This window comes from Heterodontus francisci, chromosome 5 (assembly GCF_036365525.1).
Source record: "Heterodontus francisci isolate sHetFra1 chromosome 5, sHetFra1.hap1, whole genome shotgun sequence".
Lineage (NCBI taxonomy): Eukaryota > Metazoa > Chordata > Chondrichthyes > Heterodontiformes > Heterodontidae > Heterodontus > Heterodontus francisci.
In genome coordinates, this window is record NC_090375.1 from 204,925,637 (window position 1) to 204,997,725 (window position 72,089).

The 72,089-nt window shown below is 45.9% G+C and overlaps 1 protein-coding gene across 1 annotated transcript; it reads left to right on the forward strand.

The window, feature by feature from the left end:
* The first annotated feature begins 23,721 nt into the window (after positions 1–23,721).
* LOC137370333 (probable G-protein coupled receptor 139) lies at positions 23,722–54,518 on the forward strand. The gene is made up of 7 exons (XM_068032702.1): positions 23,722–23,788; positions 28,915–29,759; positions 43,358–43,488; positions 45,179–45,326; positions 51,546–51,626; positions 52,968–53,042; positions 54,435–54,518. Exons 1-7 carry the CDS (start codon positions 23,722–23,724, stop codon positions 54,516–54,518), a joined length of 1,431 nt encoding a protein of 476 aa, XP_067888803.1.
* Positions 54,519–72,089: the final 17,571 nt, after the last annotated feature.

A 72,089-nucleotide genomic window follows, 5' to 3' on the forward strand; every position in this document is an offset into this window, starting at 1 on the left:
ATAAAAAGTTTCAATAAGAGGAAGGTGTGGACTTTACCAGCGCCCCCGGCCCCCTCCCCGACGTCAAACGTTGTGATGGGAGTGCCCAGAAATTGCCTCCGGTATCGGCCTGCCACAAGACTTCACGCCGACAAGGACCCTCCCCATATTCCCGGCAGCACGAGGCCTCGTGATCGCGTCCCTGCCGCTCGGCGATGGAAACTTAATTTAAATATTTAAATAAATGTTAATGAGTCAATAAATACTTACCTCATTGCGAAGGCTGCCCTGCTCCGATATTCCAGCCAGTTGCCGGAACTCCTGCGCCTTCGGATCTGAGGAGGAACACTGTTGTGGAGGGAGGAAGAGTGAAGTTTTTGGGGTGGGAAGGGGGCAGGAGAAAAACGCTTGCTATTGGTTAAGGGGATGATCTGAAGGGGTCGAGGGTTAAAGTGAATGATGTTCGAGGGGGAAAGTTCGGGATCAGAAGAAAAGCTTTTTGGGGGACAGAGGGCAATTAATAAAGTGATCAGTCATTGGCTGAGTGGGATTAGGTATTGAAACTATGAATAAATTTTTAGGTTTGATTTTTTTCTCCCCTTTTGCTTTAAATATTGAAATGATGCGGAAGGGCCTGAACCCTTTAAAAACATGCCAGCGCGGTGGCTCCTGACGCCGTTGCCGGGGACAAAGCACCCACCCCTCTATGTCATCGGGAGCCCCCTCCATGTAAATGAGCCACTGTGCTAAATATCACGGCAGCTCCACGGGGAAACCCCCGCACGTGTGTCCCACCATTTTTGAAGCTCACCCCGAGATCGGTGACAAGTTTTAAAAATTCCAGCCCAGGTTTTCTACTCGACCACCCATTGCCAGGAACTGATTGTGATTCACAATGTCAGACCCCCACCACCCTCTGGCTGAAAACACAATGTCAGACCCCCACCACCCTCTGGCTGAAAACACAATGTCAGACCCCCACCACCCTCTGGCTGAAAAAGTTTTTCCTCATCTCCCCTCTAATCTCTCGACTGATCTCTTTAAATCTCTGCCCCCTAGTCACAGACCACTCTGCTAAATTAAACAGACCCTTCCCATCCAGTCTATCCAGAGCCCTCTCAATTTTGTACTGAACGACATGAAACAGTTATCCTTGATGTACAAGAGGAATAAGTTCACTGAAACTCTGACTCATGATCAGTTTGGAGGACATTAACAACTGGGCAATGTCACAAGTTAATTGACATTATGAATCACTGTCAGTTCCTGACAAGAATGACACATGCATTAACACCTGAACAATACCATGAACTAAGCACCCATTCTTCTTCTCTTCTTCTTTGGCCTCCTTGTCTCGAGAGACAATGGGTAAGCACCTAGAGGTGGTCAGTGGTTTGTGGAGCAGTGCATAGAGTGGCTGTCAAGGCCAATTCCAGAGGGACAGACTCTTCCACAGGGGCTGCAGTTAAAATTGGTTGTCGGGGCTGTTCCACAGCTGCCTCTCTCCTTGCACTTGTGTCTTGTTTTTCCTGCCAACTGCTAAGTCTCTTCGACTCGCCACTCTTTAGCCCCGCCTTTATGGCTGCCCGCCAGCTCTGCTGATCGCTGGCAACTGACTCCCACGACTTGCGGTCAATGACACAGGACTTCATGTCGTGTTTGCAGACATCTTTAAAGCGGAGACATGGACAGCCAGTGGGTCTGATACCAGTGACGAGCCACACTATACAATGGGCCCTTGGGGATCCTGCCACCTTCCATGCAGCTCACATGGCCAAGCCATCTCAAGCGCCTTTGGCTCAGTAGGGTGTATATGCTGGGGATGTTGGCCACCTCGAGGACTTCTGTGTTGGAGATACGATCCTGCCACCTGACGTCAAGGATTCTCCGGACACAGCGAAGATGGAATGAGTTGAGACGATGCTCGGGCTGACATACATTGTCCAGGCTTCGCTGCCATAGAGCAAGGTACTGAGGACACAGGCTTGATACACTCGGACTTTTGTGTTCCCTCTCAGTGGGCCATTTTCCCACACTCTCTTGGCCAGTCTGGACATAGCAGCAGACACCTTTCCCGTGCGCTTGTTGATTTCTGCATCGAGAGACAGGTTACTGGTGATAGTTGAGCCTAGGTAGGTGAACTCTTGAACCACTTCCAGAGCGTGGTCGCTGATATTGATGGATGGAGCATTTCTGACATCCTGTCCCATGATGTTCGTTTTCTTGAGGCTGATGGTTAGGCCAAATTGGTTGCAGGAAGCAGCAATCCTGTCGATGAGTCTCTGCAGACACTCTTCTGTGTGAGATGTTAAAGCAGCATCGTCAGCAAAGAGGCGTTCCCTGATGAGGACTTTCCGTACTTTGGTCTTTACTCTTAGACAGGCAAGGTTGAACAACCTGCCATCTGATCCTGTGTGGAGGAAAATTCCTTCTTCTGAAGACTTGAAAGTATGTGAGAGCAGCAGTGAGAAGAAGATCCCAAACAGTGTCGGTGTGAGAACACAGCCCTATTTCATGCCACTCAGGATAGGAAAGGGGTCTGATGATGCACTGCTGTGCTGAATTGTGCCTTTCATATTGTCATGGAATGAGGTGATGATGCTTAGTAGCTTTGGTGGACATCCGATCTTTGCTAGTAATCTGACGAGATCAAAGGCTTTGGTGAGATCTATGAAAGCAACGTAGAGGGGCATCTTTTGTGGGCATCATTTCTCCTGTAGCTGGCGAAGGGAGAACAGCATGCCAATGGTGAATCTCTCTGCTCGAAAGCCACACTGTGCCTCAGGGTAGACACGCTCAGCCAGCTTCTGGAGTCTGTTTAAAACTACTTGAGCAAAGACTTTCCCCACTATGCTGAGCAGGGATATTCCACGGTAGTTGTTGCAGTCACCGCGGTCACCTTTGTTCTTATAGAGGGTGATGATATTGGCAACGCACATGTCCTGTGGAATTGCTCCCTCATCCCAGCACAGGCAAAGTAATTCATGGACTGCTGAGAGTACAGCAGGTTTGGCACTCTTGATTATTTCAGGGGTAATGCCGTCCTTTCCAGGGGCTTTTCCACTGGCTAGAAAATCAATGACATCACTGAGTTCTGATTTTGTTGGCTGTTCGTCCAGCTCATCCATGACTGTCAGAGACTGGGCTGCATTGAGGGCCGTCTCAGTGACAACATTTTCCCTGGAGTACAGTTCTAGGTAGTGCTCCACCCAGCGGTCCATTTGCTTGCGTTGGTCAGTGACTGTGTCCCCTGATTTAGACTTGAGGGGGGGGTGATTTTCTTGATGGTTGGCCCAAAAGTTCTCTTAATGCCATCATACATTCCTCTGATGTTTCCGATGTCAGAGGCCAGCTGAATACGATTGCATAGGTGTTACCAGTAGTCATTTGCACAGCGCCTGGGTGTTCTTTGTGCAGCGCTTCTGGCTACTTTAAGGGCTATGGATGTCAACTCACTGGGGGTTTCTTGTAGTTCAACAGTGCAATGCGCTTAGTGACTATGACAGGTTCCAGCTCTTCAAAGTGAGATTGAAACCAGTCTGCATTCTGCTTCTCATGTTTGCCAAAGGTGGTCATTACTGAGTCATAGATTGTGTCTCTGACGTCGGCCCACTTCGTCTCTGCATCCTCTGCAGGAGTGTTTTGAAGGGGTTTTCCAAGTGAATTTAGAAACTTATGTAACAGCGGTGGATAAGAAATTCTGTTAGTGTTGATGCGTGGGCGGCCCTTCTGCTTGGAGTGATGTAGCTTCTTTGGTTTGAGTCTAACTTTGCTGCAAACCAGGGATTGGTCGGTGTCACAGTCCGCACTGTGGAAGCTGTGTGTGATTTGGACACTGTTTATAGAGGCTCGCCTTGTGACGATGAGGTTCAGCTGGTGCCAACGACATGATCTTGGGTGCCTCCATGAAACCTGGTAACAGGGTTTAGTATGAAAGAAGGAGTTGGTGATGCAGTGGTTGTGATAGGTACACAACTCCAGCAGTCTCTGTCCATTCTCATTCATCCTTCCAATGCCATACCGTCCAAGGCAGGAGGGTCATGAGTCATGGTCAGCCCCAACCCTGGCATTAAAGTCCCCCAGCAGGAACAAATGTTTGGTATTAGAAATGCTACTAATGATATTCTGGAGTTCCTCGTAGAGTTAATCTTTAACTGCAGGTGGGGAGCAGAGTGTTGGAGCATAGATGCTGTGTAGGTGTACTGGACCAGAGGTGGTGAGCAGTCGGATGGACAGTATGTGTTCTGAGCCATTTGAATGTGCCTCCATCATGCTGAGCAAGGAGTTTCTGATGGCGAAGCCCACTCCATACTGCCTTGGTTCTTCAGGATCCCTACCCTGCCAGTAGAAGGTGTAGTCTTGCACACGTAGAGATCTGCTCGCAGGGAGGCGTGTCTCCTGAAGTGCTGCAATGTCCACATTGAATCTACTGAGCTCGTTGTTAATGATGGCAGTCTTCCGAGAATTGTTGATTTGTGTCAGGTCTTCTGACAGGCCAGGACACATAGTTCTGAAGTTCCAGCTTGCAAAATGAAGGACTGGTACCTTCTTTCCTTTTTTTTTGTTGTGCTGCTTGGTGTGGTGTTCCAGTCCACTTGTCGGGCAATGACTCTGAGCTCCAAGTACCCATTGAAGCAGGTGGACTGTGGCAGGACAGAACCTTTCTGACCGGGGGGCTGCTTGGTCTGAGGCGGGCGGTAGCTGTCCAGTGAGATGCAATGACCTCTCCCAACGACAAAGGCAACCCGTGACGCCCAATCTCTCCGCCAATTGAGCTGGACTTAAAACCTGTAACTGCTGTCTTCCGTGTTGTTTTGGTCGCTGTGAGGCAACTATGGAGTGACCTCTCTATGGTGCATGCCTGGGTGGAATGTATGGAGGTTGTGAGTTGCCCAAGTGTCAAAACCCCCCTCTCGGCCTTACTAGTGGGGTCTAAAGGAGTGCGGAGGATGACGTTTGGCACCGTTATGGCTGCAGGAACTGCTGGAAACATGCCAAAGGTGACACATGATTACCTTAGGGGTTCTGCTCCGGGTTTTCTGTTGGGGTTGGCTCCCTTAGTCTTGGTCTCTCCTGAGACGCCCACAAGGCAGTGGGGTTTTTAGCTCCTATCCCTGAGCAGGGGCCCTAACAAATAAACTGTGCGATTTCATGGATGGAGAGGGAAGGCGGGAGGGGGTGAACGAAGGGAGGAGGTGCGAGGGGGGTGAGGAGGGAAGGGGGAGCACGGGGGAGGGTTGGGGGAAGGGGCTGCGAGGGGGGAGGTGGTGGGTGGAAGGGGGTGCGGGGGGAAGGGGGTACAGGGGAAGGGGGTGCGAGGGGGGAAGGGGTTGCAGGCAGAAGGGGGTACAGGGAAGGGGGTGCGAGGGGGAAGGGGTTGTGGGGGGTAGGGGTATGGAGGGAAGGGCAAAGGGGGAAGGGGTGTGATGGGGGGAAGGTGGTGCGAGGACCCATTACCGTGAGGGAAATTACATTATGTTTATGTTGTGTAGACAACAGAACAGGAGATAAGGAGTTGTCTCTGACCTTACTGTTCTGTATAGCTTAGGAGACTGAAAGACCAAGATAAAGAGGTGTGAAAGACCAGGTGGCTCAGCAGTCTGATAACTGAAACTACAGCTGAGGCCCAAGCTAGCCAGGAAGGATCTAAAGGGAGAGCTAAGAAGAGCAAGGAGAGGACACGAGAAGTCATTGGCGGATAGGATCAGGGAAAACCCTAAGGCTTTCTTCAGGTATATCAGGAATAAAAGAATGACTGGAGTTAGATTAGGGCCAATCAAGGATAGTGGTGGGAAGTAGTGTGTGGAATCAGAGGAGATAGGGGAAGCGTTAAATGAATATTTTTCGTCAGTATTTACAGCAGAGAAAGAAAATGTTGTCGAGCAGAATACTGAGATTCAGACTACTAGGCGAGATGGGATTGAGGTTCACAAGGAGGAGGTGTTAGCAATTTTGGAAAGTGTGAAAATCGATAAGTCGCCTTGGCCAGATGGGATTTATCCTAGGATTCTCTGGGAAGCCAGGGAGGAGATTGCAGAGCCTTTGTCCTTGATCTTTATGTCGTCATTGTCGACAGGAATAGTGCCAGAAGACTGGAGGATAGCAAATGTTGTCCCCTTGTTCAAGAAGGGGAGTAGAGACAGCCCTGGTAATTATAGACCTGTGAGCCTTACTTCGGTTGTGGGTAAAATGTTGGAAAAGGTTAAAAGAGACAGGATTTATAATCATCTTGAAAAGAATAAGTTCATTAGCGATAGCACGGTTTTGTGACGGGTAGGTCGTGCCTCACAAACCTTATTGAGTTTTTTGAGAAGGTGACCAAACAGGTGGATGAGGGTAAAGCAGTGGACGTGGTGTATATGGATTTCAGTAAGGCGTTTGATAAGGTTCCCCACGGTAGGCTATTGCAGAAAATACGGAAGTATGGGGTTGAAGGTGATTTAGAGCTTTGGATCAGAAATTGGCGAGCTGAAAGAAGACAGAGGGTGGTGGTTGATGGCAAATGTTCATCCTGGAATTTAGTTACTAGTGGTGTACCGCAAGGATCTGTTTTGGGGCCACTGCTGTTTGTCATTTTTATGAATGACCTGGAAGAGGGTGTAGAAGGGTGGGTTAGTAAATTTGCGGATGACACGAAGGTCGGTGGAGTTGTGGATAGTGCCGAAGGATGTTGTAGGGTACAGAGGGACATAGATAGGCTGCAGAGCTGGGCTGAGAGATGGCAAATGGAGTTTAATGCGGAAAAGTGTGAGGTGATTCACTTTGGAAGGAGTAACAGGAATGCAGAGTACTGGGCTAATGGGAAGGTTCTTGGTAGTGTAGATGAGCAGAGAGATCTTGGTATCCAGGTACATAAATCCCTGAAAGTTGCTACCCAGGTTAATAGGGCTGTTAAGAAGGCATATGGTGTGTTAGCTTTTATTAGTAGGGGGATCGAGTTTCGGAGCCACGAGGTCATGCTGCAGCTGTACAAAACTCTGGTGAGACCGCACCTTGAGTATTGCGTGCAGTTCTGGTCACCGCATTATAGGAAGGATGTGGAAGCTTTGGAAAGGGTGCAGAGGAGATTTACTAGGATGTTGCCTGGTATGGAGGGAAGGTCTTACTAGGAAAGGCTGAGGGACTTGAGGTTGTTTTCGTTGGAGAGAAGGAGGAGGAGAGGTGACTTAATAGAGACATATAAGATAATCAGAGGGTTAGATAGGGTGGATAGTGAGAGTCTTTTTCCTCGGATGGTGATGGCAAACACGAGGGGACATAGCTTTAAGTTGAGGGGTGATAGATATAGGACAGATGTGAGAGGTAGTTTCTTTACTCAGAGAGGAGTAGGGGCGTGGAACGCCCTGCCTGCAGCAGTAGTAGACTCGCCAACATTAAGGGCATTTAAGTGGTCATTGGATAGACATATGGATGAAAATGGAATAGTGTAGGTCAGATGGTTTCACAGGTTGGCGCAACATCGAGGGCCAAAGGGCCTGTACTGCGCTGCAATGTTCTAATTCTAATTCTAACCCAGGCGTGGGATATTGTGATGGGAACACAATAAGAAAGGACAACATTGGAACGTGGGCACTGCAGTCAGGTGAAGACAGACGGGGACCGGTCATCTCCAGATCCAGGCCTATAATCAACATTGGTAATGACCAACCGCGTGGGTAATTGTAAGTTTCTGTCAAACCATCGTGGAGTTTGTACTTTGGTTTTGTTGTTCAAATAAACTAACAAATTTGGGTTGAGCCAAAACCTGTTTGTTATGTGTATTTTGTTTTTGTAATTCTGAGGTCTCAGAATCATTGTAAGGAGGAAGGGAACTGAAACCCCTGCAGTACATCCCAATCAAATCTCTGCTCAGCCTTCCCTGTTCCAAGGAGAAAACCCCCAGCCTATCCAATCTTTCCTCAAAGCTGCACTTTTCCAGTCCTGGCAACATCCTCGTAAATCTCCTGTGTGCGCTTTCTTGTGCAATTACATCTTTTCTGTAATGAGCTGACCAGAACTTCACACAGGGCTCAAGTTGTGTTCTAGCTAATGTTTTATACAGTTCCAGCATAACCTCCCTGCTCTTATATTCTATACCTCAGCTAATAAAGGAAAGGATTCCACATGCCTCTTAACCACCTTATCAACTTGTCCTGCTACCTTCAGGGATCTGTGAACATTCAGTCCAAGGTCCCTGATTTCCTCGACACCTCTCAGTATTCTCCCATTTATCGTATATCCTTTGCCTTGTTTGACCTCCCCAAATACATCACCTCACATTTCTCTGGGTTAAATTCCATTTGCACTTTTCTGCCCACCTGACCAGTCCATTGATATCTTCCTGCAGTCTACACCTATCCTTCTTGCTGTCAACCATGCAGCCAGATTTGTGTGGCTTGCAAAATTCTTTGTCATGCCCCCATCATTTACGTCCAAATTGTTAATATATACCACAAAAAACATGAGACTGAGTACTGAGCCCTGTAGAACCGGACAGGAAACAGCCTTCCAATCGCAAAGATATCCATTAACAATTCCCCTTTGTTTCCTGCCACTGAGCTAATTTGTTACATTCCTCTGGATTCCATGCGTTTTTATTTTTTTTTAATCAGTCTGTCATGTGGGACCTTGTCAAAATCCTTGCTAAAATCCATGTAGACCACAGCAACTGCACAACCATCATCAATCCTTCTTGTCACTTCCTCAAAAAATTCAATCAACTTAGTCAGACACGTCCTTCCCTGAACAAATCCATGCTGACTATTCTTGATTATCTGTGTCTTTCTAAGTGACAGTTTATCCTGTCTCTCAGAATTGATTCCAGTAATTTGCCCACTAATGAGGTTAGGCTGTCTGGCCTGTAATTATTCAATCTATCCCTCACTCCCTTTTTAAACAAAGCTACAACATTAACAGAGCTCCAATCCTCTGGCACAACATCTGTATCCAGTGAGGACTGGAAAATGATGGTCAGACCTTCCACTACTTCCATCCTGGCTTCATTTCACAGCCTGGAGTACATTTCATCTGGCCCTGGTGATTTATTCACTTTCAAGAATGCTAATCCCCTTAATACTTCCTTTCACCTGATGTTTATCGTATCCAATACCTCACATTCCTCCTCCTGCTTAACTGCATTGTCTGCATCTACCCGTCATCTTCCACCTCCATACATGGGGATCTTTTTTGGTCTTTTCTCGGCTTTACTGTTTCCTTGGTTATCCTCTTACTCTTAAAGTATTGATAAAACATCTTTGGGTTCTCCTTGATTTAATATTATAATCATTATATTAATTATCAACCACAACATAAGAATTAATTTAACTTTATTGCTCTGTGTATTGGTTATCAGGCACAATTTAACAATTAACTCGGGTTTTAAACTAAATATTGGGGGTGAGGGATCAAGTGAGGGAAGATGTGATAATTTAAAGAGAGAGAAGGCAAGAGAGCAAGATAGCAATAAGGGTAATGATATTCAGGGTGTGGTGGGAAGGGACAGTACGTACAAACTCAAGAGTGAGCCAGCAGATATGACTAGAGGTCGTGAACGAGCAGAATGGGGGGCAGGGTTCGGGAGAGGTGAGATTTAAAAATCCAAAGAGAAAGGCCAAGACATTGGAACAGCATAGCATTGTGGGTAAAGACAGGCAGAATGGGACAGGAAGGGGCAGAGTTTTTAACAAAAATTGTACATCAGCGAATAGGGTCATTGAAGGGAATAGAAGCAAAAAAAAGAAATTAAGATTTCTTTATCTGAATGAGTGAAGCATCTGCAATAAGATTGATGAACTAGTAGCATAAATAGAGGTACATGATTTGGATCCAATCACCATTACAGAGACATGGTTACATGGTGATCGCGTTCGGGAAATAAATATTCCAGGGTACACAATATTTCGGAAAGACAGACAGAATAGCAAAGGGAGAGGGGCAGCACTGATGGTAAAGGATGACATAACGGCATTAGTGAGAAAGCATCTGGCCTCAGAAGGTCATGAATTTGAATCAGTATGGGTGGAAATAAGGAATAGCAATAATCAGAAAACACTGTTGGGAGTAGTTTATAAACCCCTAACAGTAGTTATACCGTTGGATAGAGTATTAAACAAGAAATTGCTGGAGCTTGCAACAAAGGCAATATAATAATTGTGGGGACACTAATCTTCAGATAGACTGGGACAATGAAATTGGCAGGAGTGGTCTAGAAGATGAGTATATAGAATGTTTTTGGGATTGTTTCTTGAAGCAATACGTTGTGGAGCCAACCAGAGATAAAGCTATCTTAGATCTAGTATTGTGTGATGCAGCAGAGTTAATAAGCAATGCCATAGGAAAAGATCCACTGGGAAACAATGATCATAATACCATTGAATTCCATATTAAGTTTGAAAGAGAAATCCTCAATCACAAACAAGAATCTTAAAGTTAAACACAGCCAATTATGTAGGCATGAGGCGAGAACTGGCTCAGGTTAATTGGGTAAATAGACTAAAAAGTATGGCAGTAAATCAACAGTGGGAAACCTTTACAGAAACAATTCAAAATGTTCAAGAAAAATACATTCCTTTGAAAACAAAAATTCAGCAAGAAAGACCCATCTGTTGCTCACTCAGGATGTTAAGGATAATATTAGATTACAAGAAGAAGCTAACAATGTTGCAAAAAAAAGTAGCAAGTCTGAGAATTAGAAGTGTTTTAGAAACCAGTAAAGGGCCACCAAAAAGTTGATAGAAAGGAAAAAAAAAAGAATGAGAGTAAACCAACCAGTAATATAAAAAGATTGTAAGAGATTTTATAGGTATATCAAAAGTAAGAGAGAAGCTAAAAGAACGTTGGTCCCTGAGAAGCAGAGACAGAATAAATTATCATGGGGAATGAGGAAATGGCAGAGGAATTGAACCAATATTTTGTGTCTGTCTTCACAGTAGAAGAGTCAAGTTCCAAACCAGAAATAAACAGTAACCTAGGGGCTAAAAAGTGAGGAAATTAAGGAAATTCATATCAACAGAGAAAAAGGGCTGAATTTTACAGAGCCCCTGACATCGGGGGTCATGTTGGGGCTGATGGTGGAAAATGTCTCCAGGAGAGGCCCATCACAGACCTCAAAGTCGGGAAGGCCCGGTCCCATAGTATCGGCAGTGACGAGGCCTTGTGGTGGCTCCCCCACTGCTCGGTGACGGGCGCCCAATTTAAATATGTTAATTAATGTAAATAAATGAATTGATTAGAGTCACGCTCCCGTCGTGTGTCCCGGAACAATATTGGTGACAGTGGCCAGCACGTCTGCACCTTCGGATCCCCGTCTGGGATGGAACACTTGTGGGGAAGGGGGAACAGGTAGGATTTTCTGTGTGGGAGGTGGGGGGAGTGGAGTCAGAGTCATTTCATCGGTGTAGGGAATGGAGGGAAGGGGTAAAGTTTAAAGTTTATGAACTTTGAGGTCTAAAGGTCAGGTGCACAAGGTAAGTATTCTGTGGGGGGTGGGGTGGAGAAGGCAAGGAATTCAGTCTATGGTTGTTGGGGGGTGGGAGAGGGGCAGATAAATTACTTTGTTTTTTATATCCACTCTCCTTTAAATATTTAAATGTAGAGAGGGCTCAAAGCCCTTTAAAAATGGCATCAGTGCCAATTCTGGGGACAGACCTCCCGCCCCCTCCACATCATTGGGGTTTGAGGCGATCCGCCCCAGCCATTTAAAATAGTGGTGACTCCGCAATGTGTGGTCTGTGTGGACGGACCGCCATTGTTTACATCTAGTGCCGATTGTGACGGTGGGAATGTAAAATGCAGCCCAATGTATTGGAGAAATTTAAGGGACTAAAATCTGACAAATCTCCAGGACATGTTGGCCTACACCCTGGTGTTCTAAAAGAGATAACTGCAGAGATAGTGGATGCACCAGCTATGATTTTCATCCCAGTTAGCGTAACATCAATTATTGGGAAAATGCTGGAATCTATTATTTAGGAATAATAATTATTAAGAAAAAGCACAGTATGATGAGAACATGTTAACATAGTTTTACAAAAGGGAGATCCTTTTTGACAAATTTAATCGAGATTTCTAAGGATGTAACTAATAGGGTAGATAAGGGGAACCAGTAGATGTAGTATACAAATAGTCGTTTGGTAGTACAGAACTTGAGAATTGCTGAAAATAGAGACATGTTTTTGAAGCTTTTCGTCTTGCACTCAACAGGACACTCATCCTGGGTTACAATGGCTACCCTGATCACATCATTTCTCACTGTATATTGCACAAACTTATGAACGGGCCAAAGGCCGTCATTTCCAGCCCTGAATCGTGCCCAGTCTACCTCAAATTACCCTGGAAGGGTAATGTATCCCAAAACTTTGAACAGCTAAAGCTAGCTGTTTCACGCTGCTACTATGCAGCAGCAACACGTGTGGTGTTCACCTCTAACAGGATGCTGCTGTCAAGCCAGAAAGACGTCTTGTTTATCACACAAATGAGTAATATGTAATATGAATTTCAATGCCAATGTGATGCGAAGTACATCCCTAACACTGGTGGATCATATCAGACAACATGTCCCTTCTGCTGCTCATAGCGGACAAGGTACAGGCTGTACCCAACCAGCCCTTGCTTGCAAAACTCAAAACACAGTGTCTAACATTAGATGTGATTCCACAATTGGACAACATTTCCTAAATAATCTGCTGTGTGTTAGGAATTACGCTGACAACCAATTTAAGATTGTCAGTAGGGCTCGCAGCATGTACTGGAAACTACATATATTAACATACAGGGCCCTGTTCATTGCAGACAGAAAGACCATGTACACACATTGCGCCTCTTTCAGCTGAACAAAATAAGTTACAGCCATTCGTTGGTTCATTCCTCAGGGCAATGCTTTAACCAATCAGAGTCAAGCTGTTCGGTTTAAATTTCAAACAAAGCTTGGCAGTTAACAGTCACCATAAACTACTGCATTCTCCATGGCAATGCCTCTACCAATCAGAGTTCACTTGCCAACCAATCAAGCACTGTCTTCTGAGGCAGTAGAAGTTGTTGTTTTCCCTGACCTTGCTTATTCTTGTGTATTGCCCTGATGAGTGCAGGATGAAAAACTTCAACAACACGTCTCTATTTTCAGCAATTCTCAAGATGTAGCATACCGGGATTTCCAAAAGGCATTTGATAAGGTGCCACACAAAAGGTTAATGGGCAAGATAAGGGCTCATGGAGTTGGGGGTAATATAGGAGCATGGATAGATGATTGGTGAATGGACAGGAAGCTATGATTGGGCATGAATGTGGCATTTTCAAGTTGGCGGGCAGTGAATAGTGGAGTGTCGCAAGGATCAGTGCTGGGTCTCAGCTATTTACACTCTATATTAATAACTTAGATAAAGAGACAAAGAGTAATGTATCTAAGTTTGCTGATGATACAAAGCGAGGTGACAAGGTAAACTGTGGGGAGGACACAGAGAGGCTATCATGAGATACAGACAGGTTAAGTGAGTGGGCAACAAGATAGGAGATGGAGTATAATGTAGGGAAATGTGAAGATATTCACTTTGGTCGTAAGAATAGAAAAGTAGAATCTTTTTTAAAAGGTGTGAAACTTGTAAGTGTCAATGTTCAAAGAGATTTTGGTGTGCTTGTACAAGGAATGCAGAAAGTTAACATGCAGGTATAGCAACAATTAGGAAGGCAAATGGCATGTTGATCTTTATTGCAAGGGGATTGGAGAACAGGAATAAGGAAGTATTGCTACAATTGTACAGGGTTTTGGTGAGACCACATCTGGAATACTGTGTGCAGTTTTGGTCTCCACATTTAAGAAAGGACAAGCTGATTGGAGGTGGCACTGTGAAGGTTTACCCAATTGGTCTCTTGGATGAGGGGGTTGTCCTATGATGAGAGGCTAAGTAAATTGGCCCTGTATTCTCTGGGGTTTAAAAGAATGAGAGGCGATCTCATTGAAACATATAAGGTTCTGAAGGGACTGAATAGGGTAAACACTGTGGCATTATTTCCACTGGTCGGGGAATCTAAAACATGTGGGAACGGTCTCAGGATAAGGGGGTGATCATTTGGGACTGAGATGAGGTGAAATTGCTTCACTCAAAGGGTTGTGAATCTTTGGAATTCTCTACCCCAGAGGGTTGTGGATGCTCCATTGTTAAATACATTTAAGGCTGGGGTAGAGTTACAGAGTCATACAGGATAGAAGCAGGCCATTCGGCCCATCGTGTCTGTGCTGGCCATCAAGCAGCTATCTATTCTAATCCCATTTTCAAGCACTTGGCCCATAGCCTTGTCTGCTATGGCATTTCAAGTGCTCATCTAAATACTTCTTAAATGTTATGGGGGTTCGTTCCTGCCTCTACCACCCATTCAGGTAGTGTGTTCCAGATTCCAACCACCCTCTGGGTGAAAAAAATTGTCCTCAAATCCCCTCTCAACCTCCTAAAAACAGATAAACAGATTTTCACTCTCTCAAGGAATCAATGGATATGGGGTGTGGGCGGGAAAGTGGAGTTGAATCCGAAGATCAGCCATGATTGTTTTATATGGTGGAGCAGTCTCAATGGGCTGTATGGTCCATTCCTGCTCCTATTTCTTGTGTTCCTGTGTTCTTAACTCTAATTATCTTTCCCTGTATATCGATTATCAGATCCAATTTAACATCAACTGAAATTCTATACCCTCAGTAATGGTTATCAAACCCAAATTAACATTCAGCTGTTACTTTATACATGTGTATTTGTTATCCTGTCCAATTTAACAATTAACTGTAAATTTATTCTCCTGTGAATTGCGATCATACCCAACATAACAATGAACATAAGAACGTTGGATGTAGCAGCAGGAGTAGGCCATTCAGCCCTTCGAGTCTGCTCTGCCATTCAAGATCATGACTGATCTTCTACTTCAACACCATTTTCCTGCACTATTCCCATATCCCTTGATGTTTTTAATATGTAGAAATCTATCGATCTCAGTCTTGAACATACTCAACGACTGAACCTCCACAGCCCTCTGGGGCAGAGAATGCCAAAGATTCACCACCCTCTGAGTGAAGAAATTTCTCCTCATCTAAGTCCTAAATGGCCTGTCCTTCATTCTGAGACTGTGTCCCCTGGTTCTAGACTCTGCATCTGGGGGAAACATCCTTCCTGCATAAACCCTTTCGAATCCTGTAAGAATGTTGTCTGTTTGAATGAGATCACCTCTCATTCTTCTATACTCCAGAGAATAAAGGCCCAGTCTATTTAATCTTTCCTCATAGGACAATCCCTCCATCCTAGGAATTAGTTTGGTGAACATTCGTTGCACTCCTTCCATGGCAAGTCTATCTTTCTTTCGGTAAGGAGACCAGAACTGTACACAATACTCCAGTTGTCGTCTCACCCAGGTGCTATATCATTGCAGTAAGGCATCTTTATTCCTACACTCAAATCCTCTCGTAATAAAGGCCAACATACTATTTAGCTTCCGACTTGCTTGCTGTATCTTCATGTTCTCTATCAGACACTCACGAACAAGGACATCCAAGTCCCTTTGAAATTCAACACCTCCCAGCCTCTTAATATTTAAGAAGTACTCTGTATTTCTGTTTTTCCTACCAATGTGGATAACCTCACATTTCTCCACATTGTATTCCATCCACCAAATTTTTGTTCACTCGCTTAGCCTCTCCAAATCCCCTTGAAGCGTCTTTGCATCCTCCTCACAACACACACATCCACCTAATTTTGTGTTATCTGCAAACTTGGAAATATTACATTTAATCCCCACATCCAAATATTGATCGAGATTGTGAATAGCTGGTGTCCAAGCACTGATCCTTGCACTAGTTACAGCCTGCCAGACTGAAAATGACCCATTTATTCCTACTCTATGTTTTCTGTCCATTAACCAGTTCTCAGTCCGTGTCAGTACATTCCCCCCAATCCCATGTGTTCTAATTTTGTTTACCAACCACTTGCATGCGATGTTCTCAAAAGCTTTCTGAAAATCTAAATATACCACATCCACCGCTTCCCCCTTATCTATTCTGCTAGTTACCTCCTCAAAAATCTCCAACAGATTTGTTAAACATGATTTAAATTTCATCAATCCCTGTTGACTCTGCCTTTCATTATTTTCGAAATGTCCTGTTATCACATCCTTTATTGTAGATTCTCGCAGATTCTCTATGATGTTAGACTAACAGGTCTGAAGTTCACCATTTTCTCTCTCCCTCCTTTCTTAAATAGTGGGATTACAATTGTCACCTTTCAATCTGCAGGATCCATTCCAGAGTCGATAGAATTTTGAAAGATGACCCCAATACATCCACCAGCTCTACAGTCACCTCTTTCAACACTCTGGGATGGAGATATCAGATCCACTTGAAGTCCCATTAATTTCTCTCGTACTTTTTTTTACTAATGTTAATATCTTGCAGTTCCTCATTTAAACTAGCACCTTGATTCTTCATTATTTCTGGGAAGTTTTTAGTATTTTATTGCTTACTCTGTGAAGACAGACACATAGGGCTGAATTTTACTCCACGGCCATGCCCTTTGAACTCGGCGATGTGCCCGCATTCACTGGCCATCGCTGAGCCCCCGCAATATTAAACGTGGGGCTCATTTCCAGAGAGGCCGTGTGCAACCCTCCCCCAATAATACGTGGGGGAGGGGTGCAGGACTGCTGGCTCCGTGCTGCACACCGGCACAGCTGAGAATAATGTACTGGGGCTCTATTTAAAGGGCTGCCATTACAGCAGCATGTTCCTGTGTCAAAGAAGATTCCTGGGACACAGTTTTGGCAAATTCAATGGATATAATGTTATGGAGAGACAGTAGCGTGGCAGGGTGGCATCACGGTTCAGTGAATCCTCCCTGACCACCCTCCTCCAGGCTGTGTGGGCAGGGCGGGAGGTCCTCTTCCCCAGCAATGGCAGGAAGAGGCCCTCTCGCCTGAACAAGGCACCCTGACTAGAGGTGGCTCAGGAAGTGAGCAGCCGTGGTGCCATACGGCACGACTTGGTGCAGTGCTGGAAACGGATGAATGACCTGGGAAGAAGTGCGAGAGTAAGTACCAGGGCCACGGGTATCAGGGCTCCTTTGAAACTGGGTGCACCCACACAGAGTAGCATATGTGTGTCACTGCCTTGCTGAAGATGGGGAGGTTCGGCGGGGAGGGAATAAGCGCCATGAATGGTGCAATGTATGACAGAACTTACCCTTGTCCGTTGCTCAGGGAATGGCACCTACATAAGTGGCTCACTCAGACATGCACACAAGATCCACCCCCCTTCCCCCACGTTGTGGCCAGGAACTGTCTTTTGACATATATCGCCCTGTTGACATGTTGTTGTTAATATCTGCCCCCGTTGCCCCTCTAAGTGGGCCCCGCCTACAATTCGAGGGAGTCCTCCTGCACCGGAGGAGGTCCTGCCAATCTGCTTCAAGTGAGGGATGCCGAGGAGGAGGCCCTGCAGCTGGCACCAAGGCAGCAGGCACGCTCATTCGGGCAGATTGACATCGGGCTCCAAGGTGAGCAGACGTCCAATTGATATTAAAGATGGGCAATGTGAATTGTTGGTTTGGTAATGCAATGCTGCTAACATTGTGAAGTGTGTTACAGCAGAACTGATAATGTCCTCTTCCCATTGTGTCTTCCAGGTGTAAGAACAGAGTCGAATCCATCTGCGTGCGTGTCATTCACCACCTCAGAGGAAGAGCCAGACTCTGAGGAAGCAGCGTCCCATGACACTAATGCACCTTCCACCAGTGCAGATACTGTCACCTGGGTGGGTATGAGTCCGGCCTTACAGTGTGGGCCACAATCTGGTGAGAGCACTGCCCACACGCCCAAGCAGCTGACTGAGGCTGAGACAGCCGTGGCCCCGGACAGTCAGAGACCCGTGAGTGGCCAGGCCCATGCTGAGCCCCAGGCTAATGATGACCGTCTGCTGTCGACAGAACAGGGCAGGCTGGAGCTGTTGGGAAAGTTTTGGCAACTGCCGGTGGAGATGCCACAGGCCATGTGCTGCCTTGAGTGGATGATAAGGGAGTCTATCCACGTCATGACTGCTGCCATGTCACAGGCATGTGAGCACCTGGAATTATCCATTGAGGTGGTGGCGGGCCTTGTGGTGACCCGGAATCAAATAATACACTCCTACGTGCTATCCCTTGCCTCTACCGTCACATTCATTGATCAGTGGTTAGGCGTGAGAGGGGCCAGGGGCCTGGAGAATGCCTCTGCTCCTGATCCCTCCCGGATGGCAGAGGGGTTCCAATGAACCCTTAGATGGAGGAGGTGAGCCAGCACACCATATCTGGGGTCCCCCCTCCAGGCCATTCCAATGTGGATGCTGGCCCCTCCACCTCTCCACCTGTGAGTGAAGCTCCAGTAGCTGTGACAGCTGAGGAGGGTTCTGTGATGACGCAGGAATCCCCGAGCCAGCCTGGGCCCTCCAGGCCTCGTGCACACAGAGGACGACCACCAAATGTTTTCCTGTGTGAATGATGTGTGCCAGCAACTATCACCAGTGTCACATCCCTCGCTCCGATGGCCCTCCAGGAAAGCTAATGTATGCAATCGAATCATTGCCATGTCACAATAACTCATGAGCCTCTCAACGGATCCAGTGACATGGACATGGCAGCTTCCTGTTATAAGACCTCATTGATCTCATAGACCGAGGATGAATTCAGTTGACGTCTCTCCTCATAATTCCAGGCCTGCCCCCTATTGGATGCGTTTTTGTGCAGAGCACTGCGAGCAGGAAAGAAAGGTCATGCCCTTTTTGGCCCATAGTACAGGACACCACCCTATTTATCCAGGCATCGGGAACACATTTAGAACATGCAGATCGCCCGCTCAATGGCAGATCTTTCAACCCAGTGCATGGTGTTGTATCTCTCCTCTGCAGCAGTGGTGGGGTCTCTCACTGGTGTCAGGAGCCATGTCTGCAAGGGATAGCCCTTAACTCCAAGAAGCCACCCCTCCATCTGAGCCAGTTCAGTGAACAGCGGAGGCAGCTGGGACTGGCACAGGTGTCATGGCAGCTGCCTGAGAAGCGGTCACAGATTTGCATGAAGCATCTTCAATGATGAAATTCCATCTAAATTAAGATGATTCCTTTAATTGAAGGTGGTAGCCCGGTGAGAGGCCTGATGGCCACATGGGTTCAGACTATGAACCCTGAGGACTATGGCTCTCTGGCAATGGTGCTGAGACCGATGGTCCTCTGGGCCTGGCTATGAGGGTCTGTCCTGAAGTGGACATACTCACTGGCCCTCCGGTCCAGGGAAATGGTGTCCTCCCTGATGCAGCGGTGCACTGCTGACTGTGTGACCCCACAAAGGTCTCTGGTGGGCCCCTGAAATGCTGCATTGACATCAAGCTTCAGAGCCGCTGCCACTATGAGGACCACAGGCACAGGATGTCGACTGAACTCCATGGGCTGCAGGTCATCGTTGAGTAGGGCAGTGAGACGTGTCATCACCCCCTTTACCTGCACAATCACCTCTGAAACTGGTGCTCTGGAGCCTGTAGATGCACGGCAACCACAATGGAGAGCTCCCCTCGGGGGCTGCTGGTCATGACTGGGGGCCTCTACATGGACCGCATCTGCCTGATGATCTTGCCTCCAGCACGTACGTATCTTCAGGAGAAGCAGATTGCTTGCTGTAGGATGAGCCAGAATATTTCCATGTGATAAATGAAGTTGTATCCTTCATTTATTTGAAGGTTCTGAACAGGGTAGGGATTGGTGTTGACGGGTACATCAGGTGCGAACATGGATCAACTATGTGGTGTGCCATGGTATTGCCCATCTTGGTAAACACTGAGAGACACAGCATGCCGACATCAAGATCCTACCAGCTACATCGATTGCCCCCACCATCCTTATAACCTTAAAACTCCTACCCTGTCTGGCACCCACCCCAAACACTGGGTAACTGGAGTGTCATTTCTCCTGCACAGACACAAATAAATGCAGAGGGTACAGTGTTTATGGAGGGAGGGTACACGGTTTCTCCCTTCCAGAATGAAGAGTGAGATCCCTGAATACCCCCCATCCCTCCTCACTTCCAGAAAGCAGAGTGAGATCCCTGAATATCTCCCCTCCCTCCTCCCTTCCAGAAAGCAGAGTGAGATCCTTGAATATCCCCCCTCCCTCCTCCCTTCCAGAATGCAGAGTGAGATCCCTAAATATCCCCCTCCCCCCTCCCTTCCACTAAGCAGAAAGAGAACCCTGAATATCCCCCCTCCCTCCTCCCTTCCAGAATGCAGAGTGAGATCCCTGTATATTCCCACTCTCTCCTCCCTTCCAGAATGCAGAGTGAGATCCCTGAATATCCCTCCTCCCTCCTCCCTTCCAGAAAGCAGAGTGAGATCCCTGAATATCCCCCCTCCCTCCTCCCTTCCAGAATGCAGAGTGAGATCCCTGAATATCCCCCTCCCTCCTCCCTTCCAGAAAGCAGAGTGAGATCCCTGAATAACCCCCTCCCTCCTCCCTTCCAGAAAGCAGAGTGAGATCCCTGAATAACCCCCTCCCTCCTCCCTTCCAAAATTCAGAGTGAGATCCCTGAATATCCCCCCTCCCTTCCAGAAAGCAGAGTGAGATCCCTGAATATCCCCCTCCCTCCTCCCTTCCAGAAAGCAGAGTGAGATCCCTGAATATCCCTCTTCCCTCCTCCCTTCCAGAAAGCAGAGTGAGATCCCTGAATATCCCCCTCCCTCCTCCCTTCCAGAAAGCAGAGTGAGATCCCTGAATATCCCCCTCCCTCCTCCCTTCCAGAAAGCAGAGTGAGATCCCTGAATATCCCCCTGCCTCCACTCTTCCAGAAAGCAGAGTGAGATCCCTAAATATCCCCCCTCCCTCCTCCCTTCCAGAAAGCAGAGTGAGATCCCTGAATATCCCTCCTCCCTCCTAGAAAGCAGAGTGAGATCCCTGAATATCCCCCCTCCCTCCTCCCTTCCAGAAAGCAGAGTGAGATCCCTGAAAATGGAACTTATCTTCCATTGTGAAATCTCTGCCTCTGATGTCCCATCGGATTTTCTATTCGTGAATGGGATGGCACGTGATGGCTGCCCGTTCAAATTAAAATCCGGAATTGTTCAGGAAAGACGGGCTTTATGATCTGCAGAGGTAAGTATGGTTTTACATATTCTAATTGGGGTGACGCTGCCGTGCGGCGGGGGGGGGTCACACCAAGGTCACCTTGCCACCGGTAATTTGTGGTGGGCCCATCTCGACACCGCGGGTCGAGGAGGGTCTTTCCCCACTGAATTTTACCAGCCTCCGCACCCCGATCCACGGCATCGAGGGGCCGGTAAAATTCAGCCCAATGTATTTGTTTAATTTAAAAACAAGAAATGCTGGAACCACTCAGCAGGTCTGGCAGCATCTGTGGGAAGAGAAGCAGAGTCAACGTTCCAGGTCAGTGACCCTTCATCGGAACTGACAAATATTCAAAATGTCACTGGTGAAATGCAAGTGAGGTGGGGGTGGGGCAAGAGATAACAAAGGAGAAGGTGTAGATTGGACAAGGCCACATGGCTGACCAAAAGGTCATGGAACAAAGGCAAACAATATATTAATGGTGTGCAGAAAGACAAAGCATTAGTACAGAATAGGTGCTAACGCATTGAATATTGAACAGCAGCAAGTGCAAACCTGAAAAAACACAATGGGTAAGCAAACTGAACAAGCATTCACCCGTGGAATGTGAAAAATTGACGAAGTATGTCCTGTGCACAAAAAGCAGCACAAATTCAACCCTGTCAATTCCTGCCCCATCAGTCGTCTCTTGATCATCAACAAAGTTGTGGAAGGGATCATCGACAGTGCTATCAAGTGGCACTTGCGCAGCAATAACCTGCTCAGTGATGCTCAATTTGGGTTCAGCCAGAGCCACTCAGCTCCTGACCACATTACAGCCTTGATCCAAACATGGAAAAAGAGCTGAACTCAAGAGGTGAGGAGTGAGTGACTGCGCTTGACGTCAAGTCATCATTTGACGAGTGTGGCATCAAGGAGCCCTGGCAAAACTGCAGTCAATGGGAATCAGGGGGAAAACTCTCCGCTGGTTGGAGTTATACATAACACAAAAGAGGATGGTTGTAGTTGCTGGAGGTCAATCATCTCAGTCCCAGGACATCACTGCAGGAGTTCCTAAGGGTAGTGTCCTGGGCCCAACCATCTTCATTTGCTTCCCTCCATCATAAGGTCAGAAGTGGGGATGTTCGCTGATGATTGCACAATGTTCAGCACCATTTGCAACTCATCAGATACTGAAGCAGCCCGTGTCCAGATGCAGTAAGACCTGGACAACATCCAGGCTTGGGCTGATAAGCGGCAAGTAACATTCATACCACACAAGTGCCAGACAATGACCATCTCCAATAAGAGAGAATCTAGCTATCTCCCCTTGATGTTCAGTGGCATTGCAATCGCTGAATCCCCCACTATCAACATCCTAGAGGTTACCATTGACCAGAAACTGAACTGGAACAGCCACATAAATGCTGTGTCTGCAAGAGCAGGTCAGAGGCTGGGAATTCTTCAGCGAGTAATTCACCTCTTGTCTCATCAAAGCCTGTCCACCATCTACAAGGCACAAGTCAGGAGTGTGATGGAATACTCTCCACTCACCTGGATGAGTACAGCTCCAGCAACACTCAGGAAGCTCGACATCATCCAAGACAAAGCAGTCGTTTGATTGGCACCCCACCTACCATCTTCAACATTCATTCCATTCAGAACCAATGTAGTGGCAGCAGTGTGTACCATCTACAAGATGCACTGCAGAAACTCACCAAGGCTCCTCCAACAACACCTTCCAAACCCGCAACCTCTACCATCTAGAAGGACAAGGACAGCAGACGCATGGCAAATCCATCAGCTGCAAGTTCCCCTCCAAATCACACAACATCCTGACTTGTAAATATATCACCGTTCCTTCACTGACACTAAGTCAAAATCCACAACACTCTTTCAAACAGCACTGTGGGTGTAACCTACACCACACAGACCGCAGTGGTTTCAGGCAGCGGTTCACCACCACCTTCTCAAGGGCAATATGGGATGGGCAATAAATGCTGATCTTTTCAGCGATGCTCACATTCCATCAACAAAATGAAAAAGAATGAGGTTTTCTGTTGGTTTAAAGCATTGTATTAGTTTGAGGTGCTGTATTAGATTGAGTTGTTGTATCAGTTTACGGTGTTGAATTAGTTTCAGATTCTGTATCAGTTGAATTCTGCAATGTATTGTCACAAATAACCCACTTTAATCACTTAACTGATTGTCCACAGTTAAAGAGGGTGGCCACATCCCAGAGTGCAGTGGAACAGTCCTGAGAGAGACACTCGAACAGTTGGAATTTAATATCTGAATGGTCATAGTCGAGTGAAGGAGATCACTGAAACAATGTGAGATCTGGAGATGGGACTGATGGTGTTTGAGAGAACAAACTCATTGCTGGGAGAATAGAGTTTCTAATTTTCATTAATTAAATAATGTGATCAGAATTGTTCAGTCTTTGAAGTTTTCCAAATAAATCTCAGCACTAAATATATTCGATCACAACACAAACTGAACTCGATGTCAAAATCGGTTTGTTCAAATTCAAGAAAACAATTTGAACAATGTTGCAACCTCAATATCCCCCATGGAGATCCCACAGGGTATAAATTAAAGGATCAGGGAATGTACTGACTCAGAGTTTAATACAGAGAGGGATTGTCTGCAGTACGAAGGGACAGATCACTTCACAGAAAATGTATGAAACATTTCACAGTGTCATTAAGATATATTACCTGATCCTTGCAGTAATTGGTGTTCCTGGTAAGTGACTCTAACAATCGAGATTGTGTTAATCTGTGTCTCTGTTTTTTTTTCTCTGTGACTGATAATGTTACATTGCTGATCTGTTGCTCACTGTTATACAGAGACCAGATCAGTGATATCATTTCCTTAAGTTAAATGGCCTGAATTATCTCTGTGGTTTTATTTCATTGCCTGAACTGAAAATAAATCTCTGTTTGTAACTCACAGGCTCTCTAAATTATCCAGTTACTGCTTTTAGTGGAATATCATATGTCGATATTAAGTTCAGGTGAGGAGGGTCGAAGGGATTGCCTTTTGACCCTCTCCTTGTTTGACCGCAACAGGGCTTATTTATTTTGAAACAGTGGATGTGCTGACCAAGTCAGTGGGTGTTTAACCCTTTGTGTGCTAGAAGACAGTTTTTCTTGAGTTTTAACAAGAAAGAGGTTAGTTAATTGTACTTAAAATCAAAACCCGATCGAAGATAAAATAATAAACTACACTCCAACTTTCACACACAGACATGTACACACAAACACACACATGTACACACAAACACACACATGTACACACACACATGTACACATGCACACATGAGAATCACACACATTGATAGATTACAGATTGATGAAAAATTATTTGTTTGTATCAGAGTCCAGAACAAATAAAAATAATATATAGTCTGTGGGACTGGTAATTTAATTGTCTTCCGGATGAATTCATGTTTCTGAAATCTCTGGCTGGTAGAGTGCACTTGCAGCTGGTCCACCTAGTTTAATGTTTTCTTGGAAACAGTGATGTAGATGGATTTCTCCCCCTGGTGTCTCTGTCTGTAATGATGACAAGCTTGGTCAGGATCGAAGCTTGTAGTATACCTGGAGAGAGGGAGAGAGAGAGAGGGATAGCCCCACTGGGGTCTTGCACTTGTTGGCTCTCAAAGCTTGTCTGCTATGTGTAACAAAAATTCCAAGTTCACACAGCCTGGTGGGGACTGTCACATGGTTCTCTCAGTTTTTTTTTACTTTACTGAGGTGCAAAGTCTAAGAATCCCATATCTCTCTCAGATCTTTTTGTTTCAATGTTTACCCTCAGGAGGTATGTCTCCACAGTGAATGTTCCAAGATGGCTTTGAATGTCTTGCTAACGAGGGCGATACTTCATAATTTACTCAACTGTTCAAGCCACTGTCCTGGATGGGAGGTTTTTAGACACACGTCTACACTTCCATGTCTTGGAATGTGAGGTATTTCAACACAAATTGTGGTGGCCATCTTAGCTGCCAGTTTTATTAAAGTTGCATGTAGGATACCAGCTTTCCTTTTTAAAGTTTAATGTAGGTTTCCAACCAATGAATTAAAAATCCTCATTCAGCATAGCATGTTTTCCTGATACCTCCCCACCATGCAGAATGACGTTTTATGCGGGCTTGGGTTTTTCGTATATCGACATGTCCAGTCATTGGAAGTTCGTGAGTTATTCTCATTATTTCCTTACGGTACATCGGTGGCACCACTATCTGGTTAACCACTGTCCACTCTTCATCTGTAGGTCTATGAGGAGGGCTCCACTTTCTCATCAGCACCTCCTTCTGACACTCTGGGACTCCCTTTAGTTTAGTTTCAGCTTGGGCAGTCTGTACTAACTTTCTGAATACTGGGACAGCTTGCTGAGCCTCGACCAAAGAAGACCTGTTTGAAACATCCTTTGGGTCTTCTAACTTCCCAAAGAAGGTTCCAGATAAGCAGACAGTAGGGTCATCTGTCTGCAGTGTCATTTCAGCCTCCTGTGTCGGAACTTGTGGACAGAGTCACCACACAATCAGAGGCAATGCCAGAAAACTTCTGCAGCAACTGCTCTGTCTCCTTAATCTCTTTCAGTCTGTCTAAAACCACTGGGGAAGATACCAACTTTACCCCTGCCAGATCATAACCCAGGAGCAGTTCGACTCTGTCCACAGGTAAACTGGGGACAATTCCCACAGCACAATGTCCTGAAACAAGGTCGCACTCCAGGTGCACCCGATATAAAGGTATGGGCATACACTTTCTCGGCTAGCATTTATAAATATGCATTCAGTGCAATCTCTGGGGGAATGGTCATGCCTTTTCCCAGTAGAAGGGATGAGGTGGCCCCTGTATTCCTAAGTATGACAGTGGGCTTGCTTGCCTCACTCGAAGGGTATTGGATCACTTTTCCTGAGTGCACAAAATCCTGTTAACTGTCAGGCATTCTGTTACATTTTCCTGCACTCACACCTTGCAGTACCGCGGTAGCACCACTATCTGGTGAACCACTGTCCACTCTTCATCCGCAGGTCAATGAATAGGGTCTCCACTTCCTCATCAGCACCTCCTTCTGGCACTCTGGGGCTCCCTTTAGTTTAGTGGTAGTTTTAGGGGGTCTCACTGCCTCAGTTACAGCCACAGCCTGGTCTGCTGTACTTTCCATCAGGGCCCCTTTTCTTGTTTACTCTGATTAATCGTATGGGTTTTCCCCACAACTTCCAGCAGTCAGCTCGAAGGTGACCAGCCTTGTTACAATGGCGTACTGCTAAAAATTCTGAACCGTCCAATAGCAGCCTGAACAAGCTTATCTTGAGTTTGAAAGAGTAAAGCAGCTCATTTTTGACCAATGGATCTGACCACTCAAGATACAGCCTACATATGAAGAACTGAGAGAGGTGATCCTTCTCGAGGAGTTCAAAAACACACTCCTTCTTTCCATTAAAACCCACATAAGAGGAACAAAGGGTTCCAAGATCCAGGCAGGATGCAATCCTGGCTGATGAATATACACTTGTCCATAATTCCTTACCCCAAGGAAAACCCTTCCCTAGTTGCCCCGCAAACCCAAAAAGGATAAAAGGTGGGAGGGTGATAGGAGCTTGAACAGCTATTTGTGAGATGAGAAAGCTGGACACACAGGGGGCCCTCCTCAGGCGAGAAAGGATGGCGCTGAGAACAGGAGTGATGCCTGAACCCTGTGTGTCTCCATTGTAACAAGGCAGGTCAACTTCGAGCTGACTGCTGGAAGTTACAGGGGAAACCCATAGGATTAATCAGGGCACACCAGACCAGTGCAAGAAAAGGGGTCCTGATGGTAAGCACAGCAGACCAGCCTGTGACTTTAACTGTGGTAGTAAGACCCAACAGACCTATTGATGTGAGTGCAGGAAAGCACAACAAATGCCTTGGTCTGACCCGGATTTTGTATCGCAAGGATAACATCTCATAGTCTTGATTCTGAACTCTCATCAGACAACAGTGAATCGACCTCATGGGGTTTTTCCTGTTTCCTGTTAGCTTGCTTTGCAATAACAGTGTCCAGCTCTCTGCTGGCCACTTCAATGTCTTGCACGCTTTTCAATAGAGACGAAAAACATGTTGACCTGATGCCATTAGATTTCATGGGGTCCGAAGTCGATGTTGTGGAAACTCAGGGCAACACTGGGCGGTACAGTGGCGCAGTGGTTAGCACTGCAGCCTCACAGCTCCAGCGACCCGTGTTCGATTCTGGGTACTGCCTGTGCGGAGTTTGCAAGTTCTCCCTGTGACCGCGTGGGTTTCCTCCGGGTGCACCGGTTTCCTCCCACAGCCAAAGACTTGCAGGTTGGAAGGTAAATTGGCCATTGTAAATTGCCCCTAGTATAGGTATTTGGGAGGAGAATAGTGGGGATGTGGTAGGAATATGGGATTAATGTAGGATTAGTATAAATGGGTGGTTGTTGGTCGGCACAGACTCGGTGGGCCGAAGGGCCAGTTTCAATGCTGTATCTCTAAATAAAAAAGAAAAGAAAAGAAAACTCCCTCGCGACTGTAAACCACTGTGTCACCACCTCTGTCTGTCTGTTCTGTCGATGTGTTGGACATATGGTGATGGCAGTGTCTGGGACATTGTAAGGTCTGATTCTGTGAGTATGACTATGTCAGGCTGTTACTTGACTAGTCTATGGGACAGCTCTCCCAACTTGGGCACAAGCCCCCAGATGTTAGTATGGAGAACTTTGCAAGGTCAGATTTGCCGTTGTCATTTCTGATGCCTGGTGGTCCGTCCTGTTTTATTACTTCTTGACTTTGTAGCCGTTTGAAACAACTGAATGGTCTTGTTAGGCCATCTCAAAGAGTAATAAGACTCAACCACATTGCTGTGGGCCTGGACTTACACAGAGGCCAGACCAGGACAGCAGATTTCCTTCCCTAAAGGACATTCATGAACCAGATGGGTTTTTACGACAATCAACAATGGTTGCATGGCCATCATTCGACCAGCTGTTCATTCCAGATTTATTAATTGAATTCAAATTCCACCTTCTGCCGTACTAGGATTCGTATCCATGTCCCCAGAGCAATAACCCTGGGTCTCTGGGTTACTAGCCCAGTGACAATGCCACTAAACTACTGCCTCCCCTCTCTAAATGTAATATCACCTCTCTGGTTTTAATTCTCTACCTCTACATATGAGCCCCAGTGCATCTCCATGATCCAGTTCACCTTCGTTCTGAATTTAATTCTGGGGTCAAAAGCACCAGAGCAAAACCACATCTCTCATTTTCTGGGACGGCCTGTTCTGGTAACGGAGGACGGCTACACCAATGCCCCTGGGGTGGAGGAGGTGTGGGCTGGTTCTTGGGCTGGGGATCCCCTATGGCCAATCAGTTGGTCCACATTCCTGGGGTCCATCATATTCCCAGACCACTGGAGCCTCCTGCTCTTGGGAAAATTTTCCATGCTTCCCTCTCTCTCTGTTATTCTGCTGGAACCATTTACACCTCCTCTGGACCCATCTTCTGTTTCTTTAATTGTCCCATTCTCCTTACACCATCATCCCTTTTGTCATTGAATCCCTCCTGCCCTCCACCCGATCACAGACCTTCCCCTTTGTTCTTTCCTCTCCCTCCAGCTCACTTTTCACTGGCTCTGTCATTGCTTTAAAACTGTTAATCTCTAATATCTTCCAGTTCTGTTCAAAGACTGTCAGCCGAAAACATTAACTCAGTTTCTCTCTCCACAGATACTGCCTGCCCTGATGAGTGTTTTCAACATTGTCACAGTCTCATTATTTTATTTTTACTCAAATACTTATTGTCTCTTCTCAGACATGGAGAATATTTGATCAGTAATTTCCAGTCTCTTTTCCCCTTACAGTTAATTTAGTGACGATTGTGATCCTGTCCCGTGGACACTGTGGACTCTCTACCTGCACCACTCGTTACCTGGTGGCCATGGCAACGGCAGATCTACTGGTCATTATCACTGAGGTCATACTGAGACAGATCCGTTATTATTATTTCCCATTATGTTTTCTGGACATCACCCCTGTGTGTAGTATTATCTATGTCCTGAGTTGTGCAGCTACAGAGTGTTCTGTCTGGTTCACCGTCACTTTCACCTTTGATCGATTTGTGGCCATTTGTTGCCAGAAGCTAAAAACTAAATATTGCACCGAGAAAACTGCGGCTGTGGTTCTAGCAACAACCTGCATTCTGCTCTGTTTAACAAACATCCCCTTCTACTTTAGATATGAATCTTATGGGAGAATCGACAATGTACCTTATCTCTGTGTTACAAAGCCAGTCTATTATACTGATCCCAGATGGGTGGGATTTAAATGGTTTCATACAGTTTTAACTCCATTGCTCCCATTTGCTTTAATTCTGTTGCTCAACATTCTGACAGTCAGACACATTTTAGTGGCCAGTCGAGTCCGTAAGAGACTGAGGGGTCAGAGCAAGGGAGAGAATCGCAGTGACCCAGAGATGGAGAGCAGAAGGAAGTCTATGATTTTACTCTTCACTCTATCCGCAAACTTCATACTTCTGTGGTCAGTATATGTTCTATATTTCTTATATTATAACATCGCAGGAAGTGATCCCAACAATTCCAGAGATTTTGTATATTTCTTTGGACATGTTGGAACTGTGCTGCTTAATTTAAGTTGCTGCACAAACACATTTATTTATGGAGCTACTCAGTCCAAGTTCAGAGAGCAGGTAAAGAGTGCGGTGAAATATCCGGTTATATCAATTAGTCAATTAATTAATAAACAAAACAACTGAGAGCGAACGAGAGGTGGGACCCAGTGTTTCCAGTCCATGAATGTAATATTTATCCACAGACTTCCATGAACTGAATGACACCAGAAATCATTGGGGATCTGAAAATGCTCCCAGCAGTGAGAGCAGCCACTGTGTTTAGGACACAGCTCCTGTGTTTAGTACATGGCTCTATTTTAGATTAAAATTTCTGCCGGTTTCTTTCTAGACTGATCCACTATTTTGTTTCAATCCATCTGGAAAGAGTGACTTCAGCTATTTAGTGCAGTAATTCATTTGCAGCTTCCCGAGTCAATAGAGTGGTCAGACTGAGCTGGGCTATGGTTTAGGGGCTGTATTACATCCTCTCTCTATTAGACTATCTCTCTCTCACAATCTCTATCAATAGCCTCTCTCACACTGTCTCACACACACTCACTCTCTCACACTGTCTCACACACTCACTCTCTCACACTGTCTCACACACACTCACTCTCACACTGTCTCACACACACTCACTCTCTCACACTGTCTCACACACACTCACTCTCTCACACTGTCTCACACACACGCACTCTCTCACACTGTCTCACACACTCACTCACTCTCTCACACTACCTCACACACACTCACTCTCTCACACTGTCTCACACACACTCACTCTCTCACACTGTCTCACACACACTCACTCCCACACTGTCTCACACACATTCACTCTATCACACTGTCTCACACACACACACTCTCTCACATTGTCTCACACACACACTGTCTCTCACACTGTCACACACACTCACTCTCTCACACTGTCTCACACACACCCACTCTCTCACACTGTCTCACACACTCACTTACTCTCTCACACTACCTCACACACACACACTCACTCTCTCACACTGTCTCACACACACTCACTCTCTCACACTGTCTCACACACACTCACTCTCACACTGTCTCACACACACTCACTCTCTCACACTGTCTCACACACACTCATTCGCTCACACTGTCTCACACACACACACTCTCTCACACTGTCTCACACACTCACTCACTCTCTCACACCACCTCACACACACACACTCACTCTCTCACACTGTCTCACACACACTCACTCTCTCACACTGTCTCACACACACGCACTCTCTCACACTGTCTCACACACTCACTCACTCTCTCACACTACCTCACACACACTCACTCTCTCACACTGTCTCACACACACTCACTCTCTCACACTGTCTCACACACACTCACTCCCACACTGTCTCACACACACTCACTCTATCACACTGTCTCACACACACACACTCTCTCACATTGTCTCACACACACACTGTCTCTCACACTGTCACACACACTCACTCTCTCACACTGTCTCACACACACTCACTCTCTCACACTGTCTCACACACACGCACTCTCTCACACTGTCTCACACACTCACTCACTCTCTCACACTACCTCACACACACTCACTCTCTCACACTGTCTCACACACACTCACTCTCTCACACTGTCTCACACACACTCACTCCCACACTGTCTCACACACACTCACTCTATCACACTGTCTCACACACACACACTCTCTCACATTGTCTCACACACACACTGTCTCTCACACTGTCACACACACTCACTCTCTCACACTGTCTCACACACACCCACTCTCTCACACTGTCTCACACACTCACTCACTCTCTCACACTACCTCACACACACACACTCACTCTCTCACACTGTCTCACACACACTCACTCTCTCACAATGTCTCACACACACTCACTCTCTCACACTGTCTCACACACACCCACTCTCTCACACTGTCTCACACACTCACTCACTCTCTCACACTACCTCACACACACTCACTCTCTCACACTGTCTCACACACACTCACTCTCTCACACTGTCTCACACACACTCACTCCCACACTGTCTCACACACACTCACTCTATCACACTGTCTCACACACACACACTCTCTCACACTGCCTCACACACTCTCACTCTCTCACACTGTCTCACACACACTCACTCTCTCACACTGTCTCACACACACTCACTCTCTCAGACTCACACACACACACTCTCACACTGTCTCACACACACTCACTCCCACACTGTCTCACACACACTCACTCTCTCACACTGTCAAACACACACTCACTCTCTCACACTGCCTCACACACACTCACTCTCTCACACTGCCTCACACACACTCACTCTCTCACACTGTCTCATACACAATCACTCTCTCACACTGTCATACACTCACTAACTCTCTCACACTGTCTCACACACACTCACTCTCTCACACTGTCTCACACCCACTCACACTCTCACACTGTCTCACACACACTCACTCTCTCACACTGCCTTGCACACTCTCACTCTCTCACACTGTCACACACACACACTCACTCTCTCACACTATTACACACACACACTCGCTCTCACACTGTCTCACACACACACAGTCTCTCACACTGTCACACACACTCACTCTCTCACACTGTCTCACACACACTCACTCTCTCACACTGTCACACACTCACTCACACTCTCACACTGTCTTGCACACTCTCACTCACACTGTCACACACACACACTCACTCTCTCACACTGTTACACACACACACTCACTCTCTCACACTGTCTCGCACACTCTCACTCTCACACTGTCTCACATGCAGTCACTCTCTCACACTGTCACACACACTCACTCTCTCACACTGTCTCACACACACTCACTCACTCACACTGTCTCACACACACTCACTCTCTCAAACTGTCTCACACACACTCACTCTCTCACACTGTCACACACACACTCACTCTCTCACACTGTCACACACACACATTCGCTCTCTCACATTGTCTCACACACACACTGTCTCTCACACTGTCACACACACTCACTCTCTCACACTGTCTCACACACTCACTCTCACACTGTCTCACACACACTCACTCTCTCACACTGTCTCACACACACTCACTCTCTCACACTGTCTCACACACACGCACTCTCTCACACTGTCTCACACACTCACTCACTCTCTCACACTACCTCACACACACTCACTCTCTCACACTGTCTCACACACACTCACTCTCTCACACTGTCTCACACACACTCACTCCCACACTGTCTCACACACATTCACTCTATCACACTGTCTCACACACACACACTCTCTCACATTGTCTCACACACACACTGTCTCTCACACTGTCACACACACTCACTCTCTCACACTGTCTCACACACACCCACTCTCTCACACTGTCTCACACACTCACTTACTCTCTCACACTACCTCACACACACACACTCACTCTCTCACACTGTCTCACACACACTCACTCTCTCACACTGTCTCACACACACTCACTCTCACACTGTCTCACACACACTCACTCTCTCACACTGTCTCACACACACTCATTCGCTCACACTGTCTCACACACACACACTCTCTCACACTGTCTCACACACTCACTCACTCTCTCACACCACCTCACACACACACACTCACTCTCTCACACTGTCTCACACACACTCACTCTCTCACACTGTCTCACACACACGCACTCTCTCACACTGTCTCACACACTCACTCACTCTCTCACACTACCTCACACACACTCACTCTCTCACACTGTCTCACACACACTCACTCTCTCACACTGTCTCACACACACTCACTCCCACACTGTCTCACACACACTCACTCTATCACACTGTCTCACACACACACACTCTCTCACATTGTCTCACACACACACTGTCTCTCACACTGTCACACACACTCACTCTCTCACACTGTCTCACACACACTCACTCTCTCACACTGTCTCACACACACGCACTCTCTCACACTGTCTCACACACTCACTCACTCTCTCACACTACCTCACACACACTCACTCTCTCACACTGTCTCACACACACTCACTCTCTCACACTGTCTCACACACACTCACTCCCACACTGTCTCACACACACTCACTCTATCACACTGTCTCACACACACACACTCTCTCACATTGTCTCACACACACACTGTCTCTCACACTGTCACACACACTCACTCTCTCACACTGTCTCACACACACCCACTCTCTCACACTGTCTCACACACTCACTCACTCTCTCACACTACCTCACACACACACACTCACTCTCTCACACTGTCTCACACACACTCACTCTCTCACAATGTCTCACACACACTCACTCTCTCACACTGTCTCACACACACCCACTCTCTCACACTGTCTCACACACTCACTCACTCTCTCACACTACCTCACACACACTCACTCTCTCACACTGTCTCACACACACTCACTCTCTCACACTGTCTCACACACACTCACTCCCACACTGTCTCACACACACTCACTCTATCACACTGTCTCACACACACACACTCTCTCACACTGCCTCACACACTCTCACTCTCTCACACTGTCTCACACACACTCACTCTCTCACACTGTCTCACACACACTCACTCTCTCAGACTCACACACACACACTCTCACACTGTCTCACACACACTCACTCCCACACTGTCTCACACACACTCACTCTCTCACACTGTCAAACACACACTCACTCTCTCACACTGCCTCACACACACTCACTCTCTCACACTGCCTCACACACACTCACTCTCTCACACTGTCTCATACACAATCACTCTCTCACACTGTCACACACTCACTAACTCTCTCACACTGTCTCACACACACTCACTCTCTCACACTGTCTCACACCCACTCACACTCTCACACTGTCTCACACACACTCACTCTCTCACACTGCCTTGCACACTCTCACTCTCTCACACTGTCACACACACACACTCACTCTCTCACACTATTACACACACACACTCGCTCTCACACTGTCTCACACACACACAGTCTCTCACACTGTCACACACACTCACTCTCTCACACTGTCTCACACACACTCACTCTCTCACACTGTCACACACTCACTCACACTCTCACACTGTCTTGCACACTCTCACTCACACTGTCACACACACACACTCACTCTCTCACACTGTTACACACACACACTCACTCTCTCACACTGTCTCGCACACTCTCACTCTCACACTGTCTCACATGCAGTCACTCTCTCACACTGTCACACACACTCACTCTCTCACACTGTCTCACACACACTCACTCACTCACACTGTCTCACACACACTCACTCTCTCAAACTGTCTCACACACACTCACTCTCTCACACTGTCACACACACACTCACTCTCTCACACTGTCACACACACTCATTCGCTCTCTCACATTGTCTCACACACACACTGTCTCTCACACTGTCACACACACTCACTCTCTCACACTGTCTCACACACTCACTCACTCACACTGTCTCACACACACTCACTCTCTCAAACTGTCTCACACACACTCACTCTCTCACACTGTCACACACACACACTCACTCTCTCACACTGTCACACACACACATTCGCTCTCTCACACTGTCTCACATGCACTCACTCTCTCACACTGTCTCACACACACTCACTCTCTCACACTGTCTCACACACACATTCGCTCTCTCACATTGTCTCACACACACACTGTCTCACACACTGTCACACACACTCACTCTCTCACACTGTCTCACACACTCACTCACACTGTCTCACACACACACTCTCTCACACTGTCTCACACACTCACTCACTCACACTGTCACACACACACACTCACTCTCTCACACTGTCACACACACACATTCGCTCTCTCACATTGTCTCACACACACACTGTCTCTCACACTGTCACACACTCTCACTCTCTCACACTGTCAAACACACACTCACTCTCTCACACTGTCTCACATGCACTCACTCTCTCACACTGTCTCACACACACTCACTCTCTCACACTGTCAAACACACACTCTCTCTCTCACACTGTCTCACATGCACTCACTCTCTCACACTGTCACACACACACACAAACTCACTCTCTCACACTGTTACACACACACACTCGCTCTCTCACACTGTCTCACACACACACAGTCTCTCGCACTGTCACACACACTCTCAATCTCACACCGTCTCACATGCAGTCACTCTCTCACACTGTCACACACACTCACTCTCTCACACTGTCACACACACACTCACTCTCTCACACTGTCCCACACACTCACTCACTCACACTGTCTCACACACACTCACTCTCTCACACTGTTACACACACACACTCACTCTCTCACACTGTCTCACACACACTCACTCTCTCAAACTGTCACACACACACTCACTCTCTCACACTGTCACACACACTCATTCGCTCTCTCACATTGTCTCACACACACACTGTCTCTCACACTGTCACACACACTCACTCTCTCACACTGTCTCACACACTCACTCACTCACACTGTCTCACACACACACTCTCTCAAACTGTCTCACACACACTCACTCTCTCACACTGTCACACACACTCACTCTATCACACTGTCACACACACACATTCGCTCTCTCACATTGTCTCACACACACACTGTCTCTCACACTGTCACACACACTCACTCTCTCACACTGTCTCACACACTCACTCTCTCACACTGTCTCACATGCACTCACTCTCTCACACTGTCTCACACACACTCACTCTCTCACACTGTCACACACACACATTCGCTCTCTCACATTGTCTCACACACACACTGTCTCACACACTGTCACACACACTCACTCTCTCACACTGTCTCACACACTCACTCACTCACACTGTCTCACACACACACTCTCTCACACTGTCTCACACACTCACTCACTCACACTGTCACACACACACACTCACTCTGTCACACTGTCACACACACACATTCACTCTCTCACATTGTCTCACACACACACTGTCTCACACTGTCACACACTCTCACTCTCTCACACTGTCAAACACACACTCACTCTCTCACACTGTCTCACATGCACTCACTCTCTCACACTGTCTCACACACACTCACTCTCTCACACTGTCAAACACACACTCACTCTCTCACACTGTCTCACATGCACTCACTCTCTCACACTTTCTCATACACACTCACTCTCTCACACTGTCACACACACACATTCGCTCTCTCACACTGTCTCACACACACACTGTCTCTCACACTCTCACTCTCTCACACTGTCTCACACTCTCACTCTCTCACACTGTCTCACATGCAGTCACTCTCTCACACTGTCACACACTCACTCACTCTCTCATACTGTCTTGCACACTCTCACTCTCTCACACTGTCACATACACACACTCACTCTCTCACACTGTCACACACACACACACTCACTCTCTCACACTGTTACACACACACACTCGCTCTCTCACACTGTCTCACACACACACAGTCTCTCGCACTGTCACACACACTCTCACTCTCACACCGTCTCACATGCAGTCACTCTCTCACACTGTCACACACACTCACTCTCTCACACTGTCACACACACACTCACTCTCTCACACTGTCTCACACACTCACTCACTCACACTGTCTCACACACACTCACTCTCTCACACTGTTACACACACACACTCACTCTCTCACACTGTCTCACACACACTCACTCTCTCAAACTGTTTCACACACTCACTCACTCACACTGTCTCACACACACCCACTCTCTCACACTGTCTCACACACTCACTCACTCTCTCACACTACCTCACACACACACACTCACTCTCTCACACTGTCTCACACACACTCACTCTCTCACACTGTCTCACAAACTCACTCTCTCACACTGTCTCACACACACTCACTCTCACACTGTCTCACACACATTCACTCTCTCACACTGTCTCACACACACTCATTCGCTCACACTGTCTCACACACACCCACTCTCTCGCACTGTCTCACACACTCACTCACTCTCTCACACCACCTCACACACACACACTCACTCTCTCACACTGTCTCACACACACTCACTCTCTCACACTGTCTCACACACACGCACTCTCTCACACTGTCTCACACACTCACTCACTCTCTCACACTACCTCACACACACTCACTCTCTCACACTGTCTCACACACACTCACTCTCTCACACTGTCTCACACACACTCACTCCCACACTGTCTCACACACACTCACTCTATCACACTGTCTCACACACACACACTCTCTCACATTGTCTCACACACACACTGTCTCTCACACTGTCACACACACTCACTCTCTCACACTGTCTCACACACACCCACTCTCTCACACTGTCTCACACACTCACTCACTCTCTCACACTACCTCACACACACACACTCACTCTCTCACACTGTCTCACACACACTCACTCTCTCACACTGTCTCACACACACCCACTCTCTCACACTGTATCACACACTCACTCACTCTCTCACACTACCTCACACACACTCACTCTCTCACACTGTCTCACACACACTCACTCTCTCACACTGTCTCACACACACTCACTCCCACACTGTCTCACACACACTCACTCTATCACACTGTCTCACACACACACACTCTCTCACACTGCCTCACACACACTCACTCTCTCACACTGTCAAACACACACTCACTCTCTCACACTGTCTCACACACACTCACTCTCTCAGACTCACACACACACACTCTCACACTGTCTCACACACACTCACTCCCACACTGTCTCACACACACTCAATCTATCACACTGTCTCACACACACACACTCTCTCACACTGCCTCACACACTCTCACTCTTTCACACTGTCAAACACACACTCACTCTCTCACAATGCCTCACACACACTCACTCTCTCACACTGCCTCACACACACTCACTCTCTCACACTGTCTCATACACAATCACTCTCTCACACTGTCACACACTCACTAACTCTCTCACACTGTCTCACACACACTCACTCTCTCACACTGTCTCACACCCACTCACACTCTCACACTGTCTCACACACACTCACTCTCTCACACTGCCTTGCACACTCTCACTCTCTCACACTGTCACACACACACACACACTCTCTCACACTATTACACACACACACTCGCTCTCACACTGTCTCACACACACACAGTCTCTCACACTGTCACACACACTCACTCTCTCACACTGTCTCACACACACTCACTCCCACACTGTCTCACACACACTCACTCTATCACACTGTCTCACACACACACACTCTCTCACATTGTCTCACACACACACTGTCTCTCACACTGTCACACACACTCACTCTCTCACACTGTCTCACACACACCCACTCTCTCACACTGTCTCACACACTCACTCACTCTCTCACACTACCTCACACACACACACTCACTCTCTCACACTGTCTCACACACACTCACTCTCTCACACTGTCTCACACACACCCACTCTCTCACACTGTATCACACACTCACTCACTCTCTCACACTACCTCACACACACTCACTCTCTCACACTGTCTCACACACACTCACTCTCTCACACTGTCTCACACACACTCACTCCCACACTGTCTCACACACACTCACTCTATCACACTGTCTGACACACACACTCTCTCACACTGCCTCACACACACTCACTCTCTCACACTGTCAAACACACACTCACTCTCTCACACTGTCTCACACACACTCACTCTCTCAGACTCACACACACACACTCTCACACTGTCTCACACACACTCACTCCCACACTGTCTCACACACACTCAATCTATCACACTGTCTCACACACACACACTCTCTCACACTGCCTCACACACTCTCACTCTTTCACACTGTCAAACACACACTCACTCTCTCACAATGCCTCACACACACTCACTCTCTCACACTGCCTCACACACACTCACTCTCTCACACTGTCTCATACACAATCACTCTCTCACACTGTCACACACTCACTAACTCTCTCACACTGTCTCACACACACTCACTCTCTCACACTGTCTCACACCCACTCACACTCTCACACTGTCTCACACACACTCACTCTCTCACACTGCCTTGCACACTCTCACTCTCTCACACTGTCACACACACACACACACTCTCTCACACTATTACACACACACACTCGCTCTCACACTGTCTCACACACACACAGTCTCTCACACTGTCACACACACTCACTCTCTCACACTGTCTCACACACACTCACTCTCTCACACTGTCACACACTCACTCACACTCTCACACTGTCTTGCACACTCTCACTCTCTCACACTGTCACACACACACACTCACTCTCTCACACTGTTACACACACACACTCACTCTCTCACACTGTCTCGCACACTCTCACTCTCACACTGTCTCACATGCAGTCACTCTCTCACACTGTCACACACACTCATTCTCTCACACTGTCTCACACACACTCACTCACTCACACTGTCGCACACACACTCACTCTCTCAAACTGTCTCACACACACTCACTCTCTCACACTGTCACACACACACTCACTCTCTCACACTGTCACACACACTCATTCGCTCTCTCACATTGTCTCACACACACACTGTCTCTCACACTGTCACACACACTCACTCTCTCACACTGTCACACACACACACTCACTCTCTCACACTGTCACACACACACATTCGCTCTCTCACACTGTCTCACATGCACTCACTCTCTCACACTGTCTCACACACACATTCGCTCTCTCACATTGTCTCACACACACACTGTCTCACACACTGTCACACACACTCACTCTCTCACACTGTCTCACACACTCACTCACACTGTCTCACACACACACTCTCTCACACTGTCTCACACACTCACTCACTCACACTGTCACACACACACACTCACTCTCTCACACTGTCACACACACACATTCGCTCTCTCACATTGTCTCACACACACACTGTCTCTCACACTGTCACACACTCTCACTCTCTCACACTGTCAAACACACACTCACTCTCTCACACTGTCTCACATGCACTCACTCTCTCACACTGTCTCACACACACTCACTCTCTCACACTGTCAAACACACACTCACTCTCTCACACTGTCTCACATGCACTCACTCTCTCACACTGTCACACACACACACACACTCACTCTTTCACACTGTTACACACACACACTCGCTCTCTCACACAGTCTCACACACACACAGTCTCTCGCACTGTCACACACACTCTCACTCTCACACCGTCTCACATGCAGTCACTCTCTCACACTGTCACACACACTCACGCTCTCACACTGTCTCACACACTCACTCACTCACACTGTCTCACACACTCACTCTCTCACACTGTTACACACACACACTCACTCTCTCACACTGTCTCACACACACTCACTCTCTCAAACTGTCACACACACACTCACTCTCTCACACTGTCACACACACACACTCACTCTCTCACACTGTCACACACACTCATTCGCTCTCTCACATTGTCTCACAAACACACTGTCTCTCACACTGTCACACACACTCACTCTCTCACACTGTCTCACACACTCACTCACTCACACTGTCTCACACACACTCACTCTCTCAAACTGTCTCACACACACTCACTCTCTCACACTGTCACACACACTCACTCTATCACACTGTCACACACACACATTCGCTCTCTCACATTGTCTCACACACACACTGTCTCTCACACTGTCACACACACTCACTCTCTCACACTGTCTCACACACTCACTCTCTCACACTGTCTCACATGCACTCACTCTCTCACACTGTCTCACACACACTCACTCTCTCACACTGTCACACACACACATTCGCTCTCTCACATTGTCTCACACACACACTGTCTCACACACTGTCACACACACTCACTCTCTCACACTGTCTCACACACTCACTCACTCACACTGTCTCACACACACACTCTCTCACACTGTCTCACACACTCACTCACTCACACTGTCACACACACACACTCACTCTCTCACACTGTCACACACACACATTCACTCTCTCACATTGTCTCACACACACACTGTCTCACACTGTCACACACTCTCACTCTCTCACACTGTCAAACACACACTCACTCTCTCACACTGTCTCACATGCACTCACTCTCTCACACTGTCTCACACACACTCACTCTCTCACACTGTCAAACACACACTCACTCTCTCACACTGTCTCACATGCACTCACTCTCTCACACTTTCTCATACACACTCACTCTCTCACACTGTCACACACACACATTCGCTCTCTCACACTGTCTCACACACACACTGTCTCTCACACTGTCTCACACACTCACTCTCTCACACTGTCTCACACTCTCACTGTCTCACACTGTCTCACATGCAGTCACTCTCTCACACTGTCACACACACACACAGTCTCTCACACTGTCACACACACTCACTCTCTCACACTGTCTCACACACACTCACTCTCTCACACTGTCACACACTCACTCACTCTCTCATACTGTCTTGCACACTCTCACTCTCTCACACTGTCACATACACACACTCACTCTCTCACACTGTCACACACACACACACTCACTCTCTCACACTGTTACACACACACACTCGCTCTCTCACACTGTCTCACACACACACAGTCTCTCGCATCTCATACAATCCCATCTCATACCTCCCTTTCCTCTCCAAATCCCTTCAATATGTTGTTGCCTCCCAAATCCGTGCACATCCTTCCAACAATATCATATATGTTAATTGCTGAAAATGGAGACATGTTGTCTAAGCTTTTCATCTTGCACTCATCAGGACAATACACAAGAATAACCAATGTAAGGGAAAACAACAACTTATATTGCATTAGCAGAGAGTGCTGATTGGTTGGCAAGTGAACTCTGATTGGTAGAGGCGTTGCCCTGGAGATGCACCAGTTTACGGTGACTGACAGTTAACTGCCAAGATTTTTTTGAAATTTAAACCAGGCAGTTTGACTCTGATTGGTCAAGGCATTGCTCTGAGGAATGAACCATCAAATGGCTGTCACTTATTTTGTTCAGCTGAAACAGGCGCTATGTGTGTACATGTTCTTTCTGTCTGCAACGAACAGGGGTCTCAAGTTCTGGACTACCAAACGACCATCATGTTTGCATCTCTTCAGTCAGGTTTCTATCCCTGCCACAATACTCAAATGGTCCCAAACAAATTAAAATATTGCACCTCTGTGACTGTTACTGTGGAGCAGAATCCCTCCACATGACCGCCTCAGTCGCTCTGCAATCTTTGACACGATTGACCATGCAATTCTCCTTCAATGTCTCTGATCCATTCACCAGTTAACTAGTACTGCCCTTGTATGGTTTTTCCTCCAGTTAAACATTGGGAGGACAGGAGCCACCATCTTCGAGTCCACAGCACAAACTCTGTACCTTCCACTCTCTACTGCTACCCCTTGGCCTTTGTCTCAGCCAGACTCATAATGTTTGTCACCTTGGTTCCCATTTGACCTCACAATGAGCATCAGGAACTCATATTCTCTCATCACAAAGACCTACTTCTATAACATCAAAGTCCTCCATTCACTCGACAGTCCACGTGCTGTTGAATCTCTCATCCATGCTCTTGTCATCTCAAGACTCACTTTATCCAATGTCCTCCTGGTCGACATCCCATTTACAAGGTTAACAAACCTCAGCTCCACTAAAACTCTGCTGCCCACATCCTATCCCATCCAAGCTCCTCTGATATGACCAGCAAATTCTTGTTGAATTTCATTAGGTCCGAGGCCTCCAAATCCTCAAATTTAAATTTCTGATCCTTGCAGATCCTTCCATATGATAATATCTTTCTATATCAATAACATTCTGCAGCCCAACTAAAACCCACCGTCCACTCACAAAACTCTTCTGCATGCATGTTAATGTTCTATCGCTTTTCCCTACCATTTGTCGTGATGCTTTAATCATCAAGGCTCTATCTAGGGATCTATATGGCGATTAGATCTAAAGGATTTATCTTTATTTGTGCCACTAGTTAATTTTATGCTGCAAGCTTCACGTTATCAGAGAAAGAATCTTTAATTTTATTGTTTTACTATTATTCTTTGCATGGACCAGATTCACTGATGAACTGGCAGCATTAAATTCTCTGCCCTTTCTGTCCCACACTGCTGCTTGGAGACAAATCACTACACTGCTCTGTTGCCTCGAATTTCTCTTTAGATTTCTAAATCTCCTTTTACCTGAACCCTCCTCCACACTTTTACTTCAAAACCCTGCCCAGATCCCTAGTTAAATGATTCAGCAGGACACTGATCTCAGCCTGGTTTAACTGGTGTTCAAACCAATGGAACAGCTCCCTCTTTGCCCAGTAATGGTGCGAGTGCCCCATGAATCGAAGCCCCTCCTTTCCACATCCACACATTCAGCCACACATTTAAATCTTTAACCTTCTTGAACCTATGCAATTGATGTGTGGTCCAGGTAACAAGCAGATTATTACCTTTGAGGTTCTTCAATTTAATTTGGACACCAACTCCTCAAACTCATTCAGTAGAACATCATTCCTATTTCTACATATGTCATTTGTTCCTGTGTCAACCATGACATCTGGATCCTCCCCCTCCCACTCCAAGTTCATCTCCAGCCGTGAGGAGGTGCCTTTCACCCTGGCATGGGGAAGACACACAGCCTTTGGAACTCCAGGTCGTGGCTGCAGATAAAAGTATCTATTCCCCTGACTCTACTATCCCCTATCATTGTCACATTCTGTTTCACTGCCCCACCTGAATGTCTTCCTGCACCATGGTGTTATGGTCAGTTTGCCCATCCACCCTGCAGTCCTTGTTCTCATCTACACAGGTAGCAAGTACCTCATGCCTGTTGGTCAAAGTCAAGGGCCAAGTCTCCTCCATCATTAAATGTTGGATCTCCATACCTGTCTGAATCACAGTCACATCCTCCTTTCCCTGACCATTGACTAACTCTGAAGTTCAACTTAACCTAAGGGGTGTGACTGCCTCCTGGAACAATGTGTCCAGGTAACTCTCCCCCACTCTGAGGATGAACAATGTCTGCAGCTCAGTATGTACCTCACAACTTGGAGATAAAGTTACTTGAGCTGCAGACGCCTTTTCACCCAGAGGGTGGTGGGTGTCAGGAATTCAGTGTCAGGAATGGTGGTGGAGACAGAAACCTTTTAAAAGGTACCTGGACATGCACCTGAACTGCTGTAACTGGCAAGTCTCTGGACCAGGTGCTGAGAGGTGGGATTAGATTGGGCGGCTAGTTTCTTTTTTCGGCCGGCACGGACACGATGGGCTGAATGGACTCCTTCTGTGTTGTAATTGTTCTACGGCTCTTTGGTTACAGACATGGGACACCAGCAATGTGTCTGACTGATAATGGAGGAGAATTTGCCAATAATGAGTTCAGAGACATGTGTGAAAATATGAACATCATAGTCATGAATCCTGCAGCTGAATGTTCTTTTAGCAATGGACTCTGTGAAAGGAATCAGGTGGTGATCGCTGAAATACTGCTAAATGTTTTAGCTGATCAACCTCACTGCAAGTTAACAACCACCTGGCATGGACGGTTCACACAAAGAATTCACTCCAGATAGTTGGAGACTATAGTCCCCATCAATTAGTCTATGGGTGAAACCCAAATCACATTCTGCTCTGTGCAATAGTCCTCCTGAGATAGAAGATATTACAATTCGTTTCATTTTACTGTATAACTGAATAACTGAAAATTTGAAAAGCACTGAGACATCGTTTAAGATCATCTGAGACAAACTTCAATTCAGGAGATTTAATATCCTATAAAAGAGAGGGTCATAGGTAATGAAAAGACCCTGGGAAGGTAATAGGTGGTGTTGGGAAGTCAGTACTTATCAAACATGGCAATCAAACTGTTATTGTTCATTCAGCACATTAAATGTAAAATCTCAGACTCTGAGCAGCCAATAGAAGCAACTGAGGCAACTTGGACCTCAAATGTTCATGTGTTTGTGATGGAGGTCCTGAGGAATTGTTAATCTGAGTGTGGCAGGAAGGGAAGAGTGGAGCAAAATTGGTAACAGGAAGTAAAAAAGGAGTGAGCGAAATAGGATCAGAATGTAAAATAATGTTAAAAAGTCAAAGTGCTCTCTATCTGAATGTACACAACATTCACAACAAGGTAGATGATTTGAAGGCACAAATAGAGATAAATAGATATGATCTAATTGCCATTTCAGAGACATGGTTACAGGGTGACCAAGACTGAATCACAGAATCACAGAATTGTTCCAGTGCAGAAGGAGGCCATTCAGCCCATCGTGTCTGCACCAGCTCTCCGAATGGGCATTTCACCTGGTGCCATTCCCCTGCCTTCTCCCCATAACCCTGCACATCCTTCCTTTTCATATAACAGTCTACTTCCCTTTTGAATGCCTCGATTGAACCTGCCTCCACCACACTCACAGGCAGTGCATTCCAGATCTTAACTACGTGTTGGGTGAAAAAGCTTTTCCTCATGTCACTTTTGTTTCTTTTACCAATCACTTTTAATCTGTGCCCTCTTGTTCTTGATCCTTTCACAAGTGGAAACAATTTCTCCCGATCTACTCTGTCCAGACCCCTCATGATTTTGACTACCTCTATCAAATCTCCTTTCAGTATTCTCCTCTCCAAGCAAAACAGTCCCAACTTCTCCAATCTATCTCCATAACTGAACAGGAATCTTTTCTGCACCCTCTCTAACGATTTCACATCCTTCCTAAAGTGTGGCACCCAGAACTGGACACAATACTCCTGCTGAGGCTGAACTAGTGTCTTATACAATTCAACATAACCTCCTTGCTCTTGTACTCTGTGCCCTTATTAATAAAGCCCAGGGTACTGTTTGTTTTATAAGCCACTCACTCAACCTGTACTGCCACCTTCAATGACATATGCACAGATACACCCAGGTCCCTCTGCTCCTGCACCTCCTTTAGAATTGTACCCTTTATTTTATATTGTCTCTCCATGTTTTTCCTACCAAAATGAATCATTTCACATTCTCTGCATTGAAATTCATCTGCCACTTGTCTGCCCATTCCACCAACTTGTCTATGTCCTTGTTTTAACTTCGACACTACCCACCTCACAGTTCTCAATGCTTTCAAGTTTCCTATCATCTGCAAATTTTGAAATTGTGCCCTGTATACCAAGGTCTAGGTCATTCATATATTTCAGGAAAATCAAAGGTCCCAACACTGACCCCTGGGGAACTCCACTACAAACCCTCCTCCAACTCGCAAAACATCCATTACACATTACTCTTCAGTTTCTGTCACTCAACCTATTCCCTATCCATGTTGCTACTGTGCCATTTATTCCATGAGCTATAACTTTGCTCACAAGTCTGTTGTGTGATACTGTATCAAACACCTTTTGGACGTCTGTGTACACCAGGTTACAGCACTTCAGGTACCATTTAAAAGAATTGAGGGTTTCTGCCTCCACCACCATTCCTGGCCGTGAATTCCAGACACCGACCACCCTCTGGGTGAAAACATTTTTCCTCATGTCCCCTCTAATCCTTCAAGTAATCTCCTTAAATCTCGCCCCCTGGCAATTGACCTCTCCACCCTGGGAAACAGCTCCTTCCTGTCTACTCTATCTAGGCCCCTCATAATTTTGTACACCTTAATTAAGACACCCCTCAGCCTCCTCTGTTCTAAGGGAAACAACCCTAGTCTGTCCAATCTTTCCATAAAGCTGTAACTTTCAAGCCCTGGCAACATTCTTGTAAATTTCCTCTTTACTCTCTCCAGAGCAATTATGTCCTTCCTGTCGTGTGGTGACCAGAACTGTAGGCAATAATCCAGCTGTGGCCTTACCAGTGTTTTATACAGTTCCAGCATTACATCCCTGCTTTTGAATTCTATACCTTGACCAATAAAGGAAAACATTCCATATGCCTTCTTCACCACTCTACATACCTGTCCTGCCACCTTCAGGGACCTGTGGACATGCACTTCAAGGTCTCTCACTTTTCTACCTCTCTCAATATCCTCCCCGTTATTGTGTATTCCCTCGCTTTGTTTGCTCTTCTCAAATGCATTACCTCACACTTCTCTGGATTGAATTCCATTTGACACTTTTCTGCCCACTCAACCAAACCATTGATATCATTCTGGAGTCGACAGCTACCCTCTTCACTATTAACTAGATGGTTAATTTTTGTGTCATCAGTAAAATTCCCAATCATGCCTCCAACATTTAAGTCCAAATCATTAATATATGTCACAAACAGCAAAGGACCCAACCCTAAATCCTGGGCTTTTATGTCCCACTCTGCCCCTGCTATTTTGCACCGCTCTCAAGGAAACCACTCTCGCTCCCGCTCTGTCTGTTTGTCTCTCTCTCTCTCTGCTGGTCTCTTTATGCCCTGCTCTGCTCCCGCTGTTTCCCACCGCTCTCTCAGGGAACTCTCTCTCTCTCTCTCCTGGACTCTATATGCCCCGCTCTGCTCCTGCTGTTTCCCATCGCTCTCAGGGAACTCTCTCTCTCTCTCTCCTGGACTCTATATGCCCCGCTCTGCTCCTGCTGTTTCCCACCGCTCTCTCAGGGAACTCTCTCTCTCTCTCTCCTGGACTCTATATGCCCCGCTCTGCTCCTGCTGTTTCCCATCGCTCTCAGGGAACTCTCTCTCTCTCTCTCCTGGACTCTATATGCCCCGCTCTGCTCCTGCTGTTTCCCATCGCTCTCAGGGAACTCTCTCTCTCTCTCTCCTGGACTCTATATGCCCCGCTCTGCTCCTGCTGTTTCCCACCGCTCTCTCAGGGAACTCTCTCTCTCTCTCTCTCCTGGACTCTATATGCCCCGCTCTGCTCCTGCTGTTTCCCATCGCTCTCAGGGAACTCTCTCTCTCTCTCTCCTGGACTCTATATGCCCCGCTCTGCTCCTGCTGTTTCCCACCGCTCTCTCAGGGAACTCTCTCTCTCTCTCTCCTGGACTCTATATGCCCCGCTCTGCTCCTGCTGTTTCCCACCGCTCTCTCAGGGAACTCTCTCTCTCTCTCTCCTGGACTCTATATGCCCCGCTCTGCTCCTGCTGTTTCCCACCGCTCTCTCAGGGAACTCTCTCTCTCTCTCTCCTGGACTCTATATGCCCCGCTCTGCTCCTGCTGTTTCCCATCGCTCTCAGGGAACTCTCTCTCTCTCTCTCCTGGACTCTATATGCCCTGCTCTGCTCCTGCTGTTTCCCATCGCTCTCAGGGAACTCTCTCTCTCTCTCTCCTGGACTCTATATGCCCCGCTCTGCTCCCGCTGTTTCCCACCGCTCTCTCAGGGAACTCTCTCTCTCTCTCTCCTGGACTCTATATGCCCCGCTCTGCTCCCGCTGTTTCCCATCGCTCTCAGGGAACTCTCTCTCTCTCTCTCCTGGACTCTATATGCCCCGCTCTGCTCCCGCTGTTTCCCACCGCTCTCTCAGGGAACTCTCTCTCTCTCTCTCCTGGACTCTATATGCCCCGCTCTGCTCCTGCTGTTTCCCATCGCTCTCAGGGAAACCACGCTTGCTCCCGCTCTCTCTCTCACTCTCCTGGGCTCTTTATGCCCAGCCCCTCTGTCGCTGCTTCCCGCTGTTCTCAGGGAACTCTCTGACTGGGAACTGAGTATTCAAGGATATACATTTAGGAATGATAGGTAAAAAGGAAAAGGAGGTACAGTAGCATTCTGAACAAGAGATGAGATCAGAACATTCGTGAGAGAGGATCTTAGAATCACAGAATTGTTAAAGTGCAGATGGAGGCCATTCGGCCCATTGTGTCTGCACTGGCTCTCCAAAAGAGCAATTCCCTCAATTCCATTCCCCTGCCTTCTCCCCGTAATCCTGCACATTCTTCCTTTTCAGATAACAGTCTAATTCCCTTGTGAATGCTTCAATTGAACCTGCCTCCACCACGTTCTCAGGCAGCGCATTCCAGTCCTTAACCACTCGCTGTGTGATAAAGTTTTTCCTCGTGTCACTTTTGCTTCTCTTACCAAATACTTTAAATCTGTGCCCTCTCGTTCTCGATCCTTTCATGAGTGGAAACAGTTTCTCTCCATCGACTCTGTCCAGACCCCTCATGATTTCCAATACCTCTATCAAATCACCTCTCAGCCTTCTCTTCTCCAAGGAAAACAGTCCAACCTTCTCCAATCTATCTTCATAACTGAAATTCCTCATCCCTGGAACCATTCTCATGAATCTTTCCTGTACTATCTCCAATGATTCATGTCTTTCCTAAAGTGCAATGCCCAGAACTGGATGCAATACGCCAGCTGAGGCCGAACTAGTGTCTTATACAAGTTCAACATAACTTCCTTGCTCTTGTACTCTATGCCCCTATTAGTAAAGACCAGGACACTGTATGCTTTATTGACCACTCTCTCAACCTGTCCTGCCACCTTCAATGACATATGTACATATACACCCAGGTCCCTCTGCTCCTGCACCGCCTTTAGAATTTATCCTTTCCTCTATATTGTCTCTCCATGTTCTTCCTGCCAAAATGAATCACTTCACATTTCTCTGCATTGAACTTCACCTGCCACCCGTCTGCCCATTCCACCAACTTGTCTATGTCTTTTTGAAGTTCTACACTATCCTCCTCACCGTTCACATGCTTCCAACTTTAGTACCATCTGCAAACTTTGAAATTGTGCCCTGTACACCAAGGTCTAGATCAGGAAAAGCAAGGGGCCCAACACTGATCCCTGGGGAACTCCACGACAAACCTTCCTCCAGCCTGAAAAACATCCATTAACCACTACTCCTTGTTTCCTGCCACTCAGCCAATTTGTATCCATGTTGCTATCGTCCCTTTTATTCCCTGAGCTGCAAGTTTTCTCACAAGTCTGTTGTGTGGCACTGTATCAAAACCTTTTGAAAGTCCATATACACCACATCAACAGTATTGCCTTCATCAAGTTACCTCCTCAAAAAACTCCAGCAAGTTGGTTAAACAGGATGGTCCCTGAAGAAATGCATGCTGGTTTTCCTTAATTAACTCATATTTGTCCATGTGACTATTCATTTTGTCCCAATTTTTTTTGTTGAAATTTTCCCACCACCGAAGTTGAACTGACTGGGCTGTAATTGCTGGGCTTATTCTTACACCCTTTCTTGCACGAGGATGTAACATTTGCAATTCTCCAGTCCTCTGGCACCACCCCTGAGTCTAAGGAAGATTGAAAGATTATGGCCAGTGCCTCTGTGATTTCCACTCTCACTTCTTTCAGTTACCTTGAATGCATCTCATCCTGTCCTGGTGTTTTATCCACTTTAAGTGCAGACAGCCTATCTAATACTTCCTCTTTATCAATTTTAAACCCCTCTAGTGTCGGACTTACCTCCTCTTTCAACATTGCCTGGATATCATCTTCTTATTTGGTAAAGACAGATGCAAAGTATTCATTTAATACCTCAGCTATGCCCTCTGCCTCCATCTGTAAATCCCCTTTCTGGTTCATAATCAACCCCACACCTCCTTTTACCATCCTTTTACTATTTATATACCAATACAAAACTTTGGGATTTTCTTTAATGTTAGCTGCCAGTCTCTTTTCATGCTCTCTCTTTGCTTCTCTTATTTGCTTTTTCACTCCGCTTTTGACCTTCTATATTCAGCCTGGTTCTCAATAACATTTTCTACCTGGCATCTGTCATAAGCACACATTTTATTCTTTATCTTAATCTCGACCTCTTTTGTCATCCAGGTAGCTCTGGATTTGTTTGCCCTACTTTTCCCCTTCAAAGGAATATACATCAGCAGTGTCCAAACTATCTCTTCTTTGAAGGTTGCCCATAGTTCATCTATCGGTTTTCCTGCCAACTTTGCCTCCAATTTATTCGCCCAGCTCCATTCTTACCCCATTGAAGTTGGCCTTCCCCCAGTTAATTATTCTTACCCTGGATTGCTCTTTGTCCTTTTCCATAGTCAGCCTAAAACTTATGATATAATGATCACTATCCCCTAAATGCTCTCCTACTGATACTTGATCCACTTGGCCCACCTCATTCCCAAGAACCAGGCCGAGCTGTGCCTCCTTTCTCATTGGACGAGCAACATACTGTTGTAGAAAGTTTTCCTGAACAAACTCTACGACCTCTTGCCCCTCACTGCCCTTTACACTACTATTGTCCCAGTCTATGTTTGGATAATTAAAGTCCCCCATTTAAAATACCCTATAATTTTCGCACCTGTCTATAATTTCCTTGTAAATTTGTTCCTCCATGTCCTTCCCACTAGCTGGTAGCCTATATACAACACTGAGCAATGTAACTGCACCTTTTTTGTTCCTTTGTTCTCACCAAATTGATTCTGTCCTCGACCCCTCTGGGACATCCTTTTTCTCTAACACTGTAACGCTCTCCTTAATCAATACCACCACCCCTCCCCCTTTTTGCCCTTTCCGATCTTTCCTGAACACCTTGTATCCAGGAATATTTAACACCCAGTCCTGCCTTTCTTTGAGCCAGGTCTCTGTTATAGCTACAGCATCATATTTCCACATGGCAATCTGCACCTGTACCTCACCAGTCTTATTAACCACACTCTGTGCATTCACATACATACACATTAACCCTGATTCACACTTTATTACTTTCTCCCTTAGTCTGACCCCACCTAATAACCACACTCATGCTATATCCCTCCGGTATTCTGTGCACCTTGGTATTCCTCTCTGATACTTGCTCCTGGTTCCCACACCCCTGACAAGTTACCAGTTTTGTTTCCCTCCAATCTGAGCTCCCTCTCAGGTTCCCATCCCCCTGCCGTTCTAGTTTAAACCCTCCCCTACAGCACAAGCAAATCTCCCTGCGAGGATATTTGTCCCAGTCCTGCTAAGATGCAACCCGTCCACCTTGTACAGGTCCCACCTGCCCCTGAACCGGTCCCTATGTCTCAGAAATCTGCTGCCTTCCCTCCGACACTAATTCTCCAGCCACATGTTCAATCGATCAGTCCTCCTATTCTTATGCTCATTTGCAGGTGACACTGGGAGAAATCCTGAGATTACTGCTTTTAAGGTCCTTTTTAATCTCCTTCCTAGTTCCCTAAAAACCTCATCCCCCTTCTTAACTATGTCATTGGTACCAACGTGGACCACGACCTCTGGCTGTTCACCCTCCCCCAGAAGAATGTCCTGCAGCAGCTCTGTGACATCCTTGACCCTGGCACCAAGGAGGCAACAGACATTCCCGGAGTCATGGTTAATTCCACAGAAACGCCTATATGTTTCCCTAAATAATGAATCCCCTATCAGGACTGCTCTTCCACTCTTCTCCCTCCCCTCCTGTGCAGCTGAGTCAACTGTGGTGTCACAAACTTGGATCTGACTGCTCTCCTCTGTGGAACCATCACCCTCACCAGTATCCAATTTGGAAAATTGATTAGCGAGTGAGATCATATCAGGGGACTCCTGCGCTACCTGCCTGGTTCTCTTAGACTGCCTGGCGCACACCTATTCCCTATCTGCCTGCATGCTGGTTGGCGTCATACCTAGCACAAAGGAAGATGGTTGTGGTTGTTGGAGGTCACTCATCTGAGCTCCAGGACATCACTGCAGGAGTTCCTTAGGGTAGTATCCTAGACCCAACCATCTTCAGCTGCTTCATCAATGACCTTCCTTCAATCATAAGGTCAGAAGTGGGGATGTTCGCTGATGATTGCACAATGTTCGGCACCATTCATGACTCCTCAGATACTGTAGCAGTCCGTGTAGAAATGCAGCAAGACTTGGACAATATCCAGGCTTGGGCTGATAAGTGGCAAGTAACATTCGCGCCACACAAATGCCAGGCAATGACCATCTCCAACAAGAGAGAATCCAACCATCTCCCCTTGTCATTCAATGACATTACCATTGAATCCCTCACTATCAACATCCTAGGGGTTACCATTGACCAGAAACTGAACTGGAGTAACCATATAAATACCGTGGCTACAAGAGCAGGTCAGAGGCTAGGAATCCTGAAGCGAGTAACTCACCTCCTGACTCCCCAAAGCCTGTCCACCATCTACAAGGCACAAGTCAGGAGTGTGATGGAATATTCTCCACTTGCCTGGATGGGTGCAGCTCCAACAACACTCAAGAAGGTCGACACCATCCAGGAAAAAGCAGCCTGCTTGATTGGCACCCCATCTACAAACATTCCCTCCCTCCACCACCGACACACCGTGACAGCAGTGTGTACCATCTACAAGATGCACTGCAGCAACGCACCAAGGCTCCTAGACAGCACCTTCCAAACCCGCGACCTCTACCAACTAGAAGGACAAGGGCAGCAAATGCATGGGAACACCACCACCTGCACGTTCCCCTCCAAGTCACACACCATCCAGATTTGGAACTATATCGCCGTTCCTTCACTGTCGCTGGGTCAAAACCCTGGAACGCCCTTCCTAACAGAACTGTGGGTATACCTACCCCACGTGAACTGCAGCGGTTAAAGAAGGCAGCTCACCACCACCTTCTCAAGAGCAATTAGGGATGGGCAATTAATGCTGGTCTGGCCAGCAACGCCCACATCCCATGAATGAGTAAAATAAAATGCTCCTAACCTGCAGTGTGACCACTTCCCGAAATGTGCTATTCACATAGTCCTCCGCCTCGCGGATGCACAACGGTGACTCCAACCACCGCTCGCGTTCCGAAACCTGGAGCTCAGGCTTCTGCAGCCGGTGACACTTACTGCAGATGTGTCTGTCTCAGACACATGGTGAATCCATGACTTCCCATGTGCTACAAACTGTACATTCCACTCAGCAGAGTTGCCCTGCCATACCTTAACTTTACAGACTATTTATTATGAGTAGAATAACTTACCAGGTACTCACCAAACAGCTCCTTCCACTGCACTGAAGCAAGAACCAAATACTGGAGGGTTAAAAAAGAAAAAAAAAGTTGAAAATGGAGCACCTCCTCCCCCTTCACTGAACTCACCACTCACCAAACTCAAATCTTCACACTCAGCTTGCAATCTGCACTCCGTTTGCAGGCTGCACCCAGACCTCTGTATTGATACCTTTTGAAACTGAAACTGCAGCAATCGGATTAGAATGGTCAGCTACTTAACTAATCAGCTACTCTGCAGTAGAGCCTGTTAATCCCTGCCTAAGACTGTAAGAAACTTACTTTACTTTCTTAACACTATTTCACATTCTTAACCCTACTTTAAATTAGACGGTAACTCTTTGCCAACTGCAGACCAGACTTTTATAAAGATAACCACACTTAAAATCCCCACTTACAAAACTCGAATCTCCACCCTCAACTTGCAATCAGCACACCAAAGGAACAAGATGTAGAATCAATTTGGATGAAACTAAGAAACAGCAAGGTGCAGCAAACATTGGTTTCTAGGCAACCAAACTGTAGTAGTAATGTCGGGCATGGTGTAAATTGGGAAATTAGAGGTGTATGTAACATGGCTAATACAGTAATAATGGGTGACTTCAATTTACATATAGACTGGGTAAACCTAATCAGCACTAACACTGTGGAGGATGAATTCCTGGAGTGTGTATGAGATGGGTTTCTGGAGCAGTACGTTGAAGAACCAACTAGGGATCAGACTATTTTAGATTTAGTATTATGTAATGAGAAAGATCTAATTAATAACCTTGCTATCATGGAGCCATTGAGAAATGGTGACCATAATATGAAATATTTTACATTAAGTTTGAAAGTGATATTGTTCATTCTGAAACTAGGGTCTTAAATTTAAACAAAGGAAACTAGGAAGGGATGAGGGGCAAGATGGCTATGGGATTGGGAAAATACATTAAAAGATTTGACAGTAGACGGTAATGGCTGGTATTTAAGGAAATATTACATGGTCTACAACAAATATGCATTCCTGTACGACAAAAACACCCAACAGGAAAGATGAATCAACTATGGCTAATAAAAGACGTTAAAGATTGAACTAGATCAAAGGAAATGGCTGATAAAGTTGCCAGAATAAGTGGGAAACCCGAGCATTGGGAGCAATTTAGAATCCAGCAAAAGATGGCCAAGAAACTGATAAAGAAAGGGAAAAGAAAATATGAATGCAAGCTAGTGAGAAACATCATGGCGGACTCTAAAAGCTTCTTTAGGTATGTGGAAAGGAAAAGATTAGCAAGGACAAATGTGGGTCCATTACAGGCGGAGACAGGAGAATTTATAATAGAGAATAGAGAAGTAGCAGAGAAAATAAACAATTACTTTGTGTCTGTCTTCACGGAGGAAGATATAGAAAATCTCCCAGAAGTAACAGGGAACCAAGTGTAAGAGATTCCATTCCCTTTTCCCCTTACAATAGTTCTTGGTCTCCAGGAATTATGAAAACAAAATGCACGCCAAGGTTTGGCTCAATCTCAGATTCGTTTGTTTATTAAACTCACAAGTTTCACCCCCCGCGCCCCTGTACAAACCCCTCTGTGATTTGACCAGAATTAACAACAATACCTCACAGTACAAACCCCCATACAAGGTTGACTGAAATTTACAAAATACCTCCTAACACAAACTCCAATACGATTTGTCTGAAACTTACAATCACCCACACTGCTGGACATTACCAGTGTTGATTATAGGCCTGGATCTGGAGATGACCGGTCTCTGTCCTTCTTCACCTGACTGCAGTGCCCACGTTCCAATGTTATCCTCTTTTATGATGATTTATATCACAGACACAGATCCTGTTCCCATTCCACTGAGTCACCCGGTGCTCAGCACCTCTTCACCTTGGTTTATTCCATGTACTGTTCTAGACAGGACTGTATGGACAGAGTCAATTCTTGTGCTGTTTACACAACAGAAAACACTGTGATCCCCTCCCCATGGTGAGGGACATAATTGTCCTGGAGAGAGTGCAGTGGAGATTTATAAGAATGTTGTATGGGCTTGAGGGTTACAACTATGAGGAAAGATTGGATCGGCTGGGGTTGTTTTCCCTGGAATTAAGGAGGTTGAGGGGTGACTTGATTGAGGTGTACAACATTATGACAGACCTGGATAGAGTAGACAGGAAGGACCAGTTTCCCCTGGTGGGAGGTCTGTTACCAGAGGACACAGATTTAAGGTGATTGATAGAAGGGACATGAAGAGAAATCTTTTCACCCAGAGGGTGGTGGGTTTCTGGAATTCACTTCCAGGAATGGTGGTGGAGGCAGAGACCCTCAAATCTTTTCAAAGGTACCTGGGCATGTACCTAAGGTGCAAAGAGAAGTGGCAGCGGTAAGAGCAGGAACAAGCACCAGGAGCCGGGGTATAAATAGCGGAGACCCCAGGCCCGAGACCAGAAGCAGCGGTAGTGAGAGCGGGAACAGGTGAGAGGAACCGGGATATAAAGAGCAGAGTTATAAAGAGAGATTGGATAGGCTGGGTCTGTTTTCCCTGGAGTGAAGGAGCCTGAGAGGGGACATGATAGAGGTGTGTAAAATTATGAGAGGCATAGATGAGGTAGATAGCCAGAGTCTGTTTCCCATGGTCGGGGTGACTAAAAGTAGAAGGCATAGATTTAAGGTGAGAGGGAGGAGGTTTAAAGGGGATCAAAGGGGTAAATTTTTCACACAAAGAATAGTGGGTATCTGGAATGAGCTGCCTGAGGAGGTGATGGAGGCAGGAACAGTAGTGACATTTAAGAGGCATCTGGACAGGTACTTGAATGAGCAAGGCATAGAGGGATAGAGAATTAATATAGGCAGGTGGGATTAGTACAGATAGGCATTATGGTCGGCATGGACGTGGTGGGCCGAAGGGTCTGTTTCTATGATGTACGACTCTATGACTCTATGACATAGGTAGGACTAGGAAAGAGATTCTGCTGAGGGATGATGAGCAGCTCGGGACTAAATTAAAAAGCAGAACCACAAAGGTAATAATCTCCGGATTACTACCCGAGCCACGTGCAAATTGCCATAGGGTAAATAAGATTAGAGAGGTAAATGCTTGGCTCGACGATTGGTGTGGGAGAAATGGGTTCCGATTCATGGGACACTGTCACCACTACTGGGGAAAGAGAGAGCTGTTCCATTGGGATGGGCTTCACTTAAACCATGCTGGGACCAGTGTCCTGGCGAATCGTATAACTAGGGTTGTAGATAAGACTTTAAATGAAATAGTGGGGGGGGGGGCGGGGAGGTTTCAATTGAAAGGAAGTTTAAAAAGTCGAAAAGTAATGAGAGAGCAGAGGTGTAGGGTAGTGAAGGGGCATACATCAATCAGGGTGTGATAGGAAGGGACAGAGAATACAAGCATAAGAATACAGCAGAAATTAGAACCAGAGCAGGTAAAAATAGTAAAAAGTCAAAGCTTAAGGCTCTTTATCTGAATGCACATAGCATTTGTGATGGCACAGTTAGAAACAAATGAATATGATTTGATAGCTATCACAGAGATGTGGTTACAGGATGACCAGGACTGGAAACTCAATATTCAAGGATATACGACATTCAGGAAGAATAGGCAGAAAGGAAAAGGAGGTGGGATAGCTTTGTTATTAAAGGAATGGATCAGTACAGTTGTGAGTAATGATATAGGTGTAATCGATTGTGATCTAGAATCAGTTTGGGTGGAAATAAGGAATAGCAAGGAAAGGAAATCATGGGTGGGAATGTTCTATAGACCCCCAAGGAGTTGCCACTCTGTAGGACAAAATATTAATCAGGAAATAATGGAGGTGTGTAAGAAGGGCACTGCAATTATCATGGGTGATTTTAATCTGCATTTCGACTGGACAAATCAACTTGGTGAGGATAGAATGGAAGACAAATTTGTCGAGTGGATCAGGGATTGTTTCTTAGAACAATATGTTGCAGAACCTACCAGGGAACAGGCTATTTTAGATTTGGTAATGTGTAATGAGGTAGGATTAGTAAGAGATCTCGTAGTTAAAGATCCTCCAGGGGGAAGCGATTATAACATGGTAGAATTTCAAATTCAGTTTGAGGGTGAGCAACAAGGGTCTCAAACCAGTGTCTTCAACTTAAACAAGGGCGATTACAGAGGTATGAAGAAAGAGTTATCTAAAGCAGGCTGGGAAAACAGACTGCAGGGGAAGTCAGTAGAGGAGCAGTGGCAGACTTTTAAGCAGATATTTCATAACACTCAGCAAACATTCATTCCAGTCAGAAGGAAGAACTCGATGAGAATGATGAATCACTTGTAAATAACAAAGGTAGTCAAGGAGAGAATCAAATCAAAAACAAAGGTATACAAATCGGCAAAAGCTCGTGTTAGGCCAGAGGATTGGACATTTTTTAGAAACCAGCAGCGGATGACTAAAAAACTAATAAAGGAGAAAATTGATTATGAGAATAAATTGGCAAGAAATATAAAAACAAACAATAAGAGCTTCTACGGGTATATAAAAAGGAAGAGAGTAGCTAAAGTAAATGTGGGACTGGGGAATTAATAACAGGGAACAGGGAAATGGCAGATAATTTAAACCGATATTTTGCATCGGGCTTCACAGTGGAGGACACTATAAACATCCCAACAATAATAGATGATCAAGGTGTAAATGGGAGGGAGGAACTTGTAACAATCTCTATCACGAGTGAAAAGGTGGTGGACAAACTGATGGGACTAAAGGCAGACAAGTCACCAGGACCAGACGGCATGCATTCAAGGGTTTTAAAGAAGTGGCTGCAGAGATAGTGGAGGCATTAGTCACAATATACCAAAACTCACTGGATTCCGGTCGGGTACCAGCAGATTGGAAAACTGCTAATGTGATGCCCTTATTTAAGAAAGGAGGGAGACAGAAAGCAGGAAACTATAGCCCAGTTAGCTTAACATCTGTCATTGGGGAAATGCTGGAGTCCATTATTAAGGAAGAAATAGCAGGACATTTAGAAAAGCATAATGCAATCAAACAGAGTCAACATGGTTTTAGGAAAGGGAAATCATGTTTGACAAATTTGTTAGAATTCTTTGAGGATATAACAAGCAGAATGGATAAAGGGGAACCAGTAGATGTAGTGTATTTGGATTTTCAGAAGATGTTCGATAAGGTGCCACATAAAAGGTTATTGCACAAAATAAAAGCTCAGGGTATTGGGGGTAATGTGTTGGCATGGATTGAAGATTGGCGAATACACAGAAGGCAGAGAGTCGGGATTAATGGGTCTTTTTCAGGTTGGAAAGCCGTAACTAGTGGGGTGCCACAAGGATCGGTCCTAGCGCCTCAACTATTTACTATCTACATCAATGACTTGGAGGAAGGGACAGAGTGTAATGTATCCAAATTTGCTGATGATACAAAAATGGGTAGGAAGGCATGATGTGATGAGGACACAAAGAATCTGCACAGGGATATAGATAGGTTAAGTGTGTGGGCAAAACCTTGGCAGATGGAGTTCAATGTGGGAAAGTGTGAGTTCATCCACTTTGGCAGGAAGAATAAAAATGCAAATTATTATTTAGATGGAGAAAGACTACAAAATACTGCAGTACAGAGGGATCTGGGTGTTCTTGTACGTGAAACACAAAAAGTTAGCATGCAGGTGCAGCAGGTAATTCAGAAGGCAAATGGAATTTTGGCCTTTATTGCTCGGGGGTTAGAGTTTAAAAATAGGGTAGTCTTGTTACAACTGTACAGGGTGTTGGTGAGGCTGCACCTGGAGTACTGCATACAATTTTGGTCCCCATATTTAAGGAAGGAGATACTAGCATTGGAGGCAGTTCAGAAAAGGTTCATGAGGCTGATTCCTGGAATGAAGGGGTTGTCTTATCAAGAACGACTAAACAGGTTAGACCTTTATTCATTGGAGTTTAGAAGAATGAGAGGTGATCTTATTGAAACATATAAAATTTTACGGGGGCTTGACAGGGTAGATCTTGAGAAGATGTTTCCATTGGTGGGGAATCTCGAACTAGGGGACATAGTTACAGAATAAGGGGGCACACATTTAAAACTGAGATGCGAACGAATTTCTTCTCTCAGAGGGTGGTAAATCTCTGGAATTCTCTACCTCAGAAATTTGTGGAGGCTAGGTCACTGAATGAATTTAAGGAGGCGATAGATAGATTTTTGAAATCTCAGGGAGTCAAGGGGGATGCGCAGCAGGCCCGAAAGAGCAGTTGAGGCCTGGGACAGATCAGCCATGATCTTACTGAATGATGGGGCAGGCTTGAGGGGCTGAATGGCCGACTCCTGCTCCTATTTTGTATGTTCTTATGTAACCTGCGGGGCTGCGGACCGGGTGTTTGAAGGTGGGATTAGTTTGTGTGGATAGCTGATTTGGCTGGCACGGATACAAAGAGCTGAATGGCCTCCTTCTGTGCTGTATTTTTCTATGTTCTATGAGGTATGTTGTTCCAAAACTGGAATACAGTTTCATTTCTGAGTACATGAGGACAGGTCACTGAGTTCCTTTAGAACTGTTCTTTTCAGGCTTTCTTCAAAGACAGGAAACAAGATGAATTGACACAGTGGAGTTCTCAGGATCCTTCAGAGATTTGCTAGAAAACGAAGCTGGGTTGTGGTCTTCTCTTTTTTTAACACTTCTTCAGCAGACTTGACTTTATCAGCCTCTCACTCCAGAAGATAAAACATACACACTGACCCACAACCAAAAGGCTTGTGATTTTTCTGCCCATCCCAGGTGCTCTCTGCTGCTACTGGACCTGTCCAATCAAGGGACGCTTGTCACTTCTCTGCCCCTGTTAGCAGGGTTTCTGTTCTATCTTTAACTTGAGTCAAGTGGCAACCAGTAATATTATTGCCAATCCAATTCCTTCAGTGCTCCCTTGATAGGTCCCTTTTTTTAAAAAAACTGGTCCAACATTTATTCAGTTCAACTATAAATTCCTTCAAAAAATATTTTGAACAAAAACAGAATCACTTTCATAACAACACCTATTTCTACCTCTCCATTACCACATCATGTTAATTCAGTCCCACCACTCCATACCACAGCATATCAATAAGGTTTCCCACCTACTGAAGAATAACAACATTAGACATTCTATTTTCCCCCCAGAATAAAACACACCAAACCAGGTTTCTTTAACAACTACAATAACTATTTATTAGAAAAGCAATAATAAGTCTTAACTAATAATGAGATAAATCTAGATTTATGAAAAGCTCCTTAGTTCCTTAGTCGGATGCCTATCGAAGTCTCTCCAGGCGAGGTTGATGAACAGTGTTTGATAGGTCGGTGTTCAAGGCAATTCGACTACAGCAGTTGTTACACAGGTCTTTCAGCAGGGGTGTAGCAACTGGTCTGAACAGGACTCACAGCAGCAACACAGCAGTAGAAGCTTTGTTCAGGTTCCAGGATTTCCAAAAACACAGGAGGCAAAAGGAATCACACTGGATGCAGGAACTCTTCAGAGACAGGAGGCAAAAGGAATCACACTGGATGCAGGAACTCTTCAGAGACAGGAGGCAAAAGGAATCTGAACCTTTCAAATGCCGGATTTATTTTCAAGCGATGCAATTCTTCTTTACATAGCGAGGGCTTTTTTTTCCAGTCTCCAGGCAGGTCAGGTATAAGTTTCAAATGCCTGCTCTTTGTCCAATTCACTGGTTTTTAAAAAGTCCAGAGTGAAAGCAAAATCTTTCCTGAGCCGATCACGTGACCAGACAGAGAATCTCCACTATCATTCAAAGTGTTGTTTTGAGGAGGTCAAACCCCTGGCTGGCTTCCTTGCAACCATTTGCTTTCCTATTATTGTAAACAAAGTCAACATCCAAAAATTCCAGCTATTTGCAAGTCCAAGACGACTGGAAATCCTTTTTTTCAGTTTTTAAACACGCACAGAATTCTAAGATTTTAGTGCAAAAATAAAATTTCTTGTAACAAATATGTATGACGTCAAGTGTTTTCTATATAACCCTTTGGGAATGTCATACTCCTCTCCCCCTATCTTCCTTACACCAGTAATGATCCTGACATTCGAAACTGCTTCTCTGTCCCTTCTGAGAGAGAGAGGAAAACAGCTTCTCTGTGGCTGTTTCATCCAATGCTTACGGTTTCGATATGAATTATGGATCACTCTGAGAAGTATCATTTATTAAAGGATTCCATTTCTTACACATTGAAGTCAGCCTTACCGAAATCTAGAATCATAGCAGCTGTTTTACATTTCTTCCTTTCAAATACTATGTTGATCTCAATCATATTATGATTGCTATTCGATAAATGTTCACACAGCATTAGACTGTTGACTAAACCTGGCTCATTACTCACTACTAAATCTAACATGTACTGCCCCCTTGTCGGTTCCAGGATGTATTGTTGCAGAAAATTATCTCGGAAAGACTGAAGAAATTCATTATCTTTCAGACATGTCTAGTCTGCTCATTCCAATCAAATGAAAGTTAAAATCCTCCATTAAAACCACTCTCCCTTTGTTACATGCTTGTCTAATTTCTGCATTTACAGCTGCTACTCCACAGATACTTCCAGGGATCTATATACAACTCCTGCTAGTCTTAAATCATTTTCTACCTCTTAATTGTACTCAAAGTCTCCACTACGGGATGGCCAAATCTAAAGCCCCCTGGATGCCAAGGAGCTTACAGGGTAAGATAGGGTAGACAAGGAAAGCTTATGTCTGACACCGAGAACTCAACACTGCAGAAAACCGAGAGGAGTATAGAAAGTGGAGTGGTGAAATCAAAAAGGAAATTAGGAAACAAAAAGATGGCATGAAAGAATATTCGCAAGCAAAGTCAAGGAAAATCCAAAAATAATTATCAAAACATTAAGAGTAGGAAGATAACTAAGGAAAGAGTAGGGCCCATAAAAGACCAGAAAGGTAACCCATATGTAGGGACAGAAGATGTTGGTGTGGTTCTTCATGAATACTTTGTGTCTGTATTCACAAAAGAGGGGATGATGTAGGTATTGTAGTGAAGGAAGAGGGGGGTGAAGTACTGGATGTGATAAACATAGGGAGACAGGAAGTATCAATGGGATTAGCATCTTTGAAATTGGATAAATCACCAGGGCCAGAGGGAATGTACCACAGGCAGTTAAAAGAAGCCAGGGAGGAAATAGTGGAAGGTCTGACCATCATTTTCCAGTCCTCACTGGATACAGGTGTGGTGCTGGAGGACTGGAGGATTGCTAACATTGTATCACTGTTTAAAAAGGGAGTGAGGAATAGACCGAATAATTACAGGGCAGTCAGTCTAACCTTGTCATGGGCAAATTACTGGAATCAATTCTGAGAGACAGGATAAACTGTCACTTAGAAAGGCACAGATTAATCAAGGATAGTCAACATGGATTTGTTAAGGGAAGATCGTGTCCAACTAAATTGATTGAAGTGTTTCAAGAAATGGCAAGGAGGATTGATGAGGGTAGTGCAGTTGATATGATCTACTTGAATTTTAGCAAGGCTTTTAAAAAGGTCCCACATGGCAGACTGGTTAAAAAAATAAAAGCCATGGGATCCAGGGAACTGTAGCAAGGTGGATACAAAATTGGCTCAGTGACAGGAAACAAAGTGTAATTGTTAACAGGTGTTTTTGTGACTGGAGGGTTGTTTCCAGTGGTGTTCTGCAGGGCTCAGTACCAGGTCACCTGCTTTTTGTGGTATATAATAATGATTTGGATGTAATTGTCAGGTGAATGATCAAGAATTTTGCAGACAACACAAAAATTGGTCATGTGGTAGATCGAGAGGTGGATAGCTGTATTCAGCAGGAAAATCAACTGGTCAGGTGGGCAGAAAAGTAGCAAATGGAATTCAACCAGGAGAAGTGTGAGGTGATGCATTTGAGGAGGTCGAACAAGGCAAAGGAATACACAATTAATGGGAGAATACTGAGAGGTGTAGAGGAAGTGAGAGACCTTGGATGAGTGAATGTCCACAGATCTCTGAAGGTAGCAGGACAGGTCAATAAGTTGGTTAAGAAGACATTTGGAATCCTTTTCTTTATTCACTGAGGTATAGAATATAAGAGCAGGGTGTTATGCTGTAACTGTATCAATAGTTAGGCCACAACTTGACTACTGTGTGTAGTTCTGGTTACCTCATTACACAAAGAATGTAATTGCACTGGAGAGGGTACAGAGATTTACAAGGATGTTGCCAGGACTGGAAAAATGCAGCTATGATGAAAGGTTGGATAGGCTGGGCTTGTTCTCCATGGAACAGAGGAGGCTGAGAGGAGATTTGATTGAGATGTGCAAAATTGTGAGGGGCCTGTGTGGAGTGGATGGGAAGGGCCTATTTATTTAGCAGAGGGATCAGTGACTAGAGGAATAGATTAAAAGTGAATAGTAGAATGATTAGAGGGGAGATGAGGAAAATCTTTTTCACCCAGAGGGTGGTGGAGGTCTGGAACTCACAGCCTGTAAGGGTAGTAGAGGCAGAAACACTCAACTCATATAAAAGTTGTCTGCATATGTACGTCAAGTGCCATAACCTGCTGGGCTATGGACCAAATGCAGCAAGGTGGGATTAGGTTTGGTGGCTCGCTTTCGGCCAGCACAGATACGATGGGCCAAGTTCCCTCTTTCTGTGCTGTTGGCCAGGGGCTGTAAGAAACACAGAATCAATTACAAACTGCTGGGATTGTTTGACCTGTAGTAACCTGGAGCTTGGACACTGGCCTGTGCTGGTAAAAACCAGTTTGAACTAGTTACTTTATGGGACAAGACAAAGAACAGGACACAGAAAAAGGGCCTTATTTGGACATGGTGTGATACCGGGGTCTTTGGGCCTGGACCAATTAAGAGAAGCTGTGAACGAGGTGAGCAGGCTTAAACCAACCGGAATGATACAGCTCAGATTTGGAGAGATAAGCAACAGGATAAGAATAGAGCTTTTTGGACATAGAGCCAGCGAAAACTCCGGAGATCAACCATCGTGGAAGCGGAAGACCCTGCGTGAGTGACGCGGCAACAACATAAAAGAGAGAGAAAGAACGGAACGCCTGGCCAGCGTTAACTCTCCCTTTTTCCGGTAATATCCTTTGTATTCTGTGTCTAGGTCAGGGAAAGGTCAGAGGAACCTAGTGGGTGTGCTTATGAATTCTCGCTAGTTTTGTTATTAACTGTATAACTCTGTGGGAGTTGTATGTTGTAACTAAGTGTATAAGCCTTATTCTTACATTGTACAACAACGTGAATAAAGTAAATTGATAGTTCCCCCTCTTTGTACTAAGCCAGTAACTGTAGCTGTGGATTAAGCTGGAAGGTGGCTTCCTTGAAATCCGATATCCCAAACACTCAGCCTGAGCCTGAATTAAGAGGACTTCCGTCCCACGTGACGGCCAGGATCAATTGGGTATCGGGAATGAAGGGGACAAGGGGGAGTTGACTCCATGCCACGGTTTACATAATTGGCGTCCCTGGGTGGGCTTGAGGATAAATCTCTCCGTTGAATCAGCGGGAGACTCGTGCCGAACCAAATTGGCAAAGCACAGAGAGAACAGGAACTTAGAGGTTAATTTGTAGCGACTAACATAAGATGAGTGGGGGATTCAGTTTCTAGGGGTCACGAGTTCAAAGTGAGAGGGGAAAAGTTTAGGGGGGATATGCGTGGAAAGTTCTTTACACAGAGGGTGGTGGGTGCCTGGAACGCGTTGCCAGCGGAGGTGGTAGACGCGGGCACGATAGCGTCTTTTAAGATGTATCTAGACAGATCCATGAATGGGCAGGAAGTAAAGAGATACAGACCCTTAGAAAATAGGCGACATGTTTAGATAGAGGATCTGGATCGGCGCAGGCTTGGAGGGCCGAAGGGCCTGTTCCTGTGCTGTAATTTTCTTTGTTCTTTGTTCTTATAATGTGCCTACACCCACACATACACTCCGCCCTACCGGAGGAGCAAAAACTCGGTAGAGGCACAAATGAGGATTTAAAAGAACAAGTATTAAATGTCATGGGCGCTAATAGAGGGGATCCAGTGGAGGCACTAACGAAATGCTATCAAAGAAAAGGTGAACACCCTGTCGCGTTTGCGGCTCGCATCTGGGCAGTGTTTCAAGGGGTATATGGAGCGAACCGAGCTGGAGCCAATCCAACACCAGAGATTAGAAACCGATGGCTGAGAACGCTGGTGTCACATGGCACTGAGGAGTCAAGAAGGACACTAGATCAATTTGATCCCTCTGATAACACGCACACAGAGGCTTGGGTACTCAGGAGGATGGTTAGAGCATGGGAGAAGGAAACAACTAAATTCTCCAAGGTCCCTGGGGGAAAGGCAATGCCTGTAAAAGATCAGACAATAACCTGGAGAAATGAAGGGAGGGGAATTACACAAGGGGCACCCCACCCAGCCTTTCAGACAGGAGGAAAGGGAAGAGGCATTGGGAGAGGATCCGTCCCAGGAACAGGGAGAATTCCGGGCTGGCCGACCCACTGCTATAATTGTGGCCAGGAGGGACATTTCAAAAGAGAATGCCCAAACCCGAGACGAGAAAATGTAGGTCAGGGAGGAGGCCAGAACAAACACCAGAGCCTACCTGTGGAAGATCCGAATAGGTCAAATCCTCAATGTGATATACGAGAGATAGCACTGTCTTCGGGGTTGTACCCTGAACCACAATGACAGTTGCAGGCCTCTCCGTTATGGTTGTGTGACACGCGGTGGGATAACACAGGGAGACCCCTAGTGAATGGTAGGGTTGGAGGCCGCCCTGTCACGTTCCTTTGGGATACTGGAGGTTCCCGAACCACCGTAAACACCACCAATGTTAGTAAAGTAGATTGGAAAATTCAAAGTCAACTTGTTTTACGTGGAAATACAGGACATTCACAAGTGGGATATGTGAGCGTACCGTTGGAAGTCAGTGTGGGGGACGTAGCAATAGAGCACTCAGTGGTTCTCATTGAGTTACCCAGAGAACAAGAACATATATTAGAGTGTGATTACTTGGCTAAAGCGGGACTCTGTTTTGACCCTGTTAATTGCGCGATTTGGCAAATGCCCTTGGGCAGGGATAGTATAGATCACACAACCTTCCCGGTGGGGGAATACCAGGATAGGATATGCACGTTCGGGGAATTGTGGACAAGACCTGAAGAAATGAGTAGCGATAGTGAAGTACAACAAATTATCACACGGAATTCAGTAGTATTTGCTCGACATAAACATGACTGTGGGAAAATGACCGGGAGTGTGTGTATACAGGGCCCAGACCCCAAACCACAGAAGCAGTGTGGTTTTCCGAAACAGGCAGAAGAGGAGGCAGGAAAGGTGATACAGAGTTTGTTGCTGCAAGGGATATTAAGACAGGTAGCCTCCACTAACAACTCACCTATTTGGCTGGTGAGGAAACCGGACGGTAGCTGGAGACTTAACGATAGACTATCGTGAATTAAATAAGGTAACCCCGTTAACAGCCCCTACCGTAGCAACTAGCCCAGAGACGGTAGTTAAACAAAATGAGGATGCACAGTGGTTCATTGTTTTAGACATAAGTAACGGTTTTTGGTCTATTCCACTGGAGAAAGAATGCCAATATAAATTTGCGTTTACCTTTCAAGGACAACAATATACATGGACCGCCCTGCCACAGGGATTTCATAATTCCCCGTCTATATTTCACCAATGTTTAAGGGAAGGGTTAAAAAGGTTCTCTCAGCCTGAATGTCTGGTGCAGTATGTAGATGATTTACTGCTACAAACTGAAACGGAACAGGAACATTATCAGTTACTAAGTGAATTACTACAATTGTTACACGAATTGGGACTAAAAGTAAACCCTAAAAAAGCGCAGGTTATGAAACAGAAGGTTACTTACTTGGGAATGATCTTGACACCGGGAAAGAGAGAAATTGACCAACAAAGGGTAGTAGCAGTTAGCAGACTCCCTGTCCTGAGGGATGTAAAAGGGTTGAGATCTTTCCTGGGTTTGGTGGGATATTGCAGGGACCACATTGATGGATTCACTGCAAAAGCGGCCCCATTAATGGAACCATTGAAAAAGAATGTGGCGTGGGAGTGGAAAATCGAACGCACACAGGCCATTTCAGATTTAAAGCAGGCCTGTTCTGAAAACCCCAAATCCAACTGAGCCGTTTTCATTGGAGGTAGCTACCACAGACACCACCCTCTCAGCAGTTCTGTTGCAGGAGACACACGGGAAATTGAGACCAGTAGCATATGCCTCGTGTATGCTTTCACCGGTAGAGCAGGGGTATACGACGTGCGAGAAACATTTGATAGCAGTTTTTTGGGCAGTACAGTATTTTACTTACATAGTGGGACTGAACGCACTTACAATATTGACAGAACATACCCCTGTACAGTTACTATTAGACGGTAGGATCAAAGATGGGTCAGTAAGTCAGAACCGAATTGCGAGGTGGACACTATTGTTGCAGGGAAGAAACATAAGCGTGAAAGGAGTAAAAACTACCACTATGTTGGCAGACAACCTAGTATATCAAGGAGAGAAACATGAGTGTCAAGTCATGATAGCAAATGATCCCAAGGGACCATTTGTATCAAAACAAAAAGGAGGGGGTAGGAGTGGATTGGAGAAAGCAACGGGGACAGAAAGTAAAGATGCAAAGGGAAAGGAAGAAACCCACTTAAAAATTTTTGTGGATGATTCCTCATCAGTACAGGATGACGAGAGGAGGACTGGGTGTGGGATATATGTGGAAGATGAACACGGTCAGGAAAAGTTTAGCGCAGCCTTAAAATTGCCTAAAACCATGAGCGCGCAGACAGCAGAATTAGCAGCCGTCGCACATGTGGTTGGTCACCCGGAATACTTCCCGCCTGGATCAGTTATATATTCTGATAGCATGTATGTCTGTAATAGCCTCACGGAATATTTGCCCTTATGGGAGGCGAGAGGTTTTGTTTCAGCGGATGGGAAGCCCCTTCCATCGGCCCCATTATTAAGATACATCTTTGAAGGAGCACAGGGGAAAGGATATGGGATCACGAATGTAAAAGCTCATTCAAAACTTACTCTGGAAGGGAACAGGAAAGCGGATGAGCTAGCCAAACAAGGTGCTGTTAGTGGGCAGGAATGGCAGCCACCGATTGAGGACATTGGAGAACAGAAAGGGAAACAGGTTAAGGTCATGGATTTAACAGAGGAGCAGGAGAAAGATGGAGAATTGAAAAAACTGATAGAAGGAGTAGAGTCAGACACATACAAAGAGTACAAGGGGATTTATATTCAGGACGGAATGGTTTTATGTGAAGGAAAATTTGTAGTGCCAGAGGGGGGACGAAACCAAATAATCCACTGATACCAAGACTTATGGGGACACAAAGGGACAGAGAGTACCCTGGAAAGGATAAAGGAGGTGTGCTGGTGGCCTGGAATGAAAGGTGACGTGGAACACTACGTCAAGAATTGTTTGATCTGTGCACAACACAACCCCGATAGGAATGTCAAGAAAGGGGCCGTCCGACATACTAGACCAGTAGAAGGGCCTTGGACTAATTTACAGATAGACTATGTAGGACCCTTACCCCCCACTCCAGGAGGGTTTAAATACCTTCTATTAATAGTAGATATGTTTACCAAATGGGTGGAAGCTTTCCCAACCAGAACAAATACAGCCAAAATCACCGTGAAAATTCTGTTAGAAAGGGTATTCACTCGATGGGGTTTACCCCGAAGCATAGAATCAGATCAGGGAACACATTTTACAGACCAAGTAATGCAAAATGTAATGATCCACTTTGGGGTTAAACAGAAATTCCACATACTCTATAGACCACAGTCTAGTGGAATTGTGGGAAGGATGAATCGGACATTGAAAAACATGAGAGCTAAAATGGTACAGCAGCACAAGGCGACCTGGCAGGTTGTTTTGCCCTATGTGATGATGGTAATCAGGAATACCGCAGCTTCATCAACAGGTTATACTCCCTATAAACTCATGACGGGAAGGGACATGAGAGGAATGGAGGGGTTGGTAGGTTTGGACTTGTCCGAACCCGAGGTGGACAGTATTATGTCAGAAAAATGGGTACAGCAATTCATAGAAACAGTGAGGGAAGCAAATTACGTGGCAGCTCACCAACAGGGAAAGAAGAGACAGCAAAGTAAGGCTTATTTCGATGCGAAAGCCAGCCCGATAGAGCTGAGCCCCGGACAAAGGGTAATGATCAGAATATACAAGCCCACCTCAGTTTTGAGTCCAAAGTTCGCCGGTCCCTATGAGATAGTAGATAAACTAGTCCATCTGTATACAAAGTATTGACGGCACCAGATAAGAGTGGCTGGTATCACATTAATCAGTTAAAGTTAGTAGGAGAAAAACAAGAGAATCACAGTTGGCATGTGATGCTTGATGCTACCGATGTTCCAATCGAAGCTCAGGGAGATCAACTGCGGATCCAAGCGGAAGTGTTTGAAAGACAACCTGAAGTTGTACATCCACATACAGAGAGAAATCGAGGGATCTAATGTTCAAATACAGCCATGGGTCAGAATTGTATCACATATTGCTGTCATAGTGATTCTCTGTGCGCTAATAATTGTTATATTCAATGTATGTCAGCTGAGAAGGTGGAAAAATGAAATTTTGCAAAGATTGGATGATGGGACTATAATGAAACAGAAGGAACGGTTATCAATATAAACAAAAACTGAGGAAAAAAAAGCTGTATATATTAAGTTTTAAAACGTATCTTTTTATATGTAACTGTATTGCACACTCATTGGGGGACAATGACGTTCTCAGAAATGGTTCATGGAGAAGGGAAATTTGATGATCCTAAGATAAGAATCTTTGGATCATGAGGGGGGAGATCTTGGCCAGGGGCTGCAAGAAACACAGAATCAGTTACAAACTGCTGGGATTGTTTGACCTGTAGTAATCTGGAGCTCGGACACTGGCCTGTGCTGGTAAAAACCAGTTTGAACTAATTACTTTACGAGACAAGACAAAGGATCGATCACAGGAAAAGGGCCTTATTTGGACATGGTGTGATACCGGGGTCTTTGGGCCTGGGCCAATTAAGAGAAGATGAGACAGCTCAGATTTGAAGAGATAAGAGGAGGATTAGAATAGAGGTTTTTGGGCATAGAGCCAGCGAAAACTCCGGAGATCAACCTTCATAGAAGCGGAAGACCCTGCGTGAGCAACGCGGCGACGACATAGAAGAGAGAGAGAGAACGGAACACCTGGCCAGCGTTAACTCTCCCTTTTTTGGGTAAAATCTTAAGTTTTCTGTGATGAGGTCAGGGAAAGGTCAGAGGAACCTAGCGGGTGTGCTTATGAAGTCTAGCGAGTTTTGTTATTAACTGTATAACTCAGTTGGAGTTGCATGCTTTCGTCTAACGAAGTGTATAAGCATTATTCTTACATTGTACAACAA

What these genes read in the sequence shown, in the direction of transcription:
- LOC137370333 (XM_068032702.1), top strand. Translation starts at nt 23,722, where the DNA reads ATGTATGAAACATTTCACAGTGTCATTAAGATATATTACCTGATCCTT. An exon ending in AGTCCAAGTTCAGAGAGCAG is followed by an intron (nt 29,760 to 43,357) that starts GTAAAGAGTGCG and finishes CTCATCACAAAG; the next exon opens with ACCTACTTCTATAACATCAA. An exon ending in GTCGACATCCCATTTACAAG is followed by an intron (nt 43,489 to 45,178) that starts GTTAACAAACCT and finishes CTTTGGTTACAG; the next exon opens with ACATGGGACACCAGCAATGT.